This window comes from Elgaria multicarinata, chromosome 6 (genome assembly GCF_023053635.1).
Source record: "Elgaria multicarinata webbii isolate HBS135686 ecotype San Diego chromosome 6, rElgMul1.1.pri, whole genome shotgun sequence".
Taxonomy (NCBI): Eukaryota; Metazoa; Chordata; class Lepidosauria; order Squamata; family Anguidae; genus Elgaria; species Elgaria multicarinata.
This window is the reverse complement of record NC_086176.1, coordinates 113752063-113824151: the sequence shown is the minus strand read 5'-3', so window position 1 is coordinate 113824151 and position 72089 is coordinate 113752063.

Sequence of the window (72089 nt, the reverse complement as noted above, 5' to 3'; positions counted from 1 at the left end):
TAGAGCTGGAAGGGGCCTCTAAGGCCATCAAGTCCAACCCCCCACTCAATGCAGGAATCCACCCTAAAGCATACTTGACAGGTGATTGTCTGGCTGCCTCTTAAAAGTCTCTAGTGTGGGAGAGCCCACAACCTTGCAATCAAGAGCAGGGCTATAATAATAAGAGAGCTTCTACTCCTGGGCTGCATAGAAATGAATAATAAACCAGGAATGGAGGGGCATAGCCAGGCTGTGTATTTAAACCCTCAGTTGTTGCCTTGAAACAGCTAAAGTAATAGCATAACATAATAGTGCATCTACTCTAGCTACCTTTTGGACAGCTCCTGTCTTGCTCAGGACGAGGCTTTCTGACACTACTGAACAAGCACCATAACTTGCTCAAAGACTAGAATGGGACAACAGTATGGAAGAAGCTCTCTTTGTGAAAGGGGACTTCAACATTGTGGTTTGATGGCATCTCAGTAGGTCACAGATTCGGGGCCTATCAGACTCCATTATCAGGCTCCACAATTCAAGAAGGACGCAGACAAGCTGGAGTGTGTTCAGAGGAGGGCAACCAGGCTGATCAGGGGTCTGGAAACAAAGCCCTATGAAGAGAGACTGAAAGAACGGGGCATGTTTAGCCTGGAGAAGAGAAGATTGAGAGGAGACATGATAGCACTCTTCAAATACTTAAAAGTTTGTCACACAGAGGAGGGCCAGGATCTCTTCTCGATCCTCCCAGAGTGCAGGACACGGAATAACGGGCTCAAGCCAGATTCCAGCTGGACATCAGGAAAAACTTCCTGACTGTTAGAGCAGTACGACAATGGAACCAGTTACCTAGGGAGGTTGTGGTCTCTCCCACACTAGAGGCCTTCAAGAGGCAGCTGGACAACCATCTGTCAAGGATGCTTTAGGGTGGATTCCTGAATTGAGCAGGGTGTGTGTGTGTTTTTGGACTCGATGGCCTTGTAGGCCCCTTCCAACTCTGCTATTCTATGATTTTATGATTCTAACCGTGTTCTGGCTTGCTTTTAGAAAGTCTCCATCCCAACAGCCTGCTGTGCATGTTGATGAATTTTAATTGAACTTCAGCACTCAGTCCCACAGCTTGAAGTGGCCCTGCGCTTTTGTGACATCACAGCAGCTAAGCCAATGGTAGCCAGGGAGGCCATGCCAGTAGAGAAGTTCTTTCACTCGCTGCTGAGAAACATGCACAGTCGGTGGGCTGTGTTTACACATGTATTGATAGCAAACACATTTCTTTCGGAACGCCAGGCTCACCACATCTTCAAAAGAGACACCTAGATAAGGATTTCTCGCTTGTGCCTTTAAATCGCCTTTGCTTTTTCTCTCCAGTGTTCCTCCTGGGTTTTAGTGCCATATTGAAATGTTAACATGTAAAATCTCTGCATCTGTTGAGGCATTTGGTTGGAAAAGCAAGTATGTCAATGCTTGCCCCTCGATGCCATCACACATATGGAGTTTCTGTGTTCAGCTTTGCCATCTGCTACTTGGGGCCCAGAGTTGCTCCTTGTTGAAAAAGGACCATCGACCATGTCATTCATCGTTCCATATATGGATGACCCTTTTGCATATCCTTGCTTCGCAAATGACAATCACAACATTGGGAAGTGGAATATGTTCCTACTTCTGGAATAAGCCAATTTTATTTCACACCTCCGGGTCATGGAGAGAAACAAGTGTCCTTCTGTATATTTATTTGGAGCAATCACAAAAAATGTGTGTGTGTGTGTGTGTGTGTGTGTGTGTGTGTGTGTGTGTGTGTGTTGCAGAGGGATATGTGGCAGCAGACCATAAAAGCAGTGCCTGTGTTTTCGGTATCATTTGCACATTTTCAAATTGTAAACTATCAGCTGAGAGCAGCAGCATCTGAAAAGGCCACTTAACAGTATAATGAGAATATGGGTTAATTTTCCTGCCAGACCATTTCCCTCATTTGCTGCAATCTTTGTCAGGGGAGTAGATTAATTTGGTGACATTCGTTTTTCTTCATTGCTATTTTTGTCACCAGGAATGAGGCACTGGGATTTTTTAATGGCCTCCTGTGCTAGCATTGGGACAGCTGTTGCATTTGGGGCGGGATGACTCTTTCTGCATGCAAAAAGCCTGTGTTCTATGCAGCCCTTGTCAGGGAGATGCTTGTGGGCTTACTGGGGCTGGGATCAGGCAAACGGATGATAACTATCGTTGGGGTCAAGGAAAATGCTAGGACCAGCTAGGACTTGATCAAGCAACTAGATGAGCGTCATCCCACATACCTGCTTCCCTCGGATTATCCCTGTAACACTAAGCGTTTGCGGTTGTTGTTGTTTTTGCTACCGGGTGACAGTGATCCTTTGCATACCAGGAAGTGAGTTTTAGGGGGGAAACGTAAAAAATCGTAAAAAATCAACGGATGACCCAATTCAATTCAAATTCGGTATGCTTAAAGTTCTCCCTAATATCTATTACTGTGCCAATTTTGGTGTCTTTATCTTTAAAGCTTATGCAGATGTAAGCATTTCTTTAAAATCCTGCTCCTGCGCCCCAGCGGCGGCTCAAAAGATACGCTCAAAAAGTAGGGGCTAAATACGGCAAATCTTTTGTCTTTATAGCACAATTAAGGCAGGACGCATGGGAGTATTTCACAACCAAAGCAGATTATAAGGTGGAAAACTTCGGAGTCCTTTGCATACAATTCACAGTGATTGCACAGTATAACGCTGCTGTGATAAAGCTTGTCGTCTTGTGGTCTTTTACTGACTCAGCTTTAGGGTTGGGGGGGTTACTCTTCAAACACTTGAAAGGTTGTCCCACTCTGTTGATCTTTTCCTTTTCTTTTCAGCATTAACTTCACCCCATCCCAATTCTGCATCAGATGGCAGTTTCCCCCCCCCGAACAATTTGCATGAAAATCCCTATGTGTTTTTGTGTGCATTTTCACTAAATGCACACATTTTTGTATGTATTTTTATACAAATATATATATTTTCCCCAAGACCCTAATGTCCCCTAATACAATGCACTTCTGTGTGCATTTTTTTAAAAGAAGAAGTGTGGAATGCATAGTAACATTCTGAAAAGTTTGCATATCACCATATAACTGTGTTCCAGTTCATCTGCAGCTTCAAGAGGTGCAAATTTCGTTTGCTTGCATTAACAGGTGAACACAACTCATTTCTCACCTGTCTCTAGTCTTGAGTATCATGGGCCAGTGATACCACAGCTGAAAGGTGGAGGAAGCAATTGCCTCCACCCAATGGAGCACCCTCTTTCGTGAGCACCACAGAGCTGTCCCTCTCTCATAATATTTGGAACCTCTGCTAACCATCTCTTTCTCTCTCTGAGAAAAACAACCACAACAATGTTTATTTTCAGTCATTGTTCTAAGCCCCCTTATTTTATGTATGTTTTTGCAGACCCTGCAGGCATTCACAAATGCAAGGGATGTGTTGGCTTAAAGGAAAATAAGAGGGTGCTTGCTACAGCTTAATGAAAGCATGTTGACCTGGAAAACATTGACTCAAAGTCATTGAAATTGCAATGAGCACAACAATTATCCACTGGCCAAACACCAATAGGCAAAAACAATTACAACAACAACAACAACAACAACAACAACACTTCGGCTGGAGAGTGAGCATTGTCACTTAAGAAAGCAAGCTGGAGCGTGTTCAGAGTAGGGCAACCAGGATGATCAGGGGTCTGGAAACAAAGCCCTGTGAAGAGAGACTGAAAGAACTGGGCATATTTAGCCTGGAGAAGAGAAGACTGAGGGAGACATGATAACACTCTTCAAATACTTGAAAGGTTGTCACACAGAGGAGGGCCAGGATCTCTTCTTGATCCTCCCAGAGTGCAGGACACGGAATAACGGGCTCAAGTTAAAGGAAGCCAGATCCCAGCTGGACATCAGGAAAAACTTCCTGACTGTTAGAGCAGTACGGCAATGGAATCAGTTAACTAGGGAGGTTGTGGGCTCTCCCACACTAGAGGCCTTCAAGAGGCAGCTGGACAACCATCTGTCAGGGATGCTTTAGGGTAGATTCCTGCATTGAGCAGGGGGTTGGACTCGATGGCCTTGTAAGGCCCTTCCAACTATGCTATTCTATGATTCTATGATACTCTGGATAAGACAACGCACCACAAGGATCTCTTGCTTTTGACCAGAGGTGGTGTGAGGTGTGTTTCCCACCATGGGCCACAATATCTCTGACCTCCTTCAACACGATCTCCAGACTTAATCTTTCTCCAGACTGAAGGGTTTGCAGGCCTCCCCCCACCCTTATCCCTCTTCTAAAATGGGATGTGTCTCTCTTTCTCGCAACCCTCCATTGATACTTTGTCCAGCTTTTTCCATTACGTGAATGGCTCTTCATCATTTTACCTATTTGCATTTCTTCCGCTCCTGGTGACTGCATCACTACCTGATGAGGCAAAACTACTGGACCTTGAAGCAGTTCTAGATTGCTAAGATGACACCCTAGTAAATCCACATTTGAAGTAAAGCCTAATCAAATATTATTAGCTAGTGCGTACCAAAGCAACCTCCCCAGAGTGCACATATTATACACTTTCATTTCCCCCTCTAGGGAAACTATGTTTTCATTAATAAACAGCCAGATGAGTTTCACCTCTTATATAAGTCCCACAAAGTCAAAGGAGTTACACATCCAAAATCAACCAAACTGATGGTTTCTATCATGCCTCTAGGTAAGAAAGATGAATAGGAGGATTTCACTGTTCACCTCCCCGCTCCCACATTTCCCCTTCCTCTTATTTATTTTTAATGTGAATTATTTCCAAGGAGATGGGATTGTTTAATTTTATTTCTTGAAAGTCTGATCAGATATATTGAATCCTCCCTTAAACACCTTGCCTACAGTCCAGCAGATATTTATTGTGACTATTCACACGCAGCAAATGAGACAGTTACTTAAGATGTCAATTAGGGGTCCACATGATTGATTGGTCGTCCATACACAATAATAATAATAATAATAATAATAATAATAATAATAATAATAATGTATCAAAGAGCTCTAGCTTAGCCCTTCTTCTCACATGTTCATTTTCTATATAGATTTATGTTATGGAGGATCATTCATTTTTATTTTTTTATTTTTTTATTTATTGCATTTCTATACTGCCCAATAGCCAAAGTTCTCTGGGCAGTTCACAGAAATTAAAACCATGGAGACAATTCAAAGTGTTACAAAAAACAGTATAAAAACACAGTATAAAAGTACAAGATAAAAGCACAACCAGGATCAAACTGATCAGCAATGCAGAGATTGATACAGATTTTAAATACAGATTTAAAACAGCAAAGTTAAAAAGTAGGGATGATAAACTGTTAAAATGCTGGGAAAATAAAAAGGTCTTCACCTGGTGCTGAAAAGAGTATACAGTAGGGGCCAGACGAACCTCCTTAGGGAGCTCATTCCACTGTCGGGGTGCCACAGCAGAGAAGGCCCCCCTCCGGGTAGCCACCTGCTTTACTTCCTTTGGCAGGAGCTTGTGGAGAAGTTCCCGACCTGCCACCTGAAGTGATAGTCTGGCTTCACCACCTCACCTGCTGGATACAACATGAACTATTGTCTCCTTCCATCTGTGCCCTGCCCTTCTCAAGGTGCCCCTGCAAATGAAGTCAAGTGGGTAGGTATTAAAGAGAGGGCCTTTTCTGTGGTGGTATTTTAATTTTTGTGATCCACCCAGAGAGCTTTGGCTATTGGGTGGTATAAAATGTAATGAATTAATGAATAATAGACTCAATGAAACTAATGGAATGGCAGCAACATAATTGCGACGACACCGACCTCACACCGAAGGCCTTGTCCTAGCACGCCCTTCTCAAGCCAAGCACCACCTCTTGAAAAGCCTGAGGAAAGGGTAGAAACAACACAACCTTCCCCTTATATGTGAGAGAACAAGTTAAAGGGTTTTGGCAAATAGGTTCTGTTGCTGAGGTACTGAACTGAAGGTGTATTGTTAGATGTTTTTACACTGTGTAATAGAGCAGGTAAATCTGAGCTGATGCGTCGGTCGCGGTAACAGAACACCAAGTAAAGATGATGATGATGATGATGATGATGATGATGATTATTATTATTTATATAGCACCAACAATGTACTTGGTGCTGCACAAAATATACAAATAAAACAGCGATACCCTGCCAAGAGGCTTACAATCTAAAATCACATTAAAACATATAAAGGGGGGGGGGGAAGGGGTTCATAAAGCAGAAATAAGAGAAAAATCATAGTAATAAGAATAGTAAAGTGGTGAAGTAAAGTGAGAATGGGCGAAGCCGGGCAAGAGAGATAGAAACTCTTGGGTGGGAGGGCAACATTATTGAAATTATTGAAATTGAACAGATCGTTAGTATTTCAATTTAGATCAAACCTGCTTATTTTTATATTTTAAACAATGATCCCAAGTCCCTTAAAATCCTATCTCTTCTTACTCCTCACACACCAAACATTCTCATGAAGCACAAGCCAGACTAAAAACCCCAGACTAAAACCAAACCCAAAATAACTCACAATCCCCTCAGCCAACCTATTTATACTCCTCCCTCCCGCCTCTCTCACCGCATCAGTAGCCACACCCACTCAGGGCGTTACTAGACGAGGCTGTAGCGCACGTTACCTTCCGCAGTCGTGTCGAGGCTTCCAGATGACGTTCACCGCGATCCGTCGTTATCCTGCGGTGAAGCCTCTTTATCCCGACTTTAAAAAAGTGAGTTCTAGTGCGCCTTTTCCTGCCGGCCCGCGCTAATTCAAAGTACGTGTGGGAGGATGTGAGGTCACTGCGGTCCGCACTGGGCAGGAAAAGGCATGCTAAGGGGAGTGGCCAGCGGCTTCAGTCAAGCCGCCTCCGCCATTTGCGCCCAGTCCGCCAGCTGGGGCAGCGCAGTGGAGCGGCTTTTTTAATTATTCCCCCAGTGACAGTTTGCGCAGGAACGGAGGACCGGAAAAGTGGCTGGTGTGCTGCTGGGGGTGTGTGGGGGATGGGTGGGGGATGTGCGCCTGCTTTTCCTATTTCAACCTTTGCGTGGGTCACTTTTCGGAAAGGCGGGCATCCCACAGTCATGGGAAGTTGGTGACTCCTCGCGGTGGGCAGCCACCGCGGCCGCATAATGGCGGCGCTGTACGGTGTGCCGAAGATGTAAAGGCTAGCGGGGACTGAGGGAGACGGTCCAGGCATGAAGGGCTGTGTGCCTGTTGGTGTGGGTACGCGGCTGTTTCTGGGCTGCTGCTATGCTACGGCCAGATGTGGGTTGGCTCCGTGGGATGGGGGAGAGGGCACAGAGGCGGTCATCGCCGACGACACTTCAGAGGCATGATGGGAGATGTAGGCACAGAGTGCCCATGCAGACGACTGACCTCGGGTCATATGACACCCGCCACGACCCCCATCAGGAAGTGACCGCATCAATGTTGACCCTCAGCACCAGCGCTCGCTGGCCGCGCCCCCTGTGAGCCATCCACCAATGGCAACTGGCTCCCCTCCGTCCCCTCCCCACTTCAGCTGGCACTGGCACTGCCGGTGCCACCGGCGGCGGCACCGCTGCTGCCGCTGCCGCCACTACCGCAGCGGCAGCGCTGACGGCTGCGCAAGCGATCGGCGCTGTTTGCGGTCCTCCAGACTTGCGCAAACCATGCGGCGAGCGAAAAAAAGCCGCGGAAATCAGGCCGGTGTGGCTGCGCAACCGTGCTCGCGCCGGCAGCAGCACAACCGGCGCAAACTTCCGCCACAAATCGAAGGACGGTGTGGATGATGAGGCGTCACGGCTGAACGGCAAAATCCGCTTTCACCGCTCCTCAACGACGGAACACCCGGTAGGTCTAGCAAAGCCCTCAGTCAAACATTCCGCACTCGCTAGACATACACACCAGAAATACCTAAGGGACAGAAAGGTGGGTATCGCCACAATAATCATTGCAGTTTAAGACCTGGAATAATGGTCCTATGTACTTTCATGGAGTTTTGCTTCAGAATATTCAGAACATTGTTTGAGAGGGATAGCTTGAATTTTTATCCGGAATCTAAGGAGTGGTGGTGGTGGTGGTGTATGTGTCCTTCCACATGTGGAATGGGTTTCCTGTGCCTACATCTCCACTTTACACTTGTAAAATCATATGAAGGGTAACACACACATCTGAAAACAATATGCTAAACAACACTATCAATATCATGTAGTGTACATGTTCGGTTATCATCCAAAAGATGTGTGACTCTTACACTCCATCTTCCCGCATATTATACTTCCTATTCTTTTTCTTCTTCCTTATGGACCAGGTTTTCATGGGATTCTAAAAATGATTGTGTGAATCTTACATTCTATCTCCATATATATTATACTTCCTGGTTTGGTTTGCATAAATTCTGATCCTCCTCCTCCTCCTCCTTCTTCTTTTCCTTCTTCTTTTGAACCAGTGGACTCTTTTGGTAGGGATCTGTAATAATTTTAGATTCACAGTATCCTCCCTTTCAGGAATGTTGCATCTGGATCTTCCTATAACTTCATACTTTTTAAGCTGATTTTAAGCCTCCACCATATCTATTCTCTCGGAATGGAGGAGAAATTAGTTCATTTCAGCTTACCTGATCTTGCAGTTTTGTGCCCCTCTGTGAACTGAAACACATTTCTCGTTTTAAATTCACACTTCTCCACATTTTGCAATGGAGTTCTCCAGTCAGAAAAAGCATGTTTCTTACCTGCCCAAGGGTCTCTACTTCCCTTGCTCGGCTTCGTCCATTTTCTTCCGCTGCCCCTTCCGCCTGGAACGCTCTTCCAGAACATTTGCGAACTACAAGTTCAATCGCAGTTTTTAAAGCTCAGCTGAAACCTTTTCTTTTTTCTAAAGCTTTTAGAACTTGATTTTGATCTTACTTTTATACTGTTAGTTTTACTCTACCCTGTGCCTGTTTGGTGCATTCTCTTCCCCTTCTTATTGTTTTATTATGATTCTATCAGAATGTAAGCCTATGCGGCAGGGTTTTGCTATTTTATTGTTTTACTCTGTACAGCACCATGTATACTGATGATGCTATATAAATAAATAAATAAATAAATAAATAATATAAGAGGAAGTAATGTTAAAAATGCATTATACTTTCAAAATTGTTTGTAATAATGTGTGTATTAGGCAAACATGCACACACACACAGCACATAAGTTAGAAGAAATGTACACCAAAATGCTTTTGAATTATCATGCAGAATTTTTTTTTTTAAAGCTGTGTCAATGTTTGTGGAGAACCAAACTTAGTATTTGAGAACTGAGAAACTGCGCGAAACCAAAAATTGACAGATCTGTTCTGTTCATCAAGATGAAAGCAACCAATGAGTCACTTACTGTGACCTGACATGGCTAGATAAAAATTCTTCTTTTTTATTTATTTATTTATTTATTTATTTATTACATTTTTCTACCGCCCAGTAGCCGAAGCTCTCTGGGCGGTTCACAAAAATTAAAACCATAATAAAACACCCAACAGTCTAAAAACACAAATACAAAATACAGTATAAAAAGCACAACCAGGATAAAACCACGCAGCAAAAATTGATATAAGATTAAAATACAGAGTTAGAACAGTAAAACTTAAATTTAAGTTAAAATTAAATGTTAAAATACTGAGAGAATAAAAAGTTCTTCAGCTGGCGACGAAATGAGTACAGTGTAGGTGCCAGGCGGACCTCTCTAGGGAGCTCATTCCACAGCCGGGGTGCCACAGTGGAGAAAGCCCTTCCTGTCTCCCTTATGCTTCCTCCCACATAGGGCATACCTAGACCAGCCGATATCCCGGGGAACGCCTCGGGACCATCCCTGTGCATCCACATGACACACAGGGCATCCCAGGCAGGGAGGGATGATCCCTCCCTTACCCCGGGATATCGGCAGGCCCCTTTTCCCCACTTTTTCCACGGTCTTGGGATGATCCTGAGACCATGGAATGTGTGGCCGGGTGTTGCGGGTTGTCCTGGCACACAGAGCTTCTCAGGAGCTCTGTGCCCATCTGGGGTGGGGTGGGGTGGGGTGAGGGTTTTTAAAAGCTTACCTTTCGTTTGAGCACTCCTGCACTCCTTTTACTTTAAAAAGCAAAATGGCAGTTGTGATGTTGTGCGCCATGAATAGATGAGGGCAATGATCTCACAATCCTAAAATTGTGAGATTTTCGCTGTACAACCCCCTTGTCTAGCCATGGCCATAGGCACTGGGAAGCTTATGGAAACCTGGTGAACCACCTTACATGGTTGGTGGTCTATGAATGGCTTGGTGGCTCCGAATTTTCAAAGGGCTGCAATTATTCCTCAGAGGCTAAGCAGGCATGCATGTGGATTAGGCTGACCATGTGAAATGGGTGACCGGTCTCCTGTATCTTTAACAGTTGCATAGATAAGATGGGATCACGGTATGTGTGTGGTATGGGGTCAACGTTACAAGAAGTGTACCCTCAAGAAACATGCCTGAGCCCTGTTTGGTAGTTCTAGTAAGGTAGATGGGAATCTCAAAACAATCTCAGCTTAAAAACTAACATTTGAGTTTCCTTCTGTTTAGAGCAACAGCAAAATGATATTCCAGTACATCACATGTGTGGGATGATTTTATTATCATAATAAATTATATATCAGTTTAAGAACATTTTAATTGAGGGTCATTGGAGCCAACGGTTTTCAACATCTTTGGCCAAAGAGCCGGATATCAAATCAAATGCAAAGACTAAAGTTGCCCGTCTCCGCTTTGAAGCGTATGCGTGATGTCGATAACTCGCTTCACGAGGGAGAAGGACGTTTGCCAGAAGTGATTCACTTGTGAATCATCCCGCTGAACTTTTCCAGGACTGCCGCTTCGGTCATTGCAATGTGAACTTCGGAGCAGTGTAGATTTTATATGCATAGCACTGTCATAAATAAATCATAGGGAAATGTAATGAGAAAATATGTAGCAAGAAATAAAGCAAACCCCTATACAGAACATCAACAGCGCTTTATAATTCAATTCAGTCAAGGGCTGCATAAGGGGAGTTGAAGGGGGGGACAAAAGACGGTGATTTGTGTGTTGTGTATTATGGAATTTCGAGAACCGGGCAAGTTTATTGCAAGCTAATGTATTATTAAAATGTAGATGGAACCAATTAAGAAAGCACATTTCAAATTTCAAATAAATAAATAAATCATAGGTCACTGAGGATCTAGGAGGTGTCAGGGGCTAAAGTCAAGGAGAATTGCCAGTACCTCTCAGTTTCTCAGTCTTGGATTGCCTTTGTGGGAGAAGTTAGCTGAAGAGGTCTTTTTATATATACCTTGCAAGGGGAGTAATGGTGGTGGTGGGGAGAAGCATATTTCTTATGGCAGTGATAATTGCTTGAAATTTAGGAAATATTTCTTTGGTCGAGAGTTTGTGTATGACCTTGGGGAAAATCTTAAGCATTCAGAGGCTGTTTTCACTTGGCTTTCATACACATGGCCTCCAAGAAGGACCAGTGATGTCTGGATTGGACTACCAAGCTCCTAATCTTGTTCCGAAATTGCTTTGCAGCCAAAGGTGCTTCCTTATTTACCCTCACCACCCACTGTCACCAGGATCCCAGGCATCTAGTTCTAAGGCTACACCGTAGGACATGCAACCAGAAACCAAGGGGGAAGAAGCAAAAGGAGTTTCCAAAAATTACATTCATGTCGGATTTAGTATCTGGAAGAGGTACTAGGCACATGAATCTAAGTAGAATTTTACATGGGGAATGTAAAATAATACTGTGGAATCAACTTTTTTGGGGAGGTCATCAATAAGGGATAATTCATCACATATAATTTGAGACCAAGGCCTTAGCTAGATGTAAGGTTTATCCCGGGATCATCCCGGGGTCGTCCCTGTCTGCTCCCAGTATTTATTTATTTATTTATTTATTACATTTTTATACCGCCCAATAGCCAAAGCTTTCTGGGCGGTTCATAAAATTAAAACCATAATAAAACAACCAACAGGTTAAAAGCACAAATACAAAATACAGTATAAAAAGCACAACCAGGATAAAACCACACAGCAAAAATTGATATAAGATTAAAATACAGAGTTAAAACAGTAAAATTTAAATTTAAGTTAAAATTAAGTGTTAAAATACTGAGAGAATAAAAAGGTCTTCAGCTGGCGACGAAAGCAGTACAGTGTAGGCGCCAGGCGGACCTCTCTGGGGAGCTCGTTCCACAACCGGGGTGCCACAGCGGAGAAAGCCCTCCTCCTAGTAGCCACCTGCCTCACCTCCTTTGGCAGGGGCTCACGGAGAAGGGCCACTGTAGATGATATTAAGGTCCGGGCAGGTACATATGAGAGGAGGCGTTCCTTCAAATATCCCCTGTGTGTCATTTACATGAACAGGGATGACCCCTGGACGATCCTGGGATAAACCTTCGGTCTAGCTAAGGCCCAAGTTTCTCTACATTTAGCAGAGGCAGGACCTGAAGGCTTTCCTGGATAGTAGAACTTCTGGTTACAGGGCAAAGCAGTGCCTGTTTGAAAAGCCATTTGGGGTGGGGGGGAATGCCCCTTTACATGGAAAAATAGCTTTGGTATATCACCTTCTCCATGGCATGCTGTTTTCTTGGCATGCTGTTTTGTGATCAATCATCTGGACCTGTAACTCCCACACACATACACACACCTGTTGTCTGGAGTGCAGGGGTGCAAAACTTCAGGCCTGGGTGGACCGATTTGGCCCTTCAAGGCCACACCGCTTCCCTGACCACTGGTCATTTGGAAGTTTCTTGGCTTTTGCACTTCTTATAATCAGAGAATCAGAGAATAGTAGAGCTGGGAGGGGCATATAAGGCCTTCAACTCCAACCCTCTTCTCAGTGCAGAAAGCATCCCTGACAGATGGTTGTCCAGCTGCCTCTTGAAGGCCTCTAGTGTGGGAGAGCCCACAACCTCCCTAAGTCATTGGTTCCATTGTCATACTGCTCTAACAGTCAGGAAGTTTTTTTTCCTGATGTCCAGCTGGACATTATTCCATGTCCTGCACTCTGGGAGGATCGAGAAGAGATCCTGGCCCTCCTCTGTGTGACAACCTTTTAAGTATTTGAAGAGTGCTATCATGTCTCCCCTCAATCTTCTCTTCTCCAGGATAAACATGCCCAGTTCTTTCAGTCTCTCCTCATAGGGTTTTGTTTCCAACCTTGTAAATGGCTGAGCTGCTTCTCCTGAAGCTTAGTTGCTTGGTACTATTTCTTCGATTATAAGACACCATCGATTGTAAGATGCACACTAATTTCAGTACCACCAACAGGAAAAAAAGCTTTCATTCTAAGAAATAATAAACGCACCCGCGATTCTAAGGTGCACCCCGTTTTTAGAGATGTTTATATGGGGGGGAAAGTGCATCTTAGAATCGAAGAAATACAGTAGATGCAGTTAATGTAGTCCTGAGAGCTTCTCTGAAATGGAATTTGGCTCTTAGGCTGAAAGAATTTCAACGTCCTGCTGTATTGGAAGTCCAGTCTCTCCCTCCCAATTGTGACTTGATTCTGCTGAACGTGTGGACTGGCTCTAATGTCTAGAGGATGTTGTTGTTGAAGGATTGAGCAGATGCCCTTTGAACTCCAAAGTTGCTCTCTTCTTTGCTAATGAATGGCAACTTTGTCCCATCCAGTGACTGCAGTATCTGTTATTCCATCCACAAATCCATTCTTCCTTCCCTCAGTCTCAGGAATAAACATGAAAGAAGACTCCTGAGAATATGGTTACTTCTGTTCTATGAACTTAATAAAATGCTCTGTGAAATAGCTTCAGGGTTCTATTTCTTTTCTCTCCCCCCTCCTTCTTTCTTTCTTTCCTTTTAAAACTATCTACTGAATTTAGCCCCCGTATCTCCATATGCAAACACTTTGACATTTCCCCAGGCCATAATAGCAGGAGACTTCAGTGCCAAAAAAAGAAATAATAGTTTCTTGAGGGCAAAGCAGGGCAAAAAATTCCAAACCTAAACTGCCTGTAGGATATATATATATTTATTTGCCCACCCTCTTTCTCAAGGGAAAGGATTTTGGTGTGGAGCTGTTTTTGTGGGATAGCAAAACCATAGCAAATATATATTTAAAACATATAGGCCCCCTAATAAAGATGTGGTGGCACTTTTCATACTAATTATTATTTATCATTTATATGGGTGAATGGAGATCACCCTTAATTTTGGTGGATGTAAGCTGCACCTGCTATCTCTACCCATAAGAACATAATCATTGCCTTTCTGGTTCACAGATAAGTCCATTTAGGCTTCTGTTTCCAGAAATGGACAGCCAGATGCCTCTGGGAGTTGGAGATAACAGCTTTCTATTATTGTTTATGCTCAGCATTTAATATTCAGGGGTGACTACAATGGTTCATAGGTATTACACATGGCTCAGAGCAGTTCACAGAACTATCCTTCATGAATGTGTCAAATTTATTTGTATAACCATCTCAATTCATGACCATCATCATGACCTCATGAAAGACCATATGTTAATTGCATCCTATGTGAAAAATGCACCTCCATTAGCCTGTCCTGGACCTGTCCTGAACCTACTTCCAACTTTATTGGATGACAACTTCTGCAAATTGCCCAGAGAGCTTCGGCTTTGGGGTGGTATAGAAATGCAAGAAATAAATAAAAAATGTATGGCGAGACTAGCTGAGAGAGAAGGCAAGGGTAAGAAGAGCAAGAGGAAGATGGGCAAAAAGATCCATATGTCTGCCAGATGATTTCCTATATTATTCTCCTTCTCTTTCCTTCTCCAAGGGTAATTAGCAAATGAAGATGGATGAAGAAACACATAGGCCTTAGCTAGACAGGGCTTTATCATGGGGTGAACCCCAAGATCGTCCCTGTGCATCCACATGATGCACAGGGGATCCCGGGATCAAGGAGGGATCATCCCTCCCTTGCCCCAGGATATAGCCCTCACCTTTGGGCCCGCTTTTTTCACAGTCCTGGGCTGAGCCCGAGACTGTGGAATGAGTGGCCAGGTGCCACGGCTTGACCTGGCTCCATGCGATTACTCACGAGTGCTGCTCCCATCAGGAGTAGGATGGGGGGAGTGGAGTAAGTAATTTAAATTAAAAAAGGACTTACCTTTAGCACATGAGCATTCGTGCGCAGCTGTCTCTTTTAAAAAATGGTGGATGTGACGCCTCTCCTGCAGAGGTCATCGCACATCACGTGTAGACAGAGGAGGGATCTTGCTTTAAACGCAATGCGAGATCTTCCCTCCTCCATCGCGGGATAGCAGCTAGGTCTAGCTAAGGCCTAAGTCTCCTCTCTCTCTCTCTCTCTCTCTCTCTCTCTCTCTCTCTCTCTGTGTGTGTGTGTGTGTGTGTGTGTGTGCATGCACCATAGATGGTGAGGGTAGAATAAGCTATTTCTTTTACTGTTTAAAGTGTGTACGTGCATGCATGCATGCATGCATGCATGAGAGAGCGAGAGCGAGAGAGAGTGCTATGTCTTCTGCAGTTCAAGATTCTCTGAAATGGATACAGTCTTCCATTTCCAGGAAGACTGCATCCTATAATACCCATTAGGTGTCAGGTTTTGATAAATTGATCTGTTTATGATGTAATTTGATATTACATTTCCAAAACATTACACAATTGGAAGCATGCTTAAAAAGCACTAATTTAATTTCCTTCTCCCCCTCCTCCTCTTTCTTCAAGCTACACTTTTCACTGTCCCTCTAGGCCTTCTTGAGGTCTTGCCTCCAGATTGACTGGGAAGTCTATTCAAAGATGTTGTTGTCACAGAAAACCTGCCAAGCCTGATGGCCTTCAGGTTAGCCCCTGTTCCCTCCTCCTGAAGTCACCTCAAGAAGACTTCTTTGTTCCTTTCTTTGATGTGTAGACCTCTGATCAACCAGGATGATCAGAGGTCTAGAAACAAAGCCCTATGAAGAGAGACTAAAAGAACTGGGCATGTTTAGCCTGGAGAAGAGAAGATGGAGGGGAGACATGATAGCACTCTTCAAATACTTAAAAGGTTGTCACACAGAAGAGGGCCAGGACCTCTTCTCGATCCTCCCAGAGTGCAGGACACGGAATAACGGGCTCAAATTAAAGGAAGCCAGATTCCGGCTGGACATCAGGAAAAAACTTCCTGACTGTTAGAGCAGTACGACAATGGAATCAGTTATCTAGGGAGGTTGTGGGCTCTCCCATACTAGAGGCCTTCGAGAGGCAGCTGGACAACCATCTGTCAGGGATGCTTTAAGGTGGATTCCTGCATTGAGCAGGGGGTTGGACTCGATGGCCTTGTAGGCCCCTTCCAACTCTGCGATTCTATGATTCTATGATTCTATGATTCACTACACCCTCCATCCCATTGTTAACACAAAGCTTCCTCACAATACTTTAGATTTGGCTAGAGGCCAGGAGGTGGTTCATGTTTTCTAGGGCTGTGCTGATGTTTAGCTACATTGTATTGCGATGTTTAATTGTCTTAATTGTTGCTAGAAGGGTTGATTTCTATTTTATATACGGATTTCACACCACTGCACTTCGGTGGTACAGAATACAAGATGTACATTTTAAATCAATGAATACTTTCTTAACAAATCTCTCTCAAAAGTGTTGGCAAATTCCAGGACTGGCTGTGCCAAAATGGCCCCTCTCTCTTGCTGAAACATCATTCCTTTCCATTTATGTTTTGCTATAAGCTATGGCACAAATCTTTATTTTCCCTTTCTGGTTTCTCCCCTTTCCTCTTTCAGTCCTGAAATAATTTGCTGGGAGTCAGTCTCTGGCGGTCCTTTCTCCATTCCTCACTCTACCGTTCCTTCCCACGAAAGCACCTGTAGCGAGGCCTTCAGGAAGCAGTAAGGCATTGGGCTAATCCAGTTGTAGATTAAATAGCTGCCTCTTGGCACGCGCTTATCTTCCTCTTTCTCTCTCCCAAAGATGCAGTGGATGGATTACTACTGGGACTGTGTTTCCTGGGAGACTAATCATTGTAGGCCTAACCAGTTTTAGATTTGCTGGGGGGAAATTGTAGGGAAACCAAATGCCATATACTAGGAAGTATATTAAAACAGCAGTGATTTGGCTACTAAATGATGCTATTAATCCTCCCCCAAAACGCAGTCCAAAGAGAGATGCTCAAAATCTAGTGGGGGGGGCAGGGAGGGGGGAGGGAACAGGAGGAGCAAAGTAGTGGTGGCAGTAATAGGAGCCATCTGAGACTTATTTAGACTCTCTGAGGCATGGAAAAACAAAAGTGCCATAAGGCACTTGCATTATTTGGACTTCTCCCTTGGAAATATTACCATCCAAATATCCAGAACTGGAGCCAGTATAAACTTCTGCACAATTATATCTCCCTTTTCCCACAGTAAGTGTTTCGAAAGCTGGAATAGAGATTTTGCCGACTATTGAAGAAACAACACACTGAGGCAGCAACACTGGGCCGATCTACATCAAGCAGGATATAACACTTTTTAAACGGTATGAAAACTGTATATGTAATGTGTCCTGGGCCTGAACAGTTGTCATAACCATTATGAACTGTTATAAGCAGTAGTGTAGATCCTGCCACAGGAAGCTGTTTTATACTGAGTAAGACCAGGGGCCTTGCTAGACCTACCTGGTAATCCGGCTTTCGGGCACGGCGAGCCCGTGATACAATTAGCATGGGCCGTCGCGCCGATCCAGATGTCAGACATGATGGGGAAAGGAAAGCCCCATTGCGTCCTGCATTTTTAAAAAACAGTTAAAGGGGCCATGTGCGCAGGAGTGCACGAACAAAAAGGTAGGTCTTTTTTAAAAAAAGGGTTCCCCACTCCTCCGTGCCCCCAATTTCCCCCCCACAATGTCTGATGCCGCCCCGCTCGCCCCCCACTCACCCGTCTGCTCGCTCGCTCCCTTTCTCACCCCCTTGCTCACTCGCTCGCCATGTCCACTCCCCTGCTCGCCTGTCCACCCCCCATTCGCCATGTCCACCCCCTGCTCACCTGTCCACCCCCCGCTCACCATGTCCACCCCCACTCGCCTGTCCACCCCCTGCTCGCCATGTCCACACCCCCGCTCGCCTGTCCACCCCCCGCTCACTCGCCCGCTCGCCATGTCCGATGCCCCCTCCGCCCCCCCATCCGTGATCTCCCCACCCTGGCTCCACATTTCCCCCCATCTCTCCCGCCGGGTCTGCTCTTTCCCCCCTGGCCCCCATCTCCCCCCCCCATAATTTCCCCCCTCCAGCCTGATGGGCACAGCTTCTCCCAGCTACTTGCGAGTAAGCGAGCAGCCAGGAAAAGCCATGGAACTAGCTAGACCTTCCGCAGCCCCGGGCTCAGCCTGGGGCTGAGGAAAAACCGGGCCACAAGCGGATCCGGTTATCCCGGGTCGAGGGAGGGTTTAGTCCGGCCTGACCCCGGGATCCCCTGTGTATCATCTGCACACACAGCAGGGAGCCTGGGCCTCGCACCAGGCTAAACTCTCATCTAGGAAGGCCCCAGGAGTCTGTTTAGTTTTCTGTGATCCATTCCCCAAGACTGGTCACGTACTGAGTCTCCCCCCCTCCCCCAGCCCTATTATCTGAGATTGATTGAACCGAAAATGGTGGAGATTGAACTAGAAAACATGCACATGCAAAACTCATATTCTTCTATTGTGCCAGGATAGGGAAGGCACGAGTGTGCGTCTGAGTCCACGATGGCAGTGGACCCCGCCATGTCCGGCCCTCACAGTCCCAGTCAGCTGTGTTCTGTGTGAGTGTGGACTCAGGCTCGAGCACTTCCGACTCGGGTGCATCTCCCCCCTGGCGGCCATTGGAGCAACCAGCAGAGAGACACTGTTCACCACTCATCAGACACGTGCAGACTGCCAGTGCCTCACCCCATGCAGCGAACACGATTGGCCATCTGTCAGTGGTCCTGCAACCGGCATACGAGGTGGGCAAAGGTGAGTTTGCCCATCCCTAAACTCAGAAACATTTCTGAGCTCAAACATGTAGGGATCAAACTAAGGCCCTTTCTACACCTAAGGATTATCCCAGGAAAATGGAGTGGTCATCCCTGTCTGCTCCCGGGATCCCCTGTGTGTCATTTGGATGCAGAGGGATGATCTCGGGATGTTCCCAGGAAAAAAGGCAGGTGTACAAATGGCCTAAACGTGACATAGAGATCAAAGATCAGAGTCTTTGGTGAATTTAAGCTAGCTAAGTAGCAGCCCCAGCTGTCCGTTTTTAGTTCGATCACATTCTCAGCTCAAGGTTAGAAACTAAATTAAACTTATAATTGTCTAAACAAACAAATTATTTCCTTGTCTGTCCATGAACAGAAAGTTCTGGCGTGAGCTGGTCCATGAAGTCATGAAGAGTCGGAAGCGACTAAACGAATAAACAACTGTCCATCACTAGGAAGGTTTTTCTGCCTTTCCACAAGACATAGATGTGCTCTCTCTCTCTCTCTCTCTCTCTCTCTCTCTCTCTCTCTCTCTCTCTCTCAAACACACACAAACACACACACACAGTATGTTCATGTTTCTTGAGCATAGGTCCCGAAAAATGCCCCTTAATTTCAGAAGCAACCAGAATATCTTGTTTTCAATGATGAGGACAAGAAACTTCATATTTAAATGAAACAAAACCTGGGATTCTCAAGAATTGGATATACATGCTGAATACTGTTCTGGATTCTGTGATCTCAAGGTGATCACAACTAGTCAATGAGCCTCCGAGGTCTCCATCCATTGGAAGGAATGGAGGTAACAGTCCATCTACGCAATCAAATTTATCTATATATACAACCAAAGAAGAAATGAGCTTGCATCTTTTGCTTCTCATCACACCTTTATTGCCCCCTTGTTCATTCATGGCATTCATTTTCCTTTGACAACCACCTGCCTATTTCAGATTCTGAGCTCACCTGGGTCACCTGGGCCTGTAGGGACAAAGATAGATCCAGGAGCACCCCAAAACTACAGATCTGCTTCTTCAGAGGGAGTACAACTCCATCCAGAACAGGCAAACACCCCAGAATGATGTGGAGATACTGCAGATTAACCCCAGGATCTGTTGCACACAAACATTTTTTGATGCCCCTTGAGTTCCTCTGGTGCTTTGCTAAAGGATGCAACCCTGTTCAGGAGACATTCTATGCCACAGTGGATAAGTATTTTGATCTAAACTTTATGGCTTAGCATGTTGTGTGAACCATTCCTAACCATGCTAGATAACCATGGTTTAAACATGCTCACTAAACATTTGCTGCGAAAAGATTAGTGGCTTCACCATGGTGTGTTCTCCATTTCCTCTTGGCGAGAGTGGCTTTGCTTTCTTTCTTCTGTCACCAGGAGACATATTTCTTCTATAAAACAGATCACTGTGACATGTAATGCCCTAAATTGCGTTTGGAGAAGGAGAGGGGTGAGCTGACATTCCTGCCTTCAGATAGGAGGCTGGACTTGGCGGCTTCTCTGATTCCATCTGGCTGTTCCGATCAGGGTCACATCAGTAGTTTGGGACCAGAAATCAAACTCTTCAGCACCTTCTCAGAGGTCTTGCTGCGCTTGATGTGCGCCTGTACCTCTCTATAAAGTGAAAAAAGACACATCCTGCCATCTACCACATCACTTTTGTCCACACAGGGGGCCTGCTGTATATCCCCAAAAAAGAACAGCCAGGAGGCAAGTAGGGAAGGACGTGTGTGGAAGTGGGTGAGCGGGTCTTTTCCTTGCTCTTCTGTCACCAGGGCCTTGCACGACGACGGCAGATGAACTTCTTACGGTGCCTGTGAGTGGCTTTATCAGAAGGTCAGCTCTGCCCCCAGGGTTGAGTAAGTGAGAATCAAATGGCTTAGAAGATAAAAAAGGGGCCTGAGACAATTATTTGTCTTGTTATGTCAAAGCTTCTGCAGCACAGGGAAGCAGCAGCTTAGTTTCAATGCCAGACTTAGCTGAATAAATTAGGGGCTTAGTCGTGTTATAGATTAGCTGGGAAAAGTTTGCTGTGCTCACTTTATGTTCAATTTCTTGGGCGCTGAAATGTTCTCTATTGCAGCACGTACCATGGGCCTCGTCTTGGCCATGCACAGCAGTATGGGAGCTAGGAAAGGGAGGGGGGAACCAGAAATGTTCATGGACTCTTCCCCCACCCCCACAGGGCAAACTGCCATCTTGGCCCTGTGGGGAAGAAGAAGGACCGAGGGGACAGGAGCAGGATGAGGAAACATCGGGGCCTGCTCCAGTTGGACTCCCCTCCTTCGGGAGCAGGACAATTCCATCAGCCCTTTCCCCAGTCCACTTAATTTCTCTCTCTTTACCTCTTCCCTCCTGAACTCCTTTTCCTTGTGTGTCATGTCTTTATTAGACTGTAAGCCTGAGGGCAGGGACTTTTTTGCTAAGTGTAAGCCGCTCCGAGAGCCTTTTTTGGCTGAGGAGCGGGGTATAAATATGATAAATAAATAAATAAATAAATAAATGTTCACGCAGGAATGTCCTGCCGGAGGAGATTCATCAACTTAACAGTCTTTTAGCATTCAAGAAAGCTATAAAGACTGATCTCTTCCGGCAGGCCTATCCAGGGGAATTTTAGGATGCATTTAGTATGTTTTTAGTATGTTTTTTTAGGAAGTTTTAACAATGTATACTATGTTTTTAATCAATATTTATGTATTTTATACTTATTGTTTTTCCCCGTCTCAATCATAGAATCATAGAATCAAAGAATAGTAGAGTTGGAAGGGGCCTACAAGGCCATCGAGTCCAACCCCCTGCTCAATGCAGGAATCCACCCTAAAGCAGCCCTGACAGATGGTTGTCCAGCTGCCTCTTGAATGCCTCTACTGTGGAAGAGCCCACCACCTCCCTAGGTAACTGGTTCCATTGTCGTACTGCTCTAACCGTCAGGAAGTTTTTCCTGATGTCCAGCTGGAATCTGGCTTCCTTTAACTTGAGCCCGTTATTCCGTGTCCTACACTCTGGGAGGATCGAGACGAGATACTGGCCCTCCTCTGTGTGACAACCTTTCAAGTATTTGAAGAGTACTATCATGTCAGGATGGAAAGGTGGGTAAGAAATATTATTATTATTATTATTATTATTATTATTATTCAAGCATCAACTCAATGCTCTTATCTCCTTTGACTCCTTTGAGCATTCGTGATTGCTCTATTTGTATGAATGGGCAAATTGGGCAAATTTAATGAAGCCAAATGGGAAAATTAATTTTAAAAAGAGATTTTTTTTCCAAAGTTGTGCAACTTTCCCCCTTGATTACTGCGTGTTATTGTATACCCCCCAAAAAAGTGTGATGTTGAACAGATTTTTATCTGAAATTTGTACAATTTTGACCAGACATTTCTCTGACATTTGTGTAATTTTTTTGCACACAAACACAAATTTGCACGCAGTTTCTGAGCACACGTTCCGCTCACCATCACATTCATGGTTGCAAACAGGGCATGCTTAATGGTTTTGAGAGCTCCCACAGCATTCTTGTATATCTGTGATAGTGGCCATTTCCCAGCAGTGATGGGGCCCTGAACCCGTCTGCGCAGTCACGGCTTGGGACATGTCCATGTGTAAATAAATGGGATATATGACAGTTCCAGGAAGGAATATGATGCTAAGCCATGTTCACCTTCCTTCTTCTCTAGCCAATGCATGGGTAGCTTGAATGTCACTGATCCAGATGGGATTTATGAAGGTTAAAGGCACCCTCAATGCATTTTGGGAGAAGGAGCATTAGGGGGAGGGGGGAAAACCAACTGCTTCTTTGTTCTTATGCTGTTTCATAGAATCATAGAATCATAGAATAGCAGAGTTGGAAGGGGCCTACAAGGCCATCGAGTCCAACCCCCTGCTCAATGCAGGAATCCACCCTAAAGCATCCCTGACAGAGGGTTGTCCAGCTGCCTCTTGAAGGCCTCTAGTGTGGGAGAGCCCACAACCCCCCTAGGTAACTGGTTCCATTGTCATACTGCTCTAACAGACAGGAAGTTTTGTCCTGATATCCTGCTGGAATCTGGCTTCCTTTAACTTGAGCCCGTTATTCCGTGTCCTGCACTCTTGGAGGATCGAGAAGAGATCCTGGCCCTCCTCTGTGTGACAATACTTTCAAGTATTTGAAGAGTGCTATCATAGAATCATAGAACAGCAGAGTTGGAAGGGCCCTACAAGGCCATCGAGTCCAACCCCCTGCTCAATGCAGGAATCCACCCTTATGGATTCCTTATGAATGGTTAGAGAAAGTGGTCAGATATACCCTCGAAGGCTGCTCGGAGCTAGTGCAGAACGCAGCACCTCAGCTGTTGTCAGGAGATGCCTCTTTTCAGGATGTAACTCCTGAGGGAACTGCACTGGCTGCCTTTTGGCTTCTGGGCCAGGTTTAAGGTTCTTGTCCTCATGTACAAAGCCCTAAACAACTTGGGACCAGGACACCAGAGAGAGCGCCTTCTCCCTTACCAACCTGCCCAATCAATGAGGTCACTGGAAGGCATGCTCCTGGTGGTTCCACATGGACCTATGGCCCAATTTGAATCCACTAGGAGAAGAGCCTTTAATGTAGTGGCCCCTTCTTTGTGGAACTCTGTTACGGGATGCAGCCCAAAAGGCAAATGCTATTTTGGGCTGCATAATAGAAGTATAGCTTCCAAAACACGTGAGGTACTGGTTCCTCTCTATTCGGCCCTGGTTAGGCCTCATCTAGAGTATTGTGTCCAGTTCTGGGCTCCACAATTCAAGAAGGATGCAGACAAGCTAGAGCGTGTTCAGAGGAGGGCAACCAGGATGATCAGGGGTCTGGAAACAAAGCCCTATGAAGAGAGACTGAAAGAACTGGGTATGTTTAGCCTGGAGAAGAGAAGATTGAGGGAGACATGATAGCACTCTTCAAATACTTAAATGGTTGTCAAACAGAGGAGGGCCAGGATCTCTTCTCAATCCTCCCAGAGTGCAGGACACGGAATAACGGGTTCAAGTTAAAGGAAGCCAGATTCCAGCTGGACATCAGGAAAAACTTCCTGACTGTTAGAGCAGTACGACAATGGAATCAGTTACCTAGGGAGGTTGTGGGCTCTCCCACACTGGAGGCCTTCAAGAGGCAGCTGGACAATCATCTGTCAGGGATGCTTTAGGGTGGATTCCTGCATTGAGCAGGGGGTTGGACTCGATTTATTTTATTTATTTATTTATTTATTTATTTATTACATTTTTATACCGCCCAATAGCCGAAGCTCTCTGGGCAGTTCACAAAAATCGATGGGCTTGTAGGCCCCTTCCAACTCCACTATTCTATGATTCTATGACTTCTTTTAAAAAATAAAATAAAAATTAAACATAGCCTTGTAAATAACTACATCTTTGGATGATGGAATGATACCAACAGCGTTTGCAGGACAGAAATGCAGGAAAGAGCATGAGATTGTGATCTTTGATCAAACCTGAAATGCTTTAGCCGCTTCTCTCACCCATCCTCCCCTCTAGATCGGTTTTTGTTGTTTGTCAGATTTGCAATGGGAATTTGATTTCTTGTTTTGTGTGTATCAAATTAGGGAGGAAAAGATAAAGCGCTAATAAAATAACAGGCAGCATATGGAGAGAGACACAGGCTGCATAACGATGGCAGATTTTATTATTTGTTGAAATGGAAATAACAGGCTAATCTCATGGGCTGATGCCATGGCAATTCTATAGGATTTTCAGAAGTCGTGATGCCTTTGTGCGAGATGTCAACTATTCCAATGTAGCGTTTCCCCCACATTTCCAGCAAGATAACTCTGGAGTTTGGAAGGCAACATTCTCTCTGAGAAACTGCAGTAGAGGTCCTAGGGATCTTGGAGGGATATTTATTTATTTATTTATTTATTCATTTATTTATTACATTTTTATACCGCCCAATAGCTGAAGCTCTCTGGGCGGTTCACAAAAATTAAAACCACAATAAAACAACCAATATGTTAAAAGCACAATTACAAAATACAGTATAAAAAGCACAACCAGGATAAAACCACGCAGCAAAATTGATATAAGATTAAAATACAGAGTTAGAACAGTAAAATTTAAATTTAAGTTAAAATTAAGTGTTAAAATACTGAGAGAATAAAAAGGTCTTCAGCTGGCGACGAAAGGAGTACAGTGTAGGTGCCAGGTGGACCTCTCTGGGGAGCTCATTCCACAGCCGGGGTGCTACAACGGAGAAAGCCCTCCTCCTAGTAGCCACCTGCCTCACTTCCTTTGGCAGGGGCTCATGGAGAAGGGCCCCTGTAGATGATCTTAAGGTCCAGGCAGGTATATATGGGAGGAGGCGTTCCTTCAAATAACCTGGCCCCAAACCATTTAGGGCTTTTTAGGGATCCACTTTGGGAGTGGAGCTTAGTGTATTTTTGCCAGATCCCCACCCCCACCCACCCCGGATGCCAGTTCATGCAGCCCTGAGCTGGCTTGACTCATCACATTCCAAGTCGGGCAAGCTTGTGGCTTTCCACTTAAAAAAAAAAAAAAAAAAAAGTTGTGCAAATCCCAATTTGGGAAAATAGGGATCTGCAGAAATTTATGATTGGGAACATTTATGGCAATCAATATTTGTCCCAAATCACAGCTATAAATAGCACAATTTGCAGAAAATTGCAGGTGTTACTGGTCTTTAACTGCATTGTTTTTGGCCATGATTTTCCACAAGTCATGATTTCTGTAAATGTTTACATTGTGAATTTGTGCAAACCGCAATTTGTAGACCAAAAAAAGTGAACTCTTGCTAGGTGCCCGTGGACCACCTGGTGGCTCACCCTGCATGCATGCCAGAGCCAGGCAACCTCTGGGAGTCCAGTGAGCAGAGCACAAACAGGATGTGGGGAATTGACCACGGGGCTTCCCGGATGCTTTAAGGTGGATTCCTGCATTGAGCAGGGGGTTGGACTCGATGGCCTTGTAGGCCCCTGCTAACTCTACTATTCTATGATTCTATGATTCTATAAGAGGTCCTAGTAGAGCGGGCAAGAATCTAAGGGCCTGGTCATACTTCCCCAACAGAACATTTAGTCAACAGAAGTACCAGAGAGGCATCCCATTCTTCCAGGATGGATACAAACACATTGGTACAAGGAACACCCACTCATTGCAAGAAATCATGAATGTTTTTCCTATTTATTGCTTTCAGCCAAAGACAATAAAGTGATACAATATATGAAATGCAAATCTCCCATGTGATAGACTTTTTTTTTAATGTTTGAATTCCTTTAAAGTTATCCAGACCTCCAAATTTTGCTGTATTTGTGGGGGGGGGGGAAGGGGAGGGCCTCAGTTTATAGAAGGCAAATAGAGGAACCATCTTCCTGTTCCTGTGTTTCAGACTGTATCTGATTAAGTGTCAGGACTGCTAGTGTTTCTGATCAATTACTTTGTTCTACATGCTGAGTGATGCTTGTTCTAAATAGCTAGATATATGAACATATGAAGCTCTCCAATACTGAGTCAGACCAGTGGTCCATCTATCACAATATTGCCTAAGAATGTCAGAGGAACCTAGTTTATTTATTTATTAAATTTATATACCGCCCCATAGCTGAAGCTCTCTGGGCGGTTTACAAAAGTTAAAAACAGTGGACATTAAAAAAAAGTATACAAAATATTAAACCATCAAAAAAATATAAAAACAACAGTATAAAACTTTTGGGGGTGGGGATGGGGTGGAGAATAATTTTTTGTAAGTTTTTCCTCCCCTGACTCCATTCCACCTTCCGCCTGCTGGCCCACGAGTCAGGCCAGCTGGCAGAATTTCCATTTTTTCCTCATTTAAAACAAACATTCATGCAAATTACAACAGCAAATTGCACTAATTACAGCCACAATTTGCACGGAGCATGCAAATTTGAGCAATTTATAGCAGAAATTTGCATCCACTAAGCAAATTATGACCACAATTTTGCAAATGGGGAGCCTGATTAAGTTCCTGAATTTTGGGGGGAAACCATGGCTCGGCTCACAAATGCAAGCCAAGCTTTGGGCTCTGGTGAAATCTGACAAGCCTTAAAGGGGCTGGATTTCCCCAAGACAACCATCCAGTTTCCATACAGTAACGGCAGCCTTTTCCATCACCTAGGACTTCAGGTTTGTTGAACTGAAGATGCCATGGATTGCACCTGGAAATTTATACAGCTACAATATGTGCTTTATGAATGAAATAAAGCTACACCCAAACCAAGGCCAATGAAGACAAGTCTTTCAGGACCCTGGACAGAACCCAAAGAGCAGAGGACTTCTTCCAGCAGATGAAGAGAAGAACCAGATGTGAACAGCAAAGGTTCAGATGTTCTATTCTATTTTAACTTTTGTGTATTTTTAATTTTGTTAATAGACTTGAGTCCCAGTATTTATTTTATTTCATAGAATCATAGAATAGCAGAGTTGGAAGGGGCCTACAAGGCCATTGAGTCCAACCCCCTGCTCCAACCTTTCTACAGGTTGATTTCTTGAACTGTGTTGATAATATCTCTGAAATAATGTAGTCATGTTGAGATATAAAAACAAACTGTTTTTTCCCCAGTTTCATCTTGATTATACCTAAGAGTGTAAGTATCTTGACTCACCATTGCATTGTACCCCCTCTACACACACACACACACACACACACAATCTTTACAGTTTCATCTTGATTTCCACCCCCTTTCCCAAATTTGTCTTCTGCTGTGCTACAACATTAGAAGAAAAAGTGAACATTTGCCATTTAAATTTAGGGAGGATGTATGGCTCAGTGGTAGAGCACCTCGCTTGTATTCAGAAGGTCCCAGATTTTCCAGGGGTGTGTATGTCTAGGAAACACTCCAGCCTGAAAACCTCACACCAGGCAATGTCAATAATATTAGGCTAATGGTCTGACTCAAAAGAAGACAGATTCCTAAATTCACCAGCAGAGCTTTAGATATCATTTCCTCAGCTTTTGGAGAGCTAAGCAAAGCCAATTGCTTCAATGTTATACAGAAAGCTGACCTGGCCACAATGGCACATGCTTTATTTATGTCCAGACTGGATTACTGTAATATGTTCTATGTGGGGCTGCCATTGAGGATGACCTGGAAATTGCCACTGGTACAGAAAGAAGCAGCTAAGATCATATTAATCCTATTCTGTATTGTTTACAATGGCTGTCTTTTAGTTTCTGGGAGTGTTTCAAGGTGCTAGTTTTGGCCTTGGAACCCATGTTCTCTGAAGAACTGCCTAGAATCATAGAATCATAGAATAGTAGAGTTGGAAGGGGCCTATAAGGCCGTCGAGTCCAACCCCTGTGCTCAATGCAGGAATCCACCTTAAAGCATTCCCGACAGATGGTTGTCCAACTGTCTCTTGAATGCCTCTAGCGTGGGAGAGCCCACAACCTCCCTAGGTAACTGGTTCCATTGTTGTACTGCTCTAACAGTTAGGAAGTTTTTCCTGATGTCCAGCCGGAATCTGGTTTCCCGTAACTTGAGCCCGTTATTCCGTGTCCTGCACTCTGGGAGGATCGAAAAGAGATCCTGGCTTCCCTTTGTGTGACAACCTTTCAAGTACTTGAAGAGTGCTATAATGTCTCCCCTCAATCTTCTCTTCTCCAGGCTAAACATGCCCAGTTCTTTCAGTCTCTTACAGTTCTTACAGCCTACACCTGTATGAGCCAGGTCGAGCGTTATAATCAGCTCCAGAGGCCCTACTATCTAGCCCACCAACAACAGCCATTAGGCTGGTGGGTACTTGGAACATAGGAAGCTGTCTTGTACTTATTCAGACTCCAGGTTTTCAAACAGGAGATTTTCCATCCCTACCTGGAGATGCCAGGGGTCAAACCTAGGATTTTTGGCCTGCAACACATGTTGCTCTACTAATGACCCATGACTCCTCCCTTATCCTAATAAGGATAGGGCTTTCTCAGTGTTGGCCCCACACCATTGGAATTAATCCCCAAGGAAATACATATGAACTCATCACTTCCGGCTTCAAAAACAAAACCTCAAAACGTTCTTGCATTCCTGCATTTGATACTTAAAATCATTAGCTGCTGCTGTCCATGCATATTTTATATTTAATTGTATTTGCAGGTTAATGTATCTGTCTAGCTATCTATTCATAAGAAACCTTCTGAGGGCAGTACATCCTGAAACCCTGGCTAAATCATCTTAAATAAATAAATATGTTAAGACCTAGAGAATATATTAATAAGGTGCTTATGCACAGAACTGGCAAGGATTTTGTCAGTTCAGCAGTATTAGTTATCGCTCATCCATTAAGAGAGAAGAAAAGTAAACAATCTCTTCCTTATATTCATGCCTGGAGCAAAGCAAAAGGAATGGGGAAAAGAGTGTTACAATTACAAATAGAACCTTTAAATTGTAGAAACTTGCTAATTTTGTTTATGAAAAGCATTGCAGAGCTTCTGCCTTCTCTGAACACATGGCCCAGTTTTTTGTTTTTTAAAAAAGTGGGGGAGAGGGAGGGAAAATGGTGGTAGGAATGAAATGATCCAGTCAGGAATTAATGGAGGTTGGTTTGGGAATGGGGAGGTGGGAGGCGGGGAGGTAAGAGAATACATTTTTCACACATGTAAATGACAGTAAATCTTTAGCTTATTTTATTTGTTTATCATAAGAGAGAAAAGGAGAAATAGAAGATGTGGAAAGGACCAAGGTGGGCATAATTTAACGCACTGGTAGAAAATGAAGTTGAGCCCAGTTATTTTTGGGCCTTTGGGGGGGTGGGGTGAGGGTAGGCCTTTGCAAATTATTAGTCTTAACTCTTGTATGCTCCACATACTGAAATCAAAAGATGTATATTAATTTAGCATGATATTCAACATTTCACAAAAAGCAACTGAGCATCTTTGATTTTTTTCTTTTCTTTTAAAATTATTATTATTATTATTATTATTATTATTATTATTATTATTATTATTTGTTATTTATATTACATTTCTACACATTTCTAATCTCCAAAAATTGGATAGAGGGGCTTTTTGTGAGTGGAGCACTACTTCACAGCTTGTTCCTTCCTCTCACAGAAGGCAGATTTATTTATTTATTTTATTTAATTATATTTATATACCGCCCCACAGCCGAAGCTCTCTGGGCGGTTTACAACAGATCATGGATCCAACTCATCATCATCATCATCATCATCATCATCATCATATATTTCTTACCCATCTCTCCACTTAGATCAAGGTGGGGAACAACAGCGAATATAAAACATATAAAAACTGGTTAAAAACATAGTATACATGATTAAAACATCCTTGAAACATCCTAAAAACATTCTGCTAACGTCTCTGTTGTTTTCTTACTCTAGATTAACTTGTGGAAGGAAATTCAACAGACTAATTCTATATGCACTTTGTGAAGGAGTACCTCCTTTCATCTATACTGAGTCTCCCACCAATCAGCTTCTTGGGATGACCCTGTGTTCTAGTATTTTGGGAGAGGGAGAAAAATGTCTCCCTATCCACCTTCTCCGCACCATGCATAATTTTGGACACCTCTATCGTGTCTCTCCTTACTTGTTTTTTTTTTTTTTTCCTAAACTGAACTGTCCCAGATCTTGGAACCTTTCTTCATAGGGAAGATGCTCCAGGCCCTTGATTATTTTCTTCGCATTTTTTCCCCAACAAGTGTGGTGACCACAACAGTATTTCACAGAATCATAGAATCATAGAATAGCAGAGTTGGAAGGGGCCTACAAGGCCATCGAGTCCAACCCCCTGCTCAATGCAGGAATCCACCCTAAAGCATCCCTGACAGAGGGTTGTCCAGCTGCCTCTTGAAGGCCTCTAGTGTGGGAGAGCCCACCACCTCCCTAGGTAACTAGTTCCATTGTCGTTCTGCTCTAACAGTCAGGAAGTTTTTCCTGATGTCCAGCTGGAATCTGGCTTCCTTTAACTTGAGCCCGTTATTCCGTGTCACATTTCACATTTCAAGTGTGTTCGCATTATAGGTTAGTATAAAGGGAGTATTATCTTGGCAGTTTTATTTACAATTGCTTTGCTAATTAGGCGTAACATGAAATTTGCCTTTCTCATTGCAGTAGCACACTTGGTTGACATTTCTGTTGAGCTGTCCACCACTACCCCAAGATCTCCTTCTGGATCACTCACCACTAGCTCAGATCCCGTCAGTGTACATATGGAATTGGGATTATTGGCCCCAGCATGCATATCAAAGGCAGTATGTGTCATTACCAGGAACACAAGAGGGAGGGTGCCATTACACTCCTATCCTGCTTATGAGCTTCCCGTAAACAGGAAACTCACCAGCCATGGTTTTATTAGCATAATTTAATTTTAAATATTTTAATACTGCGTTATGATTCTTTCTCCTTGCTTTCTTGCTTATTGTTCACTGCTCAGGAATCTTATGGAAGATCAATCCTCTCAACAAACAAATAACTCAATAAACCTGCTTGGTCACTATGGGAACAGGATGTTGGGCTAGAGAGGCCATTGGCCTGGTCAAACAGGGTTCTTTTAAGGTTCTTATGAACGTGCCTGGGGATAAAAGCTCCTTGGGAGGAGAAAAGCAGTGGATGGGAAAGGGTTAAGCACCCCCATTCCTCTCTCCTTCTCTGCTACCAATTGCTCCCCCCCATGTTGCTTTGCCCTAGGGTGACCTTATGGAAAGGAGGACAGGGCTCTTGTATCTTTAACAGTTGTGATGAAGAGAGAATTTCTGCAGGTGTCATTTGTATGCATGCAGCACCTGGTGAAATTCCTCCTTCATCACAACAGTTAAAGCTGTGGGAGCCCTGCCCCCTTTTGTATCTGGTCACTCTAATATTATTTATTTATTTATTTATTTATTTATTACATATACCGCCCAATAGCCGGAACTCTCTGGGCGGTTCACAAAAATTAATAGAGCTCCTGCAGCTTTAACAGTTGTGACGAAGAGGTAATTTCACCAGGTGCTGCGTGCATACAAATGACACCAGCTCAAATTCCCTTTCCTGTTCAGCTGAGCCCTGTCCTCCTTTTCATATGGTCACCCTACTTTGCACCAATGAAACAGGCCTTCTAGTTTTTATTATGCCTGTTTGCATGAAATGTTTAATTAGGCCCAGAGATATTGGGTTGAGGGGGAAGGTCACAAGAGTGACAAAGCTGATAAAAAATGTTTCATGGAGATGAACAACCAGTTTTACCTAATAAAAGTTTTCTCCCCACAACGAAGCATTGCAAAATGCACACAATTGCACTTTGCTCTCATTGCTCTCTGTGGCACGTCTCCCATCAGTCTTTGCAGAAACCCAACCAGAGTGCAAGTAACCAGAAAACGGGGATTCCAAGGACTGCGGAATTATCTATAAGCATTTACTCATTCCGTTCATGCATGATTCTTCTACCTGCGTATCCTCCGGCATTCATTTAATCACCCCATTCTTCCCCGCTTTCCTCCCACTTCCATAAGTAAAGATCACTGGGAGGGGGAGTGCTGTACACAACAGAGCGGCCAAAATTATGAAGCCACCAATGCCAGCAAATTCATGCTGCAGATTCACATAAGTCCATATTTGTAGGCTGCACAAAGTGGCATAAATTCAAACGAAAATATGAACATACAATGCATGTCAGCAAGATTTTTAATAAATAAGTAAATGAACCTATATTATAAGTCACTGCTAGAGCTTTTTTTAGGCTGAGCAAGCATGGTAAAAATATCTACATAAATAAATGACACATACAGGCATAACACTGGTTTCAGATTTCAGTGACTTGTGACTTGCATTCCAGACTCTGAGAACATCAAATAGATACCAGTGCTCATTAACAAAGAACCTTCAGCAATGATTCTCCATCAATGGATACCTCAGGTTTTCTCTCCCCCTGGATTATTTATTTATCTATTTATTTACATTTTATATACCGCCCCACAGCCGAAGCTCTCTGGGTGGTTTACAACAATTAAAAATAGTAAACATTAAAAGTATACAAAAATTAAAAAAACATAAAAACAATATAAAAACAACAGTATCCATTTAAAAACAACAATTCTGGTGTCCATTAAAAACAAACTTAAAATTGGAAGCACATTTCACTTTATACACAAAAAGAATAGGCATGCATTCTCCTTGCAACTGTAGGATAGGTCTATAATCAATCAATCAATCAATCCAGTAATTCAAGACCACTCTTTAGCAGAGTTTCCAGGGTGGCGTACAAGAACAAGATGCAATGCAAGTAAAACCGAAACAACATATTAAAACCATTAAGAACATAAGAAGTGCCATGCTGGATCAGACATGGGCCGTAGCTAGACCTAAGGTTTATCCCAGGATTGTCCTGGGGTCAAACCTGTTCATCTAAGTGCCACACAGGGCATCCAGCACTCAGGCAGGGACAAACCCGGGATGATCCTGGGATAAACCTTAGGTCTAGCTATGGCCCAAGAGTCCATCTAGTCCAGAACTCTGTTCATACAGTGGCCAACCAGCCGTCTGCCAGAGACCAACAAAGTAGGACACAGCATCCTCCCATCCATGTTCCCCAGCAACTGGTGTACACAGGCTTACTGCCTTGAATACTGGAGATAGCACACAACTATCAGGGCTAGTAACCATTGATAGCCTTTGCCTCCAGGAATTTATCCAACCCCCTTTTAAAGCCATCCAAATGGGTGGCCATCACTACATCCTGTGGTAGTGAGTTCCATAATTTAACTATGCGCTGTGTGAAGAAGTCCTTCCTTTTATTTGTCCTGGATCTCCCACCAATCAGCTTCATGGGATGACCCCACTGGGTTCTAGTATTTTGGGAGAGGGAGAAAAATGTTTCCCTATCCATATTCTCCATACCATGGACAATTTTGTACACCTTTATCATGTCTCCCCTTAGCCTCCTATTTTCCAAGCTAAACAATCCCAGTTGATGTAATATGTTTAAACATTAATACGTTTAGAGCCTGGGGAACTTTTTTTTTTTAAGAAGTCTTTGCCTGGTGCTGAAAAACTATTAGTGGTGGCACCAGGGAGCCTCTCTGTGGATGACATTCCATAAAGAAGCTGCCATCATTGAGTAGTCTGTATTGGATCTGACTGCACATCCATCTGACTGCACATTGGGGTGGAAGCAGGGCTGGAGGAGAGCTTCAGATATGACTTCAATGCTATGGGCAGGCTGTTATTGGAGTAACCTCAAGGTATCTGAGCTGTATTTAGAAATGGACTGGAAACAAGTAAAGTTCTATTATTATTATTATTATTATTATTATTATTATTATTATTATTATTATTTGCATTTATATACTGCCTCATAACCAAGGCCTTCTGGGTGGTTTACAAAGATTAAAACACAGAACATTAAAAACAAATATACAACATTTAAAACCATCAAAAGCAAAAAAACCCAGTTTACATACAATACCCATCTATTCTAGGTCAGTTGAAAACGCAATATGTGCTGTTGAGGATATATGCTGGGAGAAGAGAAAACTCTTGATCTGGTGCTGAAACCCTGCGTTCTCGCTGCTGTACAGTGGTGGCAACTTCTCCTAAGTTGTCAACAGGGCTCCAGCTAAAAAGTAAGTTAAAAAAGAAGAAGCCCTGACCACACTCCCCACCCACCCCTGATGACCCTGGACTCCCCCCATCCTGGCTCCTTCCTTCTGCTGACTCCTGCTACTCATAGGGAGGAGGGAAGAAGCCTGCATGGTTGCCCATAGGGTCCTCGGGATCATCCCGGGACTGGGGGGAAAGGGCCTGCAGATATCCCAGTGAAATGGAGGGATCATCCCTCCCTGCTCCTGGGATCCCCTGTGCATCATGTGGATGCACAGGAATGATCCCAGGATGATCCCTGGGATATCACCTACTGTAGACATGCCCTTGATGTCATATCTCCTTTGATTCTCTCTCTCTCTCTCCCCCCCTTGAAAATCCCCCATCCTCACATTCCATCCGCATGTGAAAATATTCACCCAAACAAGAAGTATCTTTACCATACCATACCTTACATCTTTATTGTGATTCTTGAGAAAACAAGAATCAAACATGAAACATCAGACAGTTAGAGCTATTGTCAACTTTCGTCTAATACACAGAGAGCTTCTAATCCTGGCCTCCACTGTAAGAAATTTAGCAACAGCCAAAGTTACTTTTGAGGACTTGTCTGTACTTCTAGACAGTTTACTCAGCAATGGGGTGATCATAAGATGACGGGCCTGATTATAAAAGCTACAGGTCAGAAGGATATGCTCCATCGTCTCCACTTCCATATTCCTACAGGGGCACCGTCGTTCCTGATAAGGGACACCAGCATATCTGCCCTGAAGTAATTCAATAGAATAAACATTGCATCTGGCCTTGGAAAAACAATACGATATTTAGCCACTGACAGGTTCTTTAGATAGTCAGCCAGCTGAAGAGGCCCAATGTAATGAACATGCAATGCACTGGGAGAGCAAGAAACATAAGAGCGAGTGCATAAATCGCAGAAGGCTATGTCCCACAGTCTTTGGCCACAGCTAGACCTAAGGTTTATCCTGGGATCATCCAGGGTTCGACCCTGCCTGAGCACTGGATCCTCTGTGTGTCACCTAGATGAACAGGTTTGACTCCTGGACGATCCAGGGAAAAACCTTAGGTCTAGCTATGGCTTTGTTTAACAGATTTAAAAGCAAAATTCAAGCCCAGATTAAGGAGGAGGGAAGCGGAGAGACCGATTGAAGCTGCCTTCCTGGCAAGAAGCTTGGACCAGCTGTTCACATAGGCCATAGCTAGACCTAAGGTTTATCCCTGGATCGTCCAGGGGTCAAACCTGTTCATCTAGGTGACACACAGGGGATCCAGTGCTCAGGCAGGGGTGAACCCTGGATGATCCCAGGATAAACCTTAGGTCTAGCTGTGGCCATAGTTGTCCTGAGCCAGACATGGAAGTGGACCTGAGCCCCTCCCAAAAAGACTAACTTCCATCCAAAATTTTAAGGCAGACCACCAAGCCCTAAGCGAAAGAGAGCTTTTCCCAGTTTCCAACAAAAGTACAGAATTAGGGACACACTTTGGGAGTTGAAGAAGGGTCCTCAAAAACCTTGTCTATCTCAGATGTTAATCCCCCTGAAGTATCTTTACCAACTTCATTGGTATTGTACAATGAAATTGTTCGACAGAAGCTCCCCTTTAAATCCCATTCTTCGTGACTTTTCCTGATGGAGAATGGCTTGGGGCTGAATGTCTGTGAAATAGGCTCGTGTGAGTGTCGCGGCCTGGGGCAGATTATTATTATTATTATTATTATTATTATTATTATTATTATTATTATTACTATATAAATAATAATAATAATAATAATAATAATAATAATAATAATAATAATAATAATAATAATAATCTGCCCCAGGCCGCGGCACTCACACGAGCCTATTTCACAGACATTCAGCCCCAGGCCATTCTCCGTCAGGAAAAGTCACGAAGAATGGGATTTAAAGGGGAGCTTCTGTCGAACAATTTCATTTTCAAGTCCTCCAAGGATGGACGACTAAGGAAAAAATACGGCTGGAGTAAAGAGCACGGTATGGCTGATGAGATGGGGGTGATGGTGATGTGGAGGGGTGAGAAAGGAGGGGAGGAAAGAAAAGAAGGAAAAACGAAACAAGAAATTCCCAAGCATATGTATCACGGGTGTAGGGGTGGGGGAAGAAATGAGGAAGTGAGGAACAGAAAACGAGTTGTTCTTTCAGAGTTGCAGTAATTATAAAGGCAGATTGTCAATAGCAATTTCCAGTTTATGCAGCTCTTCCATTGTGTTGTGTGCAAATAAGGGAAATCGCTATCCCTTAGAGGAGGAGAGGCCGAATTGATTCAAAAGCGGGGTGGGGTAGGGAGAGTAACAAACAAGCAAAAAGAACAGGCAAACATTAGCAAAACTCCAATAGCCAGTGTCCAGCTCCATCCTGACAAACCCTTTCCAGGCTGAGTTGGGTTAGCCATCGTATGATAGAACCAAGAAGAGGCATAGGGCTGGACTATCAGATTGGGAAGAACACGGATCGCTCTGTGTGGTATTTTGGGGGGCGGGGAGCTGCAGGGATTGCCATGGGAAAGAGGAGGCAAGGAAGGCCAGATTTGCCACCTGAAATCGGGATCCAACCCCTAGTTTTCTTCCAGCGTTTTCTATGTGCTCGAAAAAGTGTGAACTAAAATGTGGAATTGGTGATCTCCTAACTGAAATCCTTAGTTTATCATAGAACATCTTCACTTAGGGGAAAATTGTGTTTCTTTACCGTCGCTTCTCCACCCGCACGTTTGTCCCTCATTACTCCCTCTTTCGAAAGAGGAGGTAAACAATGTGGACATAGCCCGTTCCGTGGGCCGTTTTGATCATAGAATCATAGAATCATAGAATAGCAGAGTTGGAAGGGGCCTACAAGGCCATCGAGTCCAACCCCCAGCTCAATGCAGGAATCCACCCTAAAGCATCCCTGACAGAGGGTTGTCCAGCTGCCTCTTGAAGGCCTCTAGTGTGGAAGAGTCCACAACCTCCCTAGGTAACTGGTTCCATTGTCGTACTGCTCTAACAGTCAAGAAGTTTTTCCTGATGTCCAGCTGGAATCTGGCTTCCTTTAACTTGAGCCCGTTATTCCGTGTCCTGCACACAGCCCCCGTCATCGTGCTCCTTCTCCTGTACACAGCAGGGGATAGCGGCAAATTCCACCTCAAAAAATAAGTCGGAATTACTGGGGTGTTTCTTTTTTTTGTCATGCGAAGAAGGCTAGAAGGGGCGGGTGGCACGCGGGAGGCAGTTGACATCATGAGAAGGACTCGTGAAAATCCATGAGTGCCCCGTTACAAGCGTGCAATAAGAAACTCATCCGATGGAGCTCATAATGAATAATAAATATCCCTCAGGCATAGAGGACTGGAAACCAGTCAATGCTCATGCAATTGGGAACACGTGGAGAAGGGTGGACTCCAGAAATCTAAATTCAGTGAAAGTGTTATTTAATGCTAGCATGTTAAGCCGTTCAGAGAAAGAGTCAGCATGGTTCTTGCAAAGGGATGTCTTCGCTCTCCAACCTTTGAGATTTATTTGAGTTAGTCAAAGGCCTAATCTACACCAAGGAGGATATTGCATTATGAAAGCAGTATGAAAGCAGTATATAAAAGGCAGGAGCCACACTGCTGCTTTATAGCAGTATTGACGTGCACTGCAGGATCTACACTACTGCTTTATAGTGGTACTGAAGTGCACTGAGAACTGTTGGGGCCCATGACACATCTACACCAAGCTGGATATAACACTATGAAAGTGGAATATGGTGTGTGGCAGGGGTTCCAACAGTGGTCAGTGCACTTCAATACCACTATAACGCAGTAGTGTGGCTTCTACCTTTTATATACTGCTTTCATACCACTTTAATAGTGCAATATCCTGCTTGGTGAAGATTAGGCCAAAGAAGTCAATTCCAGCTAGCAAATAGTGAGGGATGATCGAAGTTGTGATGCAACACCTTTGAAAGAGCAGCCACCCCACCCCACCCCATCCCTGCAATGGAAACTTGAGCTTTCTAAACATTTTAAAGAAAGTCTTTCAAGCAGTAATAAGGTACAAATATCAGATCTGGTGGTTAACTTGGCTACAAGATATGGTGATTGTGGCATTAAAGTGTGACACCACCACCACCACGATCTTATGTAGGGTCTACATAGGACTCATCTACAGCAAGAAGATATTCCACTATGAAAGTGGTATGAAAGCGGTATGGTGTACAAAAAGCGGGAGGCACACTACTGCTTTATAGTGGTATTGAAGTGCACTGACAACTGTTGGGACTCATGGCAAATACCATATACTGCTTTCATGCCGCTTTCATAGTGCTATATCCTGCTTGGTGTAGATGTGTCATGGGCCCCAACAGTTGTCAGTGCACTCGAGTTAAAGGAAGACAGATTCCAGCTGGACATCAGGAAAAACTTCCTGACTGTTAGAGCAGTACAACAATGGAATCAGTTACCTAGGGAGGTTGTGGGCTCTCCCACACTAGAGGCCTTCAAGAGGCGGCTGGACAACCATCTGTCAGGGATGCTTTAGGGTGGATTCCTGCGTTAAGCAGAGGGTTTGACTCGATGGCCTTGTAGGCCCCTTTCAACTCTGCTATTCTATGATTCTATGATTCCTTACCACTATAAAGTAGTAGTGTAGATCCTGCAGGGCACTTCAATATCACTCTAAAGCAGTAGTGTAAATCCTGCTTTTCATATACCGCTTTCATAGTGGAATATCCTGCTTGGTGTAGATAAGCCCATAGTCACCTCTGACTGGAAATTCTTCGTTTAATAGTTTGGCCCTGCAGCCTAGTAGGAACTATGAAGAACCAGAAGTAGATTAGGTGGCTTTTGAAAAGGGTTAGACTGATTTATGGACAATAGAAATGTTGGATTCAGTTAAGTTCATAGTTCTAAAAATCCAACCTGTGAATTCTGCAGTGAGCCAGCTTTTTTCCAAGTTCCATGGATTTTGTAGACATGCGTACCATTAAATAATAATAAAAAAACTTTCCAGAATTGTATGCAAATTTGCTCATCATTTGCAAGGAGGATAGAAATGGATTAAGTAAAATTGGAAGATAATTGAGATCCTGTTCTAGGCAAAACCCCTTGAATTTGCTCCTCTTCTTCCATGACTGACTATAACCTAGACTCTTTTACTCCCCCTTCTAGTTTGAACTTCAAGTCACCGACGGGGAAAGAAAGAAAAAGAAGAAGAGAAAAGGACTTGATCAGCTATTACATAAATGGATTTTATTAATGGAGATACTTACCCAAATCTGGAAAGGAAAGGATTTCTCATATAACAGTCCATGAATATTTAACAGAGGCCCTTAGCAGTTATGCATTCATGTATATAGCCATATAGTACTTTACCAGCTAGGTTTCTGGGGAGCGGAAGAGAAAAGGACCTAATTAACACTCAGTAATCTCAATTGGTTTAGAAATGCAAAAGACAATCTAAATAATTCCTGAGATTGCTTAGCTCCTAAGTACTGAACAGGGAAAGCCTTTAAAAAAAATGGGCATATATGTTATTAATAGAAATTTCTCAAGTCCACCCCCCTGCTTTTTTTTCTTTTCTTTTTTTAATTGTGGCTGTAGATTTTGCAGAGTGTTGTAGAAAGTCTTAAGGACACAGAACTGCATTGCCGGATAAGACCAAAGTCCAAATACTGTACATCACATAACGCCTTTCTACCTTGATACTTCTCAGAGGCAAGGTGAGGGTGAAGTAATAGGGCCTCCCCCAGTTTTGCAAGCCTGTAAATTCAAGAAGGACGCAGACAAGCTGGAGCGTGTTCAGAGGAGGGCAATGAGGATGATCAGGGGTCTGGAAACAAAGCCCTATGAAGAGAGACTGAAAGAACTGGGCATGTTTAGCCTGGAGAAGAGAAGACCGAGGGGAGACTTGAGAGCACTCTTCAAATACTTAAAAGGTTGTCACACAGAGGAGGGCCAGGATCTTTTCTCGATCCTCCCAGAGTGCAGGACACAGAATAACGGGCTCGAGTTAAAGGAAGCCAGATTCCAGCTGGACATCAGGAAAAACTTCCTGACTGTTAGAGCAGTACGGCAATGGAATCAGCTACCTAGGGAGGTGGTGGGCTCTCCCACACTAGAGGCCTTCAAGAGGCAGCTGGACAACCACCTGTCAGGGATGCTTTAGGGTGGATTCCTGCATTGAGCAGGGGGTTGGACTCGATGGCCTTGTAGGCCCCTTCCAATTCTGCTATTCTATGATTCTATTATTCTATGATTCTAAAACTGGGGAGAAGGAAAATAATTTTAATTCGCAGGGCCTGGCCAGGAGACGGACATTTAACATAGGAATGGAGAGGTTCTCCCCCATTTTTAAAGCAAGTTCCGCTATTGTGCCAGTGTGGCGCTACAGCCATCTCCATTAGAAGGTGTGATGACACTCAGGGGGAATCTACACTGTTGTACCTATAACGGTACATTGCATCACTGGTCACATGACTTGTTAGTTATAATGTTTTATAGGTGAATTATGTTCCGTTTTACCTTACCGTTATAACCCTTCTGCACTGTTGTTGTATTCCCTGTTGCACTGTAAATGCAATGCACGCGATCCTCCACTATCCTTCCTGGTTGGGACAGCTTCCTCTCCACGCCATCATCCAACCAAAATCACCAAAAATGGAAGTGGGAGGATCGTAGAAAGGACAGAATCAAGGATCAAGCAATGGGGCAACCAAACAGTGTGCTCCGGAATAGCGTTACAGGAAAAGGTAGGCAACGTTCATAGAATCATAGAATCATAGAATAGCAGAGTTGGAAGGGGCCCACAAGGCCATCGAGTCCAACTCCCTGCTCAATGCAGGAATCCACCCTAAAGCATCCCTGACAGATGGTTGTCCAGCTGCCTCTTGAAGGCCTCTAGTGTGGGAGAGCCCACCACCTCCCTAGGTCACTGGTTCCATTGTCATGCTGCTCTAAGAGTCAGGAAGTTTTTCCTGATGTCCAGCTGGAATCTCGTTTCCTGTAACTTGAGCCTGTTATTCCGTGTCCTGCACTCTGGGAGGATCGAGAAGAGATCCTGGCCCTCCTCTGTGTGACAACCTTTTAAGCATTTGAAGAGTGCTATCATGTCTCCCCTCAGTCTTCTCTTCTCCAGGCTAAACATGCCCAGTTCTTTCAGTCTCTCTTCATAGGGCTTTGTTTCCAGACCCCTGATCATCCTGGTTGCCCTCCTCTGAACACGCTCCAGCTTGTCTGCATCCTTCTTGAATTGTGGAGCCCAGAACTGGACGCAATACTCTAGATGATGCCTAACCAGGGCCGAATAGACAGGAACCAGTACCTCACGTGATTTGGAAGCTATACTTCTATTAATGCAGCCCAAAATAGCATTGGCCTTTCTTGCAGTCATATCGCACTGTTGGCTCATATTCAGCTTGCAATCTACAACAATTCCAAGATCCTTCTCGTTTGTAGTATTGCTGAGCCAAATATCCCCCGTCTTGTAAGTGTGCATTTGGTTTCTATTTCCTAGATGTAGAACTTGGCATTTATCCCTATTAAATTTCGTTCTGTTGTTTTCAGCCCAGCACTCCAGCCTATCAAGATCACTTTGAAGTTTGTTTCTGTCTTCCAGGGTATTAGCTATCCCACCCAATTTTGTGTCTTCTGCAAATTTGATCAGCGTTCCCTGCACCTCCCTGTCCAAATCATTAATAAAAATGTTGAAGAGCACTGGGCCCAGGACTGAGCCCTGCGGCACCCCACTCGTTGCCTCTCCCCAGTTTGAGAAGGTTCCATTGATAAGTACTCTTTGAGTCTGATTCTGTAGCCAATTGTGAATCCACCTAATAGTTGTTCCATCTAGCCCACTTCTAGCTAGTTTGTTAATCAGAATATCATGGGGCACTTTGTCAAAAGCTTTGCTGAAGTCAAGATATATGACGTCCACAGCGTTCCCGCGGTCCACAAGGGAGGTTACCTTATCAAAAAATGAGATCAAATTAGTCTGACAGGACTTGTTCTTGACAAATCCATGTTGGCTTCTAGTGATCACAGCATTGATTTCAAGGTGTTTACAGATTGACTTCTTTATAATCTTCTCCAGAATTTTCCCAGGGATGGATGTCAGACTGACTGATCTGTAGTTCCCAGGTTCCTCCTTTTTGCCCTTTTTGAAGATAGGGACAACGTTAGCCCTCCTCCAGTCGTCCGGCACCTCACCCGTCTTCCATGATTTTTCAAAGATAATAGACAAAGGTTCTGAGAGTTCTTCCGCTAGCTCCTTCATTACTCTAGGATGCAGTTCATTGGGCCCTGGAGATTTGAGCTCATTCAAGGAAATTAGGTGTTCTTTGACCATTTGTTTATCAATCTCAAACTGTAATCCTGCCCCCTCAACTTCTGCTTCACTTTTTCTAGGGGGGTCATAGACCCGCTTTTGGGAGAAGACTGAGGCAAAGTAGGAATTGAGCACTTCAGCCTTTTCTTTGTCATCTGTTATCAATTTGCCATCCTCATTAAGCAGTTGAACCACCATTTCTTTCCTCTGTCTTTTACTACTCACATATCTGAAGAAAGCCTTTTTATTGCTTTTAGCATCCCTCGCTAATCTCAGCTCATTCTGAGCTTTAGCCTTCCTGACGCCATTTTGGCACTTCTGCGCCACCTGTCTGTACTCTTCTTTTGTAGCCTGGCCTTCCTTCCACTTCCTATATGTATCCCTTTTTGTTCTCAGGTCATCTCTAAGCCTTTTGTGGAGCCACATTGGTTTCCTCTGTTGTCTTCTATCTTTTCTCCTTGTTGGAATTGTTTGTAACTGTGCCTTTAAAATTTCCTTTTTAAAATACTCCCACCCATCCTGCACTCCTTTTCTCATTAGGCTCATTTGCCATGGGATGTTAGTGAGCTCAGTTTAAAGTAGAAACGTTAGAATTAATAATGGAACAATGGCTAACAATAACGTGTTAACCTACAGTGTAGATTCCCCCCCAGAGGCACCATGGGTGGGATATGACTACCTTCACCCCACTTTTCCCATTTAGGGGTCACACGCCAGTCAGTTGTCCCAGAAATAAAAAGGGACCTTCCGGGGCACTATATATATTTTTTTTAAAAAAAGAAGAGACGTTTGTGAAATTGCACAATTGTGCGGGGCCTGATCCTGCATGAAGGTGTTTTTTTAAAAAACAACAACAACAAACTCGACACTGGAAGACGCTGATTGCCATCCCAAAGTTAGTGAAAATGCTCTCCCTCTCACACCGATGTCCATGGGCTCTCTCCACACAGCTCTGTGCCCATTTTCTGAGCCCTACTGTTTGAGGGGAAGAGGGAGGACCCTGGGAGGGAGAGCCAGAACTCAGGATGGTCCCAAGATGGCCAAAATAATCTAGGGAAAAAGCAGTTCCAGCTATTCTGGGAGAACTGAGTGCCCATCCCCAGTTCACCCTGGGATCAGTTGTGCGTCATTTGGATGTGCAGGGACGATTTGGTGACTATCTCAGGATAAATGTCAGGTGTAGGTTAGTCCTGAGTGTGTGGGAAGTGTTGCCTGATGTGGAAAAGGCCTTAGTCAAGAGATATTCTCACTGGGAGTAGGCAGGAATGCCACAAGTATTTATTCATTTAAATAAAGTAAATACTGGGAGATGCCTTCTACTAGACCAGAACATCAGCCCATTAAGTTGTCCAGTTTCTCAGGCAAGGGTTTTCTCCAATCCTAAGTAAAGCTGGCTACGATTTATCCTGGGACCACTTCCATAAAGCTTGTGTTCAGCTATTGAGCTGTGCCCCTTCCCCAGAGATCATCCCAAAGACTCCTTGGGTTAAAACGTCCCAGGTGTGGTCTCTGTTACACAGGTAGAAGCATCCAGTGTCTGCATCCAAGAGCCAGGTGCCTTGTGGATGAAATTAAAAGGTGGATATGGATACGGAGGGGGAGGCACAAGGGGACAAGGGGAACCGGTGCAAGAAGGGAAAAAACAAGCAAGAAAACAAATCATCTGGATTTGCAATGTTATTTTCACATCCACCCGATATCCGAAAACGCAGCGCCGGAGTCGATTTTGCCGTTCTCGCTGCCCCAACCCCCTGCCGTTCTCTTTATCTGTTGAAATTAAACATTGGTGGGGAATTTGGGTTAGAGCACATGCAATGTGCTTAGAGCTCTTATTAAAAATGGAACAATTCCAGGAAACTGTGTTCTTCCCCTATAGAATCTAATTTCCTTCGCAATGGGCTATTGTGCCATTATATGCGAAAACCTTAACGCTGCTTTCTTCCTTCCTTTTACAAAACCTAAAAATAAATAAATTGGCATTATATTAAATAACATCTCTATCAGCTTGGATCAAATAAAAAAGGGGTGATTGCTTGCAAGTGTAATTAGCCTGAGGAATAAAAATTGTGAGGGTAATAATGGAGATTGAACTAAATAGCTCTGTATATTTAAATAAATAAATATGACATAAATTGTTGCATTACTTTTTCTCTCCAGGTGGTGGAAAATTTAGGGTGCTTTTTAGGGTCCCTTGCAAAACAACAACAGCAAAGCAAAGGAACACTACATTTGTGATTATCTTATTATCTTATTTAACAGCTATTGTAAATTATTATTGTATATTTCCATGTAATTTGCATACACTCCATAGCTATTATCTTTGTCACGTGTTTTAACATTCATCTCTTTCTCTCCACCCCTACTAGAGAATGATAACAATAATAATACTATTGCTCTATGTTTAGGGAAAGGAAAAGTTTGGAAGTCTGTTAAAGAGGTATCACCCCACAAATGGAAAATCAACCCCAAAAATATGTTTAAGGCCTTGATGTAAAAGATAAGATGAGAAAACCTGGTTGGATTGGGGGGGGGTCAATTACAGAGGAAAAGGAAGTTTTAAGGCTAGACACATTTGAAGGGGAAGGAGAAATATGAAAAATGAATGAAAAATCTGTTTTTGAACGAAGAGAAGTTTTAAGGGAATTGATTCCTATAATGTAAGATGTGACATATTCCTAGATAGATAGGTATGAAAAAGTAACTTTCAGTGAGTAGAATCATAGAATCATAGAATCATAGAATAGCAGAGTTGGAAGGGGCCTACAAGGCCATCGAGTCCAACCCCCTGCTCAATGCAGGAATCCACCCTAAAGCATCCCTGACAGATGGTTGTCCAGCTTCCTCTTGAATGCCTCTAGTGTGGGAGAGCCCACAACCTCCCTAGGTAGCTGATTCCACTGTCGCACTGCTCTAACAGTCAGGAAGTTTTTCCTGATGTCCAGCCGGAATCTGGCTTCCTTTAACTTGAGCCCGTTATTCCGTGTCCTGTACTCTGGGAGAATCGAGAAGAGATCCTGGCCCTCCTCTGTGTGACAACCTTTTAAGTATTTGAAGAATGCTATCATGTCTCCCCTCAATCTTCTCTTCTCCAGGCTAAACATGCCCAGTTCTTTCAGTCTCTCTTCATAGGGCTTTGTTTCTAGACCTCTGATCATCCTCGTTGCCCTCTTCTGAACACGCTCCAGCTTGTCTGTGTCCTTCTTGAATTGTGGAGCCCAGAACTGGACGCAATACTCTAGATAAGACCTAACCAGGGCCGAATAGAGAGGAACCAGTACCTCACGTGATTTGGAAGCTATACTTCTATTAATGCAGCCCAAAATAGCATTTGCCTTTCTTGCAGCCATATCGCACTGTTGGCTCATATTCAGCTTGTGATCTACAACAATTCCAAGATCTTTCTCATTTGTAGTATTGCTGAGCCAAGTGTCCCCCAGTACATTTCAGTGGACCTGAGGCTTGTGTTTATAATGCCCATATCACCATACTAAGGGCTCATCTACACCAAGCAGGATATTCCACTATGAAAGTGGTATGAAAGTGGTATATAAAGGCAGGAGCCACACTATTTGTAGCGGTATTGAAGTGCACTGACAACTATTGGGGCCCGTTGACACAGACCAAATACCGCTTTCATAGTGTTACATCCTGCTTGGTGTAGATGTGTCATGGGCCCCAACAGTTGTCAGTGAACTTTAGTACCACTATAAAGTGGTAGTGTAGATCCTGCAGTGCACTTCAATACCCTATAATACCCCAATGCACCTACCTTTTATATACACCTTTCACACCACTTTCATAGTGGAGTATCCTGCTTGGTGTGGATGAGCCCTAAGAATGTCCATCCCATCCCAGCTCTATTTTTGAATTGAGCCAACAGTTTTCCATCAAGAACAATCTGCTCAACCCATTTATTATTTTTATTTTTATTTATTACATTTTTATACCACCCAATAGCCGAAGCTGCCTGGGCGGTTCACAAAAATTAAAACCATGAGGACATAATAAAATTACCAACATTCTAAAAACTCAAATACAAAATACAATATAAAAAGCACAGCCAGGAATAACGGGCTCAAGTTAAAGGAAGCCAGATTCCAGCTGGACATCAGGAAAAATGTCCCGACTTTTAGAGCAGTATGACAACGGAATCAGTTACCTAGGGAGGTCGTGGTCTCTCCCACACTAGAGACACACTAGGCAACCAGGATGATCAGGGGTCTGGAAACAAAGCCCTATGAGGAGAGACTGAAAGAACTGGGCATGTTTAGCCTGGAGAAGAGAAGATTGAGGGGAGACATGAGAGCACTCTTCAAAAACTTAAAAGGTTGTCACACAGAGGAGGGCCAGGATCTCTTCTCGATCCTCCCAGATTGCAAGACACAGAATAATGGGCTCAAGTTAAAGGAAGCCAGATTCCAGCTGGACATCAGGAAAAATGTCCCGACTTTTAGAGCAGTATGACAACGGAATCAGTTACCTAGGGAGGTCGTGGTCTCTCCCACACTAGAGACCTTCAAGAGGCAGCTGGACAACCATCTGTCAGGGATGCTTTAGGGTGGATTCCTGCATTGAGCAGGGGGTTGGACTCGATGGCCTTGTAGGCCCCTTCCAACCCTGCTATTCTATGATTCTATAAAAATCAGACAGCAGAAATTGATATAGGATTAAAATACAGAATTAAAACAGCAAAAAAAAAGTTAAATTAGGTGTTAAAATACTGAGAAATGGGGTTGGGCTGAAGTTCATCTGTTCTCTGCACACTGAGGCAATGAAAATTCAGGACATATTTGGATAAAAGGAGGGAAAGATCCTTGTCTAGCATTGTGATAATGGGCATCCTTTCTATGTATTGCTACTGACCATGGTCTTGTTTACATGGCTAATGAACCATAGATATAACGACACATTCAGCTTCATGGGATGACCCCGTGTTCTAGTATTTTGAGATAGGACTAGATGGACCCTTGGTGTGCTCCAGCATTACATTTCTTATGTCTTATGTCACCCTAGAACAGCCTTCCTCAACCTGGGGCACTCCAGATGTGTTGGACTACAACTCCCAGAATGCCCCAGCCAGCTGGCTGGGGCATTCTGGGAGATGCAGTCCAACACATCTGGAGCGCCCCAGGTTGAGGAAGCTTGCCCTAGAAAGTACTCACCTCCTCCTTCTCCTCCTCCTCCTCCTCCTCCTCCTCCTCCTCCTCCTCCTCCTCCTCCTCCTCCTTTCTCCCTCACCCAAGATGTCCTTCTTGCCAGGGCCACACTCATCTCCTTCTCTAAATTGCCACCCCCCACCACCAATCCTGCCTGCCACCACCATAGAGGAATAGGGCTTTGGACTGAGAGCACTGGGGGTTGGCGGGTGCAGGTTCACTCATGGGCACCTTGTCACTGACCTTCGCAAATCTTATCTTCCCACAACCCGCAGCTCTTGCAGATGCACGTAAAACAGATCTGTTAGAACAGAGCCTCCAACTACCTGAGTGAAGTTGCAAATGTCGTGGCTGGAAGTTATTTTCTGTGTGGGCAGCTCCCACATTAGACACTGCATGGATTTTCGATCTCAGTTTGAAGCGCTAGTATCAGCATGTAAGTCCCATTAGTTTTTGCAGGAAGCATTGACACACCACAGGCAACAGCATATTTTTTAAGCCGCTATGCGAAGGGGAATTCTCTCACATTGCCAAGGGGGTTGTTGTTGATGTTGATGTTCTTCTTGTTGCTGTTTTTTTTTTAAAAAAAAAGCTTGTTACAGGGATCATAGCTGCAGAAGATGCTGCAAACATAGCACAATGTGATTTGAGGGATGTCTGGTGTTTTTGCCGGCTAACCAAATGTTCTCCATAGAGCATGGGTGGAAAAAAGCACAGCCTGTGTATTGAAGGCAGTCTGCTAAACCATTAAGCCCCCCCCCCAGACCCCTCACCTATGACATCTGCTGCCATAGCACAATAATAATAATAATAATAATAATAATAATAATAATAATAATGGCAAAGAACTGTGGCAACAGGAAAAAGTCACAATTATTCCGTTAGTAACATCAGTCACCTGCATCACATCAAAAAAGTGTTGGGAATTTCAACGAAGCAGAGTTTAGAAAGACTTTGTTCAAAGAAATACTCACACCAGAGTTTCTCACTTCAGTACAGAACTTTACTGAGGTATAAAACAGCATTTTCCAGTGCATTCAGTTTCTTCATGCATAACACAGCATATCCCGACACGTACATCTCCGAGTTCAGACATGATTAAGATTACAACTCTTTATATACACTTTCATATCTACATGACTCATGCAATTGTCTAATTATTCAATTAGCAAAATCTTCACTTCTTATCTGTGACCTTTCCAGATTCTTCCAGATTCTTTTAACTTCCCATAAAACCCTTGCTAACGGTTGGCCTTTTCTGTTTCAGCTCCAATGTGGCTTTAGGCCTAATCCAGGAGCCACTATGGCCCTTTCTAGATGAGGGTTTAGCCCGGTGCGAGGCCCGGGCTCCCTGCTGTGCATGCAGATGACGCACAGGGGATCCCGGGGTCAGGCTCTGCTAAGCCCTTCCTTGACCCAAGATATCTGGATCCACTTGTGGCCCAGTTTTTCCGCAGCCCCTAGCTGGTTCCGTGGCTTTTCCCGGCTGCTCGCTTACTCGCGAGTAGCCACGAGAAGCTGCGTACTGGGCACAGCGCTCCTATGGACTGCTATCGGGCTGGGGTCAAGGGAATCGTGGGGGGGATGATGGGGGCCAGGGGGGGAAGAGCGGACCTGGCAGGAGAGATGGGTGGGGAGAGCAGAGCCAGGGTGGGGAGATCGCGGCCGGGGTGGTGGTGGAGGGGGCATCGGACATGGCGAGCGGGGGCGGCGAGCGGATGGGCGAGCAAGGGGACTAGCGGGGGCGAGCAGGTGGGCGAGCAGGGGGCGAGCGAGGGGGGAGTGAGGGGCAAGCAGGGGGAGAGTGGGGGGCATCAGACATTGTGGGAGGGGAAATCGGGGGCAGGGGGTGTGGGGAACCCCTTATTTTTTAAAAAACCAACTTAACTTTTCGTTGGTGTGCTCCTGCGCACATGGCCCCTTTAACTTTTTTTAAAAAATGGAGGATGCGACAGGGCTTTCCTTTCCCCGTCGCGTCTGACGTGTGGAAAGGAGCGACAGCCCTCGGTACTTCTAGCGCGGGCTGGCTGCTCCTCCCACACGGATTCTGAGGTAGGTCTAGCAAGGCCGTATACCAGAACTATGAGCTGATGATCTGTATAATCATCTGGGACTTCCTGAGGCAAGCCTCTCATCATGCAGCTTCATTACCACATAGGTCGTCAGATGGAGGACACCCCCCAGCTCACTTTCAAAGAGCCAAGGTGTCCAGGCGTCTTCATACAACATTTGATTTGCTTCTCGTTTAGTGAAGCAACAACAAACCAGAGCTGATATTTTCAAAAGTCCTGAATAATGCTTCTTCTGTTGTCTAGAACATGGCCCAGAAGCCATGCAATCCTGATGAAAGATCCTGGATGGAGGAGAAAGTGTTGGTATTCTTTGGATCTCCAAGCTTTGAAGATGCTGTGAAAGTCAATAGTAATGTATAATGCAACGTGTTTTAGAAAGTTTCAGCCAGTGGCTTAGACAGATGCTTCTCAGAATAAGATCCAGCGAACTGTGACTGGAACTCTATGAAATGTTTTGCACATAAAATGAATCCTTCACCCACGTAAAGGATGTACCTTTAGGGATTGGTATTGTCTGGCAGATCTTTCAAACAGCTGGAAATTTGGGAACCAAATTTGGGTCCACTCAAATCATCAAATGAATGACACAAGACCTGCTTCTCCACAAATAAATAAAGGGGTGGTGGAAATTGCATGTCAGAAATCAAGAATCAAACCACAGAACTGTATAATGCAAGGTCTGTTGTCAGGCGAGGAAGAATATCTTGCCAGCATGAATAGCGTTTGAAGCTAAGTATAATCAAACTGAAAAGTTTTAGCAAATATATTTTCCAAAATAATTCTCATCTCATCCTTTTTTCTGTAATGAACAAAAAAATCTTGAAGTGAATGATTTTAATGTGTCCAGGGTGAGCTTGGACTTAATCTGGATGCCTTCTGTTATGGCCATTATTATTGTGATCCACATTTTGTGACTGTTGTAAGTTGCCACCAGGGTTAGAACTGGGAACCCTCTATCGTGTGACTCCAGGTTGTGAGCAACACAACTGCAGTTTGAAATGTCTTCCTGGCAGTAGAAATGTTGGCGAAATCTCCAATAGATCCCAATGTGTTTGGATTTCTATGAATCCAACCTGCAGATTGCGTAGCACACCAGTTTTTTTCCGACTCATGTGGATTCCGTGGACCAGGTATTATTATTATTATTATTAATAATAATAATAATAATATCTCTTTTCTTGCTCATGACAGTTTTCTAGACTGACATGACAGGCGTTGCCAAGTCATGCTGTATTTTACTGATTCAGGCATTTTGTGACTATTGAACATGTTTTAAGCACGACTGCTTTCTGGATGTTGCTGGGGATGTATTTTGGTAGGCCCAATTTCTGAAGGTTTTCTGTATAGTTTTTTGATGTGATGCCGGTGGGCCTTGCTAGACCTGCCGGATAAGCCAGCAGGGAGGAGGGGCGACGGCGCGCTAGAGTTAGCGTGTGCCGTCACCGGCTTCCAGACGCATGACATGACGGGGCAACGGGAAGCCCCGTAGCGTCAGCCATTTATTTTTACTTTTTTTGTTTAAAGGGACCATGTGCACTGGGGAGCCGCCGGAGAAGGTAGGTGCTTTTTTAAAAAACAATAAAGCCCCCCCCGCCCCTGATTCCCCCCACACCCTGATGACCCCCTCCCTCCTCGCTCGCCTGTCCTCCCCCCATCCCCGATGTCCTGTCCCAGGCTTCCCCCCCCCCTGCGCCATCCCTGATGTCCTGTCCCCGGCTTCCCCCCCCGCGCCATCCCCGATGTCCTGTCCTCGGCTTCCCCCCCCCCGTGCCATCCCCGATGTCCTGTGCCCGGCTTCCCCCCCCCCGTGCCATCCCCGATGTCCTGTCCCCGGCTTCCCCCCCCGCGCCATCCCTGATGTCCTGTCCCCGGCTTCCCCCCCCCGCGCCATCCCCGATGTCCTGTCCCCGGCTTCCCCCCCCGTGCCATCCCCGATGTCCTGTCCCCAGCTTCCCCCCCGCGCCATCCCTGATGTCCTGTCCCCGGCTTTCCCTCGCCCCCCCCGCGCCATCCCCGATGTCCTGTCCCCGGCTTCCCATCCCTCGCCCCCGATGGCTGCTCTCCTTCCCTCGCCTGCGTCCCCGATGCCTTGCCTTCTCCCCCCCTCTCTCCTGGCGGGTCCGGACTTCCCCCCGCCCGTCTCTCCCCCCTGGGATCCCCCCCCGGCCTGATGGGCACAGCACTCGTATGAGCGCTGTGCCCAGTCCGTGGCTTTTCCTGGCTACTCGCGAGTAAGCGAGCAGCTGCAAAAAGCCACGGACCCTGCTAGACGTTTCGCAGCCCCGGCTTTCATAAGAGAATTCGCTTATGCCAGCTTAAGGCAGGTTTCAGCTTGGCCTGACCCCGGATTCCCCTGTGCATCATCTGGATGCACAGGAGGGAAACCGGGCCTCACACCGCGCCTGGTCTAGCAAGGCCCGGTGACACTGACTAATAGGATAATTGTGACATTTTCCTGTTGCCATAGTTATTCAGCTTCCATGGCCAATGGTGTATATTTCTCTCTCTTCTCCTCTTCCTTTTCTACTATATTTTTGTAATTAGGTAGTGCTGCGTCAATGAGGTAAGTGCAATTTTTCCTTATTTTTTTTCTAGAACTGTTGTGTCTGGTTGGTTGCAAGGTATGTCTTGTCTGTATAAATTGTTCTGTCCCTGTATATTTTATGATTGACATTTTCCAAGTTTGTTTTGGGTGAATATGTATAGTATGGTGTAGGTTGTTTGAGGTTGAATTTGATGGCCAGTTGTTGGTGAATTATTTTAGCATCTGTATTGCATCTGTCCATTTAGTCTGTGGTTGCTGTTGTTGTTTGGGGGATCTGCTCAAATGTGCATTTGCGTAAGTGTGCATTTATAAACGGAACCAATTTTTTGTACAATAATAATAATAATATCATCCATCAATGAGCAAATGATGAAACAAAAGACACAAAAGCTATGTGAAACATAGGCCATACCTAGACAGGGCTTTATCCTGGGGTGAACCCTGGGATCATCCCTGTGCGTCCACATGATGCACAGGGGATCCTGGGATCAGGGAGGGATGATCCCTCCCTTGCCCTGGGATCTTGCCCTCCACTTTGGCCCCAGTTTTTCCACGGTCCCAGGCTGAGCTTAAGACTGTGGAATGGTTGCCACAGGTTGGCCCAGCGATTCCTTGCGCGGAGCCAGGAGCCGCTCCTCAGGACCACTGAGCCCATCGAGGGTAGGGTGGGGGGAGTGGGGGAAATAATGTAAATTAAAAAAAAATACCTACCTTTTGCGCACAAGCGTTCATGTGCAGCTTCCCCTTTAAAAATATTTTTAAAAATGGCGGGCATGACACCTCTCCTTCTGAGGTCATCGCATGTAAAGGGAGGAGGGATCTCGCATTAAACACAATGCGAGATCTTCCCTCCTCCGTCGTAGGGCAACGGGTAGGTCTAGCTAAGGCCATGGATGCTAAAAGACTGTTAAGTTGATGAATCTCCTCGAGCAGGCCATTCCACTGTCTGGGAGCAACATAAGAGAAGGTCCTCTGGGTAACAGTTGTCAGTCTAATTTTGGCTGACTGAAGCAGATTCTTCCCAGAGGACCTGAGCATGCGGGGCGGATTGTACGGGAGAAGGCGATCCCGCAGGTAGCCTGGACCCAAACCATGTAGGGCTTTAAAGGTGATAACTTTTTATCTAATATATTTGCCACTGGTGAATTTTGAAAGAGGAGATATGCTCCAGGCCAGTTGAGAGCACCTCTCTTGAGAAGTCCTCTCTCCCTCTCTGTATGTGAAGTTACACAAAACATGTTATATAAATTATTGTTATTGTTATTGTGGGTGTCATTCTTCTTCTTCTTCTTCTTCTTCTTATTATTATTATTATTAGGAGGAGGAAGAGTGACAGGATTATTATTACACAGCATGCACCTGAAAGCAGCTGACCACGACACATCATTTACAGCCATTGTCAAAGAGTATGTCCAGATCAAACTCTTTTCCCCGGAATAGCCAAAATAAAGTGCTACATTTTTAAAACTATTTTTTCCCTATTTGCCCTTCCGGGGCTGTAATGAGAACAAATGGAAGTGACCTTACATTGCAGGACACTCTTTACAGTGTTTGAATGAGATTTTCATTACACTGCAAATCTAACAAGTGTGCGCATTAGAACATCCATAAAGTCTTTGTGAAGGGGCTTAATAGCTACAGCAAGACATTGAAAATAGGCAGTTGTTTCATAACTGAACTCCTTTTCCATTGCTATCCCCACAGTAAGATTTTTAGAATGTCATCTATCTATCTATATCTATCCACACACATAAATAAATAAATGAAAATAAAATAAATGCAATAATAATAAAATAATATTTATTATTAATATTATTATTATTTCCAATATTTATTTCTTACCTGTCTCTCCCTCTGGGTCGAGGCGGGGAGCAACATTGAATACAAAAATATGAAATACATAAAACTGATTTAAAACATAAAACCAATACATTATTAAAGTCCTAAAAACTTTTAAGACATTTTTAAATTCAACTGGGTAGGCTTGCTGGAAGAGATCTATCTTTATAGCTGGTGCATCTCTCCTGGCGGGCCATTCCACTCTCTGGGAGCAGCAGAAGAGAAGGTCCTAATTAGTTGTCAGCCTAATTTTGGCTGACTGAAGTAGATTCTTCCCAGAGGACCTGAGTGTGCGGGGTGGATTGTACGGGAGAAAGCGACCCCGCAGGTAGCCTGGACCCAAACCATGTAGGGCTTTAAAGGTGATAACCAATACTTTATACTTTGCCCCGAAACTAATTGGCAGCCAGTGAAGTGATTTTAGAGTTGGTGGTCTTCACATCTGCACCAAGGTCTCCAGTATGTTGGAGGACTCAGAGCATATGCAAAGAGGTTTATCTGTGGTAGGATGCCCAGAGTGGATAGTGGTTTCCATATTGAGTATAACAATATGGAAACCAATACGGTCTTGGCTGAGTTTAATGGATTCTTGCTTTAGTCCGTCAAGACTGTTCAAAGCCAACCTAATGCCCTCAGTCTTCCTTAGATTCGGCAAACTCCAGCCAATCCATGGACTACTGGGATGTGATGATTGAGCGTGATACTCATCTTTGTGTCTAGGGCTTTACCACAATCCCTGCCCCTGTTGTCTTTTCTTTCTTTCTGTCTTTCTTTCTTTCTGTCTTTCTTTCTTTCTTTCTATCTTTCGAGTTGATCTAATCACGGCCTGGTTTTAAATGCTAACCCATCAATGTCAGAAACCGCAGTCAAGCACACCCTGTCCCCAAAGTGCAACCTTTTCAACGTGATGGCTCATTAATAACTTAAAAAGGATGACGGCACGGATACTATTTATAGGGCTTTCTCGGGCAGGCCTGCCAAAGGAAGAGGAAATTAACATGGAAAAATTGTCAACTGGAAAACATTAGTGTTTATCAACAGATCAGTCAAGCTCCAGCTACTGTAAACTGTGCTTTTAGCTAAATAAAATGTATTAGCAGTGACAGTTGTTGGGTTGCCTCATTTCGTTACCCGGCTTCCTTAGCACCGGTGGTGATGGAACGGAAGACAGAGGGGTCCATGATCTTATTTTTTCCGCCGTTCCCCCCCTTGCACCCCTTTGACACCTGCCATGTCTCCAACGGTCGCCGCGTTCTCCAAACGTGCAGCGAGATCGTTCGCAAAGTGGAAATGCAGCACAGAACGCTCGTGAAGTCAATTAAGTGTTAATTAGCTTTGACTGAGGGAGCACAAGCCTCCAACAAGCTAAAAAATGTCAAAGTGATGGCGGCCAATAGCCAAAAATTAGGTATATGAATGCTGAGCAATCTAGAGGAAAGTGTATGATTTAGGGTTTATGGTGTGTGTGTGTGTGTGTGTGTGTGTGTGTGTGTGTGTGGTTGTGGTGGTGGTGATTGCATTCCCTTATAATTCTTTCTCCACAGCCCCATCCCATAAATCTATTTTAGAATCGTGTAAGTGTAGATTAGAAGGGAATCAATGGATCAAGTCCAAACCTTCTGCCCAGAGGCAGGATAAATTATACATCAGCATATGCTACAGTGGTCTCTATTTAACTACTTTTCTTTTGAAGAGAAGGCAGCAACAAGGCACCGATCCAGATTATGCTCCTGAAACAGGCTGATTCTCTGTGAAAATCGCCCCCTCTCCAGCTGCTATTTGCCCCCAAAGGTGCCTGTTTACTGGCCTTGATTGGCAGCGGATACAAACATATCGGTGAACTAGGCGGTTCTGGAAGGCTGAACGTGTTACCAGCCTAGTTCAGATCTGGTGACAGATTCGTATGGATCGTTTTCTCGAAAGCCCATTTTCAGAGTTCAGGTGAAATGTTTGGATTTTGGATGGGATGCCCAGCTTCGTAAATAGGTTGAAGGCTCTAGTTACACCTTCGAAGGTTTCATGGCATTTCCGCGGTTTCTTTTTCTTTCCAAATCTAAAAGGTTGAAACACCTTTCCTAAGGCCTGAATCTAAAGTATGCTGGTATTTTTTGTCATGCCCATTTTGCCTTTAGCCCCACTCACTGCTGGCATGCAGCCCCTGAAAGGTAAAGTGCCTTCCGTTCTCCACCACATAGAGCTTTATCACACCAGCGTTATACTGTGCAATCACTGCGAATTGCGTGCAAAGGACTCCAAAGTTTTCCAGCTTATAACCTGCTTTTATTGTGAAATACTCTGAAGTTTTCCAGTTTATAATCTGCTTTGACTATGAAGCACTCCCATGCATCCTGCTTTAATTGTGCTATAAAGGGAAAAGAATTGAGGTGTTTTTCTAGTAGCTTTCGAGCGAATCATTTGTTATTTTCTGAGCGGAAAAACAACAAATCCGCAAGAGCAGGATTTGATATGTTTAAAGAAAATTTAAACAAATGCTTACATCTGCAAAAGCTTTAAAGATAAAGACATCAAAATTGGTACAGTAATAGATGTTAAGGAGAGCTTTAAGCATGCCAGATTTGAAACGGATTGGGTCATCCATTGATTTTTTATGATTTTTTTTTACATTTCTCCCCTTAAACCCTTTGCAAAGGATCTTAGGAGTGCTGCCGCCCAGGGTGTGATTTTGCAAGAACAACAACAACAACAACAACAGGGGGTGGACTTGATGGCCTTGTAGGTCTCTTCCAACTCTGCTGTTCTATGATTCTATGAACACCAGCTTAGCGCTGTAGGGGATAATTCGAGGGAAACAGGTACGTGGGATGAAGCTTATAGATGGCAAGTGTGATTTTGAACTGATGATGATGCCAAGTTATGAAATGACTGCTTTTCAAGTGTGCTTTTAACAAATACACAAGAAACCTGTCTATATGCAGGGAAAGCCCCGCCATGGCTGTGGATCTATGCTGCACCGGTTAGGTGATGCAGGCACAGCTTTGCAGCCACCACAGGGCTTCCCCGCGATGCTGCAGGTTGAAAAAGTCAGGGATTTACCACAACTTTTTCAACTGCAGCAATAGGAGGGCACTTCCGTCAGTCAACCAGGGGGTGGTGCCTGGAGGAAGGCGACTGGCGATTGGTCGCTGTGGCGTTACACCCCACAAGTCAGTTTGCAAATGTATGTCTGCAGTTTGTAAGTCTGTGGGTTTTAGAATGTTGGCCTGAGTGGGCGGAGTTAGAATGTCTTGGGAGGGGGGAGGAGTGATATATAAGGGAAGGATGGAGGGGATTGAGAGAACTTTTCAGGGAGACTTGTTAGGGACTCTTAGAGTCTTTAGTGCTCTCTGTGTTTAGAGTACTTAAGTTCTAGGAAATTTGAGGTTCAGGGTAGAGAGTGGTGTCTTTGGAGTGTGGTGTGCACGTAGTTGATGTATATTAATCAATACTGAGAATAAAGAAAGTTCAAGATTGATTGTATGAGAAAAAGGAAAGCGTGTATGTGAATGGATGAAAGGATTGGATGGAAGGTTTCAAAAAGGGTTTAAAATGTTTTATTTTGAAACAAAGCTTGTGAACTTTTAAAATAAATTTTAATCATTTTGTTATAGCTACCACAAAAATCCCACGTGTCTGTTTGGCATTTATCATCTGAAGTTTACACATTTAGCACCCACTCTGACAATAATTCACCTCCGCACATATAACTCACAGTGTTTTATTTTATATATTGACATCCTTCTCCATTTAACCCCTTTCTCCACATAGTTTGGAGGAAGGTGATTTTTGTCCCTCGCCTCAGGCATATCAAGCGGTGGTGCTTGGCTTGAGCAGGGAGTAGCCGCGGCCGGGTCTGTTTTTCCGAGCCTGTGTCATGGCAGTCACCTTTCACCAGGAAGAGTGTGGGGGCAGTTCCAGTATGCGGATGGCCCCGTACTCCCTCCTCGGTATCGGGATTACCTGATGCCACCTTGGGAGAAGGAAAATGTGGGGTGAAAACAGTCCAGAGGTGGTCAACGGTGGGCTGTGATCCATATGTGGTACCTGTTGCCCAGCCCCCTGCAGCCTGCCTTGTTGCCCATGAAAATTGTTTTAAAGAAGGCATGCAGAAAAGCTGGTTCAAAGCCTTTTAGACCAAGCTAATTTCGGCCCCGTAGCTGTGATGTAGCTCCTCTAGATGCCATTTTAGTATTTTTGTATATATTTTTCAGCACTTTATTGCAGGAGGAGGAGTATCACAGGGGGAAATGTCTTCCCTGAGTTGCCAACCTCTGCAGGAGATCAAACGATTCCCTCCCCCACCAATACGTGCAGACACTCTCACACAATCAGGAAAAACTTCCTGACTGTTAGAGCAGTATGACAATGGAAGCAATGACCTAAGGAGGCCATGGACTCTCCCACGCTAGAGACATTCAAGATGCAGCTCGACAGCCGTCTGTCAGGGATGCTTTAAGATGGATCCCTGCATTGAGAAGGGACACAATGGCCTTATAGGCCCCTTCCAACTCTACTATTCTATGATTCTACGACTCACCTACCTCCTAGGGTTGTTTTGTAAATACAGTGTAGGGGGATATATACTACCCTGACCTCCTGCAAGAAATGATGGAATTGCAAGTATTAATGAGAACTGAAGCTGCACAGGTGAGACATTCTTTTTTACCCAAACGCAGTGCCCCAATTCTCAATCATTTGGTATGTTTATCTGTGGCAAAGGCTCAGGGCAATCCTGGGGTAACTGCATTGGTGCATTTGAAAGCCAGCAGAATTTGTAAGAAGCCTTGACAAGTATTTCGCAAAATCCTGTCTCCTGTAGGTCATTAAGCACGTTTGCCGCTTGGGTTCGGTCCCGCTGCTGGCACTCCGCTGACAATGCTCTGAAGGGCAATATAGCAGCCTCAGCCTCAAGACAGGCTCCTGATTTAGAAGTTGTTACAAAACTAGCAGGTTCATCATAATAAATCAAACATTCAACATCCCTTTTCGCCCCGTGCGGGGAAACATCCTCGTTTTAGCACTTGCTAATTTCGCTTGGGCGCCAGTGACATTCGTAAACAACGCTCTGGAAGGCTGTAGAATATCACGTCATGTCACAGAGGGAAGGGGGAACAGAATGACAGAAAGTGAGGGGGGAGGAGGGGAGGGAGACCAACCCGAGCTATAAGTAATCCAAGGGATTTCTCTGCATTCTGATAAATTAAATGGAGTAGAGAAGCATTGTTTTTACTAGGTGTGCCAGGAGATTTTTGTCCCAAACTAGCTCATTTATGAACTCCCTCCGAGCTGTTAAAAGGCAATACTGGGGGAGAGGTGAGCTTTTAGGACTCCCCCTCTCCAGACCCGCAACACTTCTCTGACTGGGATCAATATTCAAAAGAGAGATGGATCTCCATTCTCTCCCCCCCACCCCGGAACTCTTTCCCCATTTATGCACATTACACCCCAATACAACACAGTGACAGCTACACTAAAGACATAGAAAGAAGGAAAAATTGTTCTCTCTCTCTCTCTCTCTCTCTCTCTCTCTCTCTCTCTCTCTCTCTCTCTCTCTCCCCCTCTCCCTCTTGTTCCTCCTTCCTGTTCAGTGCAGTTGGGCCAGGTCTAGATATACACTACGGCTTTAAAGCGCTTTATAACAGTTTTGAAAAAGGTATCTGGAGTGTGTCCTGGGCCCCAACAGTTGTCAAAACTGTTATAACGTGCTTTAAAGCAGTAGTGTAGATCCTGCCCAGGTGTATCTGGGAATACTGCAAGTGCAGAGTCTGTCATGAGGGTGGAGCTATATATGGTGACCATATGGAAAGGGAGACAGGGCTCCTGTATCTTTAACAGTTGCATAGAAAAGGGAATTTCAACAGGTGTCCTTTGTATGGAGGCAGCGCCTGGTAACATTCCCTCTTCATCACAAGTTGAAGCTGCAGGGGCTATACTAGAGTGACAAGATACAGAAGAGGGCAGGGCTCCTGCAGCTTTCACCGTTGTGATGAAGAGGGAATTTCACCAGGTGTTGCATGCGTACAAAAGACACCTGCTGAAATTCCCCTTTCAATAAACTGTTAAAGATACAAGAGCCCTGTCTTCCTTTTCATATGGTCACCCTAAGCTATGAAGGTCTGGGGGTGGAGCAAGAAGAAAAAGGACAATGAGGCTGGGGCCAACATGCTCCCGCCGACCCCCTGCAGGGATTTCTGGAACACATGGAGCATAACTTTATTTATTTATTTATTTATTTATTGCATTTCTATACCACCCAATAGCCGGAGCTCTCTGGGCGGTTCACAAAAATTAAAAACATTCAAAGTATAAAGCAACAGTATAAAACCATAATATAAAATACAATATAAAAGCTCAACCAGATAAAAACAGCAGCAATGTGAAATTACGAATTTAAAACACCGAGTTAAAATTTATTTATAGACTGTTAAAATGCTGGGAGAATAAAAAGGTCTTCACCTGGCGTCTAAAAGCATATAATGTAGGTGCCAAGCGAACCTCCTTAGGGAGCTCATTCCACAGCTGGGGTGCCACAGCAGAGAAGGCCCTCCTCCTGGTAGCCACCTGCCTCACTTCCTTTGGCAGGGGTTCGCGGAGAAGGACCCCTGAGGATGACCTTAGGGTCCAGGCAGGTACAAATGGGAGGAGGCGTTCCTTCTGAAACATATTGAATCTTTCTATTTAAATGTTCCTGATCGGCCAGGTGTGCGTAAGCAAGGAACTGGATATAATGGCTCAAACAGAGATGTTAACCTGGCAAAGATCTGAAAAGACACTGAGGGCTTATATTCATACTGGGCCCATTCAGACTCTGTGGTTAGCTTAACTACGCTTCTCTGTGGTTAGCAGTAACCACACATCGTAGGCTCGCACACAACATTTTCAACCCTGTCCAGTTCCTAGTTTCCTTAACCACACGCTAACCACAAAGCATTTAGATGAGCGCCTGAGTCCTCTGAATGCTCTGCCCCATATCCCATCAGCCCTTGTGCTAAGAGCTGGCAGTTGCACCATTTAGGCCGCTCTATACTGCTAGTTCTATGATTTCAGCCCCTTAACAGCAGGTGTGTGTCAGACGAAACCTTAAGCCAAGCTTAGTGCCGCTAACCCTGCTGTAGGACAAGGTTAGTGAAGCCGACTACGATGCGGTTAGCGGGGGCACCTGGTTAAGGAGAACGCATGTTAGACTACACTGTCAACCCAAAAACTCTTAACCAGCCTGGCTAACAGAGCTGTTTCAGCAGTTACAGGTGGGTCTGCTTCCTCAATGTTTGCAGGAGAGACTTTTGCATCCTCCCAAGTAGACCCTTGCTCCTGAGGATACCCTGGGTGAAAGGGTTTTCTGACAGCCTGCTAGACACTACCATGGTGACAGAGGCCTTAGCTAGACCAGGCCTATATCCTGGGATCATCCTTGTGTGCATCCAAATGTCACACAGGGGATCCCGGGAGCAGGCAGGGACGGCCCCTCCATTTGCCTGGGATAATTCTTAGGTCTCGCTAAGGCCTATGTCTCCCACCTGGCCTGCCACCACTGGTGTTCTGGGCAGTTGCAGGACATGGCAGGAGGAATTGGGGTTAAAGGAGGTTCCTTGGATCCCAGGAAAGGCATTCTTGCGAGGGGACTCCTCAGGCTGCCCTGGGTCTTCTGTGGAAGTGGTTTTTGCTCTGGAATCCTAACCTCCTCCCCAGTGAGGTTTCTTCTGACCTGAGTAGGCTGGAGGCCCTGGTGCCACGATTCATTTGGCTTTGGGTCATTGAACAGAGTATTTCAGTAAGACAAAATTCAGTGTAACACACTCCTGCAAGATGTAGCGGTGGCCACCAATTTGAATGGCATTAAAAGAGGGTTAGATAAGTTCCTGGAGGTGAAGGCTATCAATGGCTACTAGTCCTGATAGAGTAAAAAGAAGCCAAAGGCAAAGGTAGAACCAGGCAATCTTCAAAACGGAATATTTACAAAAGTTTATTTACAGTGCCAAGGTGCCACCTTCGCGTTTCGAACGCAAACTGCGCTCTTCCTCAGGGCTGTTATAGAGTTCGTTAAGTTGTCTGCAGAACGCGTTCATTAAGTTGCTAGTGTTGACACACCAGCTCCATTTCAGGGTCTATTAAATATGTGAGCAAGGGGTAGTGTGAGCATCTTGTCTCTAGTCCTCATTCATCTAAATGAAGAGGCAAGAACGCTAAGGCGCCAGCTTGCCATTGTACATATTAGGAAGCAGTATGACAACGGAACTAGTGACCTAGGGAGGTTGTGGGCTCTCCCACCCTAGAGGCCTTCAAGCGGCAGCTGGACAACCATCTGTCAAGGATGCTGTAGGGTGGATTCCTGCATTGAGCAGGGGGTTGGACTCGATGGCCTTGTAGGCCCCTTCCAACTCTACTTTTCTATGATTCTATGATTCTAAGACCCATGCTGGATCAGAACAAGGGTCCATCTAGTCCAGCACTCTGTTCACACAGTGGCCAACCAGCTGTCGACCAGGAACTCACAAACAGGACGCAGGTGCAACAGCACCCTACCCAGCAGCTGGTGTATATATTGCTACTGAGGTATATTGAGCTGCTGAATGCATAGTTCAGGGCAATTGCATCCTTCCCCCACTTTGGCTTAATAGAGGGCATCCAGATGTTGAACTAAACTTCAACATGCAGGCAGAGAAGAGTCTCTAGTGATGTCTAACGGTGGTCAGAGTGTGGTCAGAGGTCAAACTGCAATCCTGAATAGAGAATTGGGGTAAGAAAAGCATGGCCCTGTTTTCATCCATGAGATTTTGGAAGGTCAATGGTATGGTAAGTGAAACTGCTTATTTTGGACCATTTATCTGCATCTGGCTTGCATGAACAAAGGTCAGACAATTCCATGGACAATGGGTACTGGTCATGATGGCTATATTAGGAATGGTTGGTAATTTCAGTCCATATATTTATTTATTTATTTATTTATTTATTTATTTATTTATTTATAACATTTACATACCACTCGACATCTAGACGGGTTCTAGAGCGGTGAACAAGGAGAGATAAAAAGATAAGAAGATAAAAGGATAAAACACCATATTAAATATTATTATTATTATTATCATCAGAATACTGATAAAAACCATGGCTGGTCAGTCAAGGGAGGCTTTCTGAAATAAATATGATTTCAGTAGGTGCCGGAAACAACACAGTGTTGCTGCCTGTCTAACCTTCAGAGGCAGGGAATTTCATAGAAACGGTGCCACCACATTGAAGGCTCTTCTCTGGGTGGAGTCATAGGTCATAGGTCCATGCACAACCACCAGAAGCATGCTATGTTCTTATGCTATGTTATATTGGGACTGCTATTTAGGGAAGTGGCCTCATGTCAAACACCACATCTATCTCTGCCCTGAGTCTCTAAGCCAAAGTAGTGGGATGATTACCTGTCATGAATAGGTTAGCATGTTTTGGCCAGCTGTCATGTTTTGGACAGATTTCTGAAAATTCATCTCTCTCTCTCTCTCAATCTCTCTCTCTCTCTCAATCTCTCTCTCTCTCTCTCTCTCTCTCTCTCTCTCTCTCTTTCTCTCTCTCTCTCTCAATCTCAATCTCTCAATCTCTCTCTCTCTTTCTCTCTCTCTCTCTCTCAATCTCAATCTCTCTCTCTCTCTCTCTCTCTCTCTCAATCTCTCTCTCAATCTCTCTCTCTCTCTCTCTCTCTCTCTCAATCTCAATCTCTCTCTCTCTCTCTCTCTCAATCTCAATCTCTCTCTCTCTCTCAATCTCAATCTCTCTCTCTCTCTCAATCTCAATCTCTCTCTCTCTCTCAATCTCTCTCTCTCTCAATCTCTCTCTCTCTCTCTCAATCTCTCTCTCTCTCTCTCTCAATCTCTCTCTCTCTCTCTCAATCTCTCTCTCTCTCTCAATCTCTCTCTCTCTCTCTCTCTCCCTCAATCTCAATCTCTCTCTCTCTCTCTCAATCTCAATCTCTCTCTCTCTCTCTCAATCTCTCTCTCTCTCTCTCTCTCAATCTCAATCTCTCACTCTCTCTCAATCTCTCTCTCTCTCTCTCTCTCAATCTCTCTCTCAATCTCTCTCTCTCTCTCAATCTCTCTCTCTCTCTCTCTCTCTCTCTCTCAATCTCAATCTCTCTCTCTCTCTCTCTCTCTCTCAATCTCAATCTCTCTCTCTCTCTCTCTCTCTCTCTCTCAATCTCAATCTCAATCTCTCTCTCATTTATTCAGGATTTCGATGTGTTTTATCCCCCCCTTCCCCAAATCCATTCCATTGCTCCAAAAAACTTATTGAAAATTTTGTCAACAATCAGCTCCACAAAAGCTTGGCGCATTGTCTGCATAAAAGCCTGATTTTGACGAGAAAATGACTATTAATGAGAACATGTTCTTCTCAGGCATCAAACTCAAAGAGACACAGGTCATAAATCTCTTTGATCTTTTTGCACAGGCTCGACTAGAGAATGAAGCAAGTTCATTTCCCCCCCCCCTCAGAGTTTCTTTTTTTCTTTTTTTATATAAAAACCTTCTGATTGAAACAATTCCATTTGGTAACGAGTAATTTATCACATTGCGTGTATGTTTTTGGGTTGTTTTTTTTTTAAGTTATCTCTCCCTCTCTCTAATGTTTCTTTCTATTTGCTGTCTTTCTCTTGACACACAACAAATCCATCTGGGCATGTGGTCACCTGTTCATATTCTCCTTCTCTCTCTCTGTGTTAAAACATTTTGGGAGAAAATATGGAACCTAAATATGGAGAAAGAATGGGGCTTACAACTGAGTAAATGTGGATAGGAAAATTTGTGCAATGAGTTCCAACAGAATATATGTGTAGTTTGGGGGGGGGGGGAAGCAGCTTGGTAAAAATTTAAAAAAAGAAGGAAAAAGACCCTCCTTTCCTCTAGACGTCTACATGAACAAATGTTCACACATGTTCAGGGAAAGAGAGAGAAAAAGGAGGGGAATCTCTGCAAAGAGAAAACCAGTACAGCTGGAAAGGTCTGAAACAGAGATGATTTCTCCTTGCTTTGCAAATTTTCTACATGCAGGGAGGGTTGTTTTGTTTTGTTTTGAATGGGGGGGGAGCATTTAAAACTGGAATCCCCCCCCCCCGGTCCAGATGGAAATGGTACACCATTCCGTCATCTCAGAAATTCCATCTCCTCTACTTGTATAGGCTAGGGCTGTGCACGGACCCCCTGATCCACTCTGGATCCCAATCTGCTCCTTTCGTATCTGGTCCGCTCCGCTCCATGTCGATCCACCTCTGCTCCCCTGATCCGGAGCTCTGTTTCCCCCACCCCCCATAGACTTGCATTACAAAGGTGAAATGCCTATAACTTTTTTAGTTTCTAAGTTAGAAACATTAAAATGGGCACCATGATGGTTCTAAATAGATCCTTAGTCATGGCTACTTTGAAGGAAATCAGATCATGCCCTGATTTTGGGGGAATATTTAAAAACTTTCCCCCCATTTACAGAAATGCAGTTATCTCTGTTATTTTTTAAGATACCCACATGGAACTGGGCGCCCTGATAACTTCCACATAGATCCTTAGGCATGACCACTTTGAAGGAAATCGAATCATGCCCTGATTTTTAACGATTTTTAAAAACATTTTAACCCTCAACCATTCCCCCAATTTACAAAACTGCATTCATCTCCGTTATTTTTCAAGATACAGACATGTAATTGAGCACCATGACAGCTTCTAAATAGATCTTTATTCATGCCAATTTTGAAGGAAATCAGATCATGCCCTGATTTTGGGGAAATATTTAGAAGATCTCCCCATTTACAGAAATGCAGTTATCTCCGTTATTTTTTAAGATACACACTTGGAACTGGGCACCATGATAGCTTCTACATAGATCCTTAGGCATGGCCACTTTGAAGCAAATCAGATCATGCCCTGATTTTTTGGGAATTGTTAAATCTAAATCTAAATCAGACCCTTCCTCTCAGGTTAACCACTTCAAAAATGAACACAGGAAACTTCAAGACAGAAATATTAAACAGGGTGTGCATACAGCACATAGCTGGTCATGTGAGAAACAACTCAGACCTTGCGTTGCCACACTTGTGTCTCAATACTTTCTAAAAAACTTAATTTTTTCATGCCATCTACTCATTTCAAAGTGCTATAACGTATCGGTTTTTCAAGATGCACGCACATCAAACAGAGATGCTGTTGAATAGATGATCCTTTCAGGGTCCGTCAGAGCTCACACACTCCAGGGTATGTTGCAGAGAATTCAGTCATCATGGCAGCAGCACATACAAAATGTAGCTGCCTTTTCATCATGAGGAAGGGCTAATGCCCTGAGTCAAAGCAAGACATGCACAAACCGGCCCTCTGAGGTGGGCACAGAGGAGGAGAGGTAGCAGGCGGCTATGCCCCTGAAGTACTGGGAGCAAGCATGCCATAGGCTTGTAGGGTTGACCCACCCACCCCATCTACATCTCCCTGGCACCAGGAGGGCGGAGAGGCAGGCAGCGAGGTGCTACACGATGTACAAGTAAGCCATAGATCTCTGGGGAAGTAAGTCCCAGCAGATCCTGCTACCCCACAAAGTGGGCACAGAGAGGCAGGCAGAGAGGTGGAGGAGGCAGGCAGAGGCTGGCAAAGGCAGGAAGTAAGGGGCTGGTACGTTGCACGAGTAAGCCATAGATCTCTGGGAATCTCCCAGAAGTTCCCGCTACCCCACAATGATGGCACCCAGGCAGAGGCACGCAGAGATGTGGAGGAGGCTGGCAGGTAGGTGCTACGCAATGCAAAAATAAGCAATACATCCATGGGTAAATCCCACCAGATGTGGCTAACCCACAACGTGGAAACACAGGGAGGTGGGGAAGCGGGCAGACAGCAGGCAGCTCTGCGGGCACAAATCAGTGAGCCAAGGATTGTTTCCAGGCCATTCAAAGCCAGAAACACAAAACGGCCCTGTGAGGAGGGAACAGCACAGAGAGATGCCTTTGCATCCCATAAATAATAGGAGTCTAGCAGGACAACAGTAAAGCCTTGTGTTCCTTGCTTCAGAGTTGATTGACTACACTGTAAACACAGCTATTATTATTAAATCATCATCATCATCATCATCATCATCATCATCACAACAACAAGAAGAATTAGAACAAAAAAGCTGACTGACGTTATTTCCAGTATTGGAAAGTGGACGTGCCCAGTGCCCTTGAGGAAACAGTGGACTGTTCCACTGTAGTCTACCTCCTAGTCCTTGGGCTGCTTCTATCTAGGTTCCTGGCTTTGAGAAGCCACCTCACACGTCAAGTTGTGCAAGTCATTGACGAGGTAGACTACAGTGGCACAGTCCACTGTTTCCCCTTTTGAGGGTTCTGATGTGTCCTCAAGGGCAGTGGGCACTGGGCACGTCCACTTTCCAACATTGGACATGCCGTACAGGACATCATCCACTTCCACCACTGCTATCCAGTTGTCCACGAAGGCTACTGTGGTTACCTTGCAGTGCTGTGTTGCCTGTGTTATTTTACTTCGTATATCATTTAAAACATTGGTAGTGGGTTCCTTTACTGGAGCAACGTAAGGTTGTGTGAGTTTGCTCGGGCTACTGCTTCACCAATCCACTCCTCACTGACCAAAGTCCTACCCAAAGACAAAGAAAGAAAAGTGTCTCTGGCATAGTCATTAGGATTGGAGGATGATTTACATGGGGTGATCACTCAGCACAATTGGGAGATGAAGCTATCAACGCCGAAAAAGGCTTCTTTTCCCCTCCTGCTTACCAGTTAAAAAAATCATTGCAACCCAACTGCTGAACTTTTTTTCTGAAAACTTACATAAATGACCCCCAATCATCAATCTCTAAGCACAGTAATTTTCAGGGGTCTAGCTTTAAAAACAAAGAAGTTATAGGCATTTTTTCACCCAATAAAATCCTATGTAAAAAAATGTCCAAAATGGCGATTGGAGCTCTGGATCGAGGTGAAGCGCTCCACAACTGAGTGAACCACTTCACCTCGATCCGCTGCCCCCGACCCAATTCGGATCCACCTTTGGTGGAGGCGGATCGGCTCACTCCACTCCCGCTTCGATGATCCAAAACGGAGTGGAGCACAGCCCTAGTATAGGTCCTCATCTTTACAGCGAAAGAGGAGTCTTGGGGAGTCAACAATCAATTGGATTTTACTTTAGTTTTCTGAGCTACACACACACACACACACACACACACACACACACACTCTGAGCTCTTGGTTTGAGCCAGGGAAATCACAAGCAAGGATACAATTTCTTCCTCCCACCTTGCTTCCTGGTAGGGATGCATGAATGAAAGCTCACCTGGGCAAACATGTCTTTTGAAATTGTATCCGCAGTCTTTGCAGGCCCCAAAATTGGAAAGGCTAAGCCGGATTTGCTGAATATTCTTTGGAGGAATTATCCATAGTTTTCCCATGGTTGCAAGGGTTCCTTTTCTTTTTCTTTTGCTGTTGTCACAAACATTACCTAGAGCACTAGCAGAGTTCTGAGGCCATGTGTGTGTGTGCACATGCATGTGTTGATGGTGGTAGTGGGAGGGAGCGACCACAAAATAACCAGGGAAGGGGAGCTCAATAAAGGCTATTGTGGATACATTTGCTGAAAAGAAGTACTTTGAGAAATTTCAGCTGAGCTCTAGTTTGGAAACTAGAGGAGACAGCAGTACTGGTCAGAAGTTCTCTGTCAGAAGCTCCACTGAAATGAGAAGAAGGTACATAAGCTCCATCACACTGGGGGTTAACACGTTCCCTACTTTTGTTTCGCATCTGGTGTTTTCATTCCTCAGTTACTTCCTCTTTTGAAAAGAGGAAGAACAGAACGGGCACGAGGCCCATTGAGTCTGCTGTTCTAATGGCGCTGCTTCTCCTGCACACAGCAGGAGAAAGCAGCAATTCCAAGTTTAAAAATACATCGGACTTAATGAGGGTTTTGTTTTTTTGGTTTTTTTCATACAAGGAAGGCCAGTAGGGGTGGAAGGGGTGCAGGAGGCAGACAGTGTCATGTGAGGGACCTGAGCAAGGTCTGTGACTGCCCAGAAATGAGCGTGCAATGAAACGCTTGTCGGATGGAGCTTAAGAACACAGCCATGCCCTTGTGCAGTTCCTGTTCATTTTACTGAAACTTTTGCAAGAGAATGGCCCACATCCATAAACCAAATGAGGAGGAAATGCACACATGGAACACGAAGAAGGATTCTTGTCTCCTAAGTTTCCTTACAGGATCTAATCCATTGGTTGCTCTCTCCCATCTATGTGTCAATACTGCCATCTTTTGCTCCTTTGCAACAGCTCGTGGCAAATGGCTTCTGCTGAAGCAAACATGTCAGAAAGCTTTGTTTCTCTACAGAGAGATGGTTTTAATTGTGTTACTTTATTCTGCTCCTAAATCTCTCTATCTGCCTTAATCCGCACCTTCTGGAGTAAGGACTCCTGCAGCTCGTGAGAAATCTGAGAAATTAAAACAGAAGCTACTACAGTTGTCTCATGGTAAAGAGAGAATCCAGGCTAAAGACAAAACACACACACACACACACACACACATACAGAACGAACCTGCGCATGTACAGCTGTTGCTGCAAACATGTTAAAAACACATTTGTATACCGTTCAAAAATTGCCATTTTAGAAGGCCTGAGAGAATCAGCAATGCTCAAGAATGCCAAGATTCTCCAAACTTCATCATGAAGTTCAGGTCTCCTTCCAGCCACTTTCAAATACAATCTTGTTTTCTTTTCCCATTCACACAGGGAAAGTGCACATTTCGGTACACAGTTTTTGAAAGCGTGTACCCAAATGTGCGCTCCCCCTCCCGGGCTAAAGCATAAAAATGTGTTTTGTTTTTGTTTGTTTTTTTAAAAAATCTGCACTTTTTTAAAAGTGTGTATTTTTAATGCAAATGCAAGTTCAGGAATATGTGAGCTTGTCCCCTAAAAATGTGCTTGCATTTTATGTTCAGGTTTAGAGGTGTGGATGGGACAAATTTGTGTCCAAAATGAAGGAAAACAAAATTCTTGTGCATCCCCATGTGTTAGCCCTAAAATAATTATTATTATTATTATTATTATTATTATTATTATTATTATTATTATTATTTCTTACCCGCCTCTCAATTTTGATCGAGGCAGGGAACAGCAGTAAGTATAAAATACATAAAATACTATTTAAAAACATAGTATACATTTTATAGTTTAAACATCCTAAAAAACAGCATACTAAAAGCACCCTAAAATTCCACTGGATAGGCTTGCCGGAAGAGATCAGTCCAAGACCTTTTGGGGGTAGACGGATGATAGTTTCCACGTAGCTAGAAGTGCTGGGAGCACCACAAGCGAAGATGTTGCAAGCTTTTACTGGAGCTGTGCAGAAGCAGCCTCTCAAAATTCTCCATCCTATTTGTGAATTGAGAAATTGGGCGATCAATTTCACCGAATTTCTCCAGGGGGAGGAGAAATTCTCCATCAATTTCTCACAGGTAGGCATCCCCATTGGCAAGGGATGCAGAACAGTTTGTTTCTTTTTTATTATTTTTCTGAAGGTGTGTGTGTGTGCGTGTGTGTGTGTGTGTGTGTTTAACTGCATCAACTGGGTTGGAAGCTTGGCCCCCATTTTTGCATCCTCCACAATGCACCATATAGCTAGCTTCACTTCGGGGCATTGGGATAGGAAATGCAGCCTCCAAAAAAAGAAAGAAAATTGTGAAAAAAAATGTGGAAACATTCTGGAAAGTGTCCTTTTATTTCTAGGAGGTAAGAAAAGAAAAGAAAAATCTCAGGAATTTCCTGATAGTTTTCTTTCTCCCTGAAAGGAGCTTCCATTTTTCTGCTTCATAATTTATTTTGAATGTGTTGGTGGTGGTGCTGTTGACCCCAATTAACGATTGTGAGGTAAAGGTACTGTCTATATTTTTTCTTTCTATTACACATCTCACTGTCGCTCTGCAGTGTCCCAGGCTGCCTGCACTTCTTGAGATGAAAAGGCCCTATGGGAGGAATAAATTATAGAATCATAGACTAGTAGAGTTGGAAGGGGCCTACAAGGCCATCGAGTCCAACCCCCTGCTCAATGCAGGAATCCACCCTAAAGCATCCCTGACAGATGGTTGTCCAGCTGCCTCTTGAAGGCCTCTAGTGTGGGAGAGCCCACAGCCTCCCTAGGTAAGTGGTCCCACTGTCATACTGCTCTAACAGTCAGGAAGTTTTTCCTGATAGAATCATAGAACCCTAGAATAGCAGAGTTGGAAGGGGCCTACAAGGCCATCAAGTCCAACCCCCTGCTCAATGCAGGAATCCACCCTAAAGCATCCCTGACAGATGGTTCTCCAGCTCCCTCTTGAAGGCCTCTAGTGTGGGAGAGACCACAACCTCCCTAGGTAAGTGGTTCCATTGTTGTACTGCTCTAACTCTCAGGAAGTTTTTCCTGATATCCAGCTGGAATCTGGCTTCCTTTAACTTGAGCCTGTTATTCCGTGTCCTGCACTCTGGGAGGATTGAGAAGAGATCCTGGCCCTCCTCTGTGTGACAACCTTTTAAGGATTTGAAGAGTGCTATCATGTCTCCCCTCAGTCTTCGCTTCTCCAGGCTAAACATGTCCAGTTCTTTCAGTCTCTCCTCATAGGGTTTTGTTTCCAACCTTGTAAATGGCTGGGCTGTTTCTCCTGAGGCTTAGTTGTCCTTAGCTGTCCTGCACAATGGGAGGATCAAGAAGTGTTCCTGGCCCTCCTCTGTG